This window comes from Lygodium microphyllum, chromosome 15, assembly GCF_053477565.2.
Source record: "Lygodium microphyllum isolate KBCC chromosome 15, Lygodium_microphyllum_v1.1.10, whole genome shotgun sequence".
Lineage (NCBI taxonomy): Eukaryota > Viridiplantae > Streptophyta > Polypodiopsida > Schizaeales > Lygodiaceae > Lygodium > Lygodium microphyllum.
Genome location: NC_141149.1, coordinates 148,763,394 through 148,835,482, shown reverse-complemented (window position 1 = coordinate 148,835,482; position 72,089 = coordinate 148,763,394). Strand labels below are relative to the sequence as shown.

General features: G+C 39.8%; 2 protein-coding genes across 2 annotated transcripts; one reads left to right on the top strand and one right to left on the bottom strand.

Moving 5' to 3' along the window:
• Positions 1-42,299: 42,299 nt before the first annotated feature.
• LOC148025204 (uncharacterized) lies at positions 42,300-42,915 on the bottom strand. The gene is made up of 3 exons (XM_087693658.1): positions 42,781-42,915; positions 42,543-42,689; positions 42,300-42,458 (listed from the first exon to the last, which is right to left on the bottom strand). The coding sequence occupies exons 1-3, from the start codon at positions 42,841-42,843 to the stop codon at positions 42,300-42,302; spliced, it is 369 nt and encodes a 122-aa protein (XP_087549784.1). The 5' UTR covers positions 42,844-42,915.
• Positions 42,916-46,135: 3,220 nt separating this feature from the next.
• On the top strand, positions 46,136-46,938 carry LOC148025203 (uncharacterized). The gene is made up of 2 exons (XM_087693657.1): positions 46,136-46,143; positions 46,215-46,938. Exons 1-2 carry the CDS (start codon positions 46,136-46,138, stop codon positions 46,936-46,938), a joined length of 732 nt encoding a protein of 243 aa, XP_087549783.1.
• The last annotated feature ends 25,151 nt before the right edge of the window (positions 46,939-72,089 follow it).

Sequence of the window (72,089 nt, the reverse complement as noted above, 5' to 3'; positions counted from 1 at the left end):
ATTCTGTAATATGGTGTTTCCACCTTTTACTACTGCTGCAGATCATTGATGGTGCTTACTAGGGATGTTTGTTAAGATAAAATTGGAGGACAGAGTTTGTAGCATTTTGGATCTCTTATGGCAGTGTATAGGCTAGATAATGTGGTTGCATTTGCACGTAATGTTCTTGCTAAAATATAAAATATGTAATGCAAAATTTTAGATCTAAATCTACATAATGAACATATCATTTTTTATATCTCAAGAACACAATAGGGTTGCTACTATAGTTAGTAAAATTTGAGGATTTAGTAGAATATAATAGGGCTATAAAGAGTGAAGTACAGATGCTTCCAAAGATGTTGTAGTTCCTTTTGTCTTTTTGATAATTATGTTTCATTTAATGCCAAAGAGTTGCAATAGTTCTGAGCTAATATTCAAGTGTTGTATAGAAAATCAAGTGAAACCATTGTGAACTTTGCATTAGGAAGACTTCCAAATTCATCCATATTACCTTTTTGAAGGAGAAAAAAATACATTGAAAAATACATAGGAGGGTTTTTATTTGGCTTGCATATAGTTTGTTTTGATTCAAAAAAAGTGTTCATATTACCTTTTTGAAGGAGAAAGAAACAAATTGAAAAATAGATAGGAGTGTTTTTATATGGCTTGTATATAGTTTGTCTTGATTCAAAAAAAGTGTTCATATTGCAGTTTTCCCTAGCTATGTTACAACTTTCATAAGAATATCTATTAAAGACATCTCTCCAACAAATCCATGCTATAACTTGTGATTGACACTATTTTTTCTTCTTATTCTTAACAAGCATGAGCTTTCACATGTTGGTCCTATTCTAATATGCAAATTTGTATTCTTACGAATACTAACTCACTACAAGATATATGCCTTATACCGACGTTAAAAGCGACGAAAATGTTCATAAAGAAATTTGCCCCCGTAGTCGCAAAAAACGTTGTTATTGGCGACACCATAGAACAGTTGGTATTAGCGTCATTATCAGCGTCACTATTTGCGTCAGTATAAGTGTCGCCGCAAATAGCGACTTTGATAATAACACTTTGCGACGCATTTTGTGACGCTAATAGCGATGCGTGTAGTAAATTTGGGACACTAATAGCGACAGTAACAGGGGAAAAAAATTTATGGTAAGGCAGCGCTTTATTTGGACCATACAAAATAGTTTCAGTAATGTGTACCATGCTCGAGTAAATAAAGGCAAAGTGTACTTAAATCATAACACTGATACGTGAAATAAGTACATGATTGCGTAATGAAAGCCACTGGTACAATCATGGAAAGATACTACTACTACATAGAAAATGTCTACATAGATCACGTGACCAAAAAAGAAGAGTATGTGAGCTCCAGGGATCCAAAGGTGAGCTATAGATTCTCACCATCTAAAATCTCATTCTGCAGGAAAGGAGCATCGAACGAACTCTGCAAAAAAAGAAACAACTACACATTAGTCCACCACACAATAATGCATTTTAATTAAACTTAGTAACTACAGATAAGAAAGATGAGTGACTTACAGGGCCGCCGCGTCCATACAATCGATCGATCAATACAGTGAGACTACGCCTCTCTGCATATCGAGTCTCAAGGCTGGTGGGATCGTGGTTTGTAATGGAGTGCTGCAAAAAAAACAAAATACAATTGTTAGAAACATGATTGCTAGTACAAAGGATATTGAAAAAAAATAAGCAAGCATAACAAATGAAAAACTTACAAAGTCCTCCAGATATGTCATGTGGCCGCTACTCCCAGTATGATGGACCACTCCGGCCTCTAGTTGTGCCCTTGCACCCTCGCACTGTTGTCTCCAACATCCTGGAGAATCTGTAGCCTCCTCCCTGAGTTGTTGCCAGTCATTCGCGTCTAGCCACTCCGGCTTTAGAGCCCTACTCTTAAGTGCCTTGCGTGTGTCGGATCGTCTGTGTGACATGTATGCACGCATGCACTCCATCATCGAGCAGGTAGAAAACCTATCTGCAGTGGCTGGTACCAGAAACTCCTCATGCAAGGATGCTACTATGTAATCCTTGCTCCCCTTTGGTATGTTCTTCCAATGATCCAAGATATTGTGCCGAAAAACTTGTTGGCACAACTCTCTCATGTGAGCCATCACCCTCCTCCCCTCATCATTCATGATGATGGCTCCTCACCTATCATCTACAAGGTAGGCATACCCCTCTGGGGTATGTCTAAGATGGGTCCTCTCCCACTGGTAGCCACACTCCTTAGCAAACCCTAAACACGTCATCACCTTTGGACTACATCCCCTCGAGAATTCCCACTACTCGATTGAGAATTTCCACGTCATCACCTTTGGACTACATCCCCTCGAGAATTCCCACTCCTCAGTTGAGACCTCCGCCCCTTCAAGACGCTATGATCAAAGCTCGATACAACCATCGCGTTGACATAAACCGCGGAATCTCCTCCATGCCCTCGCGATATCAAATCGGTCGATGGCATGTACTACGTTGAAATTTAGATTGCGCTTCCTCTCGATCTTTCCTAGCTTGCTGGTATCTAACAAGCATGTCTCCATAGAGGCATGGTGTAACATACAAAAGCAATTCACTTTCTCCTCCATTGCAACATCCATTCTTTTTTCTAGCCCATTTCCAACCACCACATCTCCCGTTAGTCTATCATTGCTCTTCAGCGACCATAGCATACTGTTGTCTGAATCCACCATTGGTAGCCATTGTGAAATATGCACTAACGCCTCAGACACCAACCAACCTTTAGCCATGCTACCTTCTGGCCAAGCTCATTGTCGCACAAAACCTTTCAGGGTTTTTATGAAGCACTCCAAGAAGAATATCCATCCCGTATGGATCGATCTAGCAATCTCCACTTCATCGACAAGATGCACAAGAAGGTGGATTTGTCTCATGAGCATGCTGGTAGGCAGGTATTTCTTAAAGAGATAGACCATCTCCACTGCTCCCCACCTTGTGGATTCAATAGAGGATGTCTTAATCTCCTTTTGCGAGATCCATTGCACTAAAGTCGATAACCTGTAAATCGCCCCGCATATTTCTAGAGTACGGCACCCTACGATCGCGATCGGTAGTACAAACTGCCACAAACAAGGAAGCATTATGAACAACTACTACACTCCAAATAGCAAAATACGCAGGTGACTTACAATCCATTCATAGTACAAACCTGACATATCTTATGCCAATCATGGGATTTTAGCCTTGATAATTGGTCATCTTTAGGAAACGTGGACCTGAGAGAATGCATCATACCCGTTGGAATGCCAATAGACTTGACTATTTGCTTCACAATGTGCTCTTCATTAGTGGACAAAACCCAAGGAGCGTGAGGTAGCTGCAAGTGACCATCAGCACTCGACTGCAACCAAAGTGCCTCCATCTTGCCTACCTCCTTGAAATCCATTCGTGCCCCTACGGTGTCTCTCTTTCCTGTGATGTGGTCCCATAGAAAGTTGTCCATATTCTTGAAAATATTCACGGTATCCAACAAGTGGTTGATTTGTAAGTGGGTCCAATATGGCAACTCGTAGAAAACTAAGAACTGTCACATTCCGTCAGGATATGACTCCATGTGGACCATTTTCAGCTCGTACCAGCTTTGGGCATTCATACATGCTGGAGGTCGTCCAAGAAAATCTTCCCTGAGTTCATGACCCTCTGGTAAGAAAGTGGCATATCCTTGATATACCATCTTCTTCATGGTTCGTGACCTTCGAGAGTCTAACTGTGGCCCACACAATGGACATGCATGATAACTTGAGGTAACCAGACCTGTCCCAACACCTCTATCCAGTGAACACAAACTTGAATGAGCTATGATAGATATTCCCAACGAGAAACGAAGCCTACTTACTTGAGCACTCTCCAAATCCCGGAAAGTCATACATGGTCCATATGAGAATGGCTCGAATATTGGCGGACCATTGACCATCGCGCTTGCTCATATCTTGCACAGTGACCCCTTTCTCCCACAAAATCTTAAGCGCATTGGCTAATGGACGAAGATACACGTCTATATTTTTGACTTTGTGATGGCTGGGAACAAGGAAGCTAAGGATGAGATGTCCTTTCTTCGTAGAAAGCCATAGAGGGATATTGTAGTTGATAAGGACTATAGGCTACACACTGTAAGAAGTTGAGCGCAGACGGAATGGATTCACGCCATTTATAGCAAGATCGAGCTGAAGATTCCTTGGCTGTAGGGCAAAGCCTGGGAAGGTAGAGTCAATGTGGCTCCATGCACGTGAATCCCCTGATATTCATTGAACTCCATCTGTGGACCTATTCTGTGCATGCTACGTTGTCAAGCTCGCCATGCTGGACGTATGAAACATGTGGTTTATGCAGGGGATAAGCGAAAAGTGTCTAGGAGCTTTTTGAGGGATGGTTTACCCTTGCAAGTCCTGTCGATACCTGTGAGCACCATACTTTGGACATGTCTCCATAGTCTCGTATTCTCCTCGAAACAGTATGCAATCATTGATACATGCATGGATGCTGTTGTAGTCTATGCCAAGCTTTTGTAAAACATGTCGCGCATCATCACGAGACTTAGGCATGGTATTTGCAAGTAGTAATATATGATACTTCAGTAACTTGAAAAAAAATTATAAAACACCTTGAAAAAGCAAAAATATTTTTAATAATAGTGTCGAAAAGAAATCAATGAAGCATACAAGGTACCTGAATAACTTGGTCACACTCACATCGCTCCACTCATATTTTCCTTGCACACTTAGGAGTGCAAGTAGTATCTTCAGGCGAGATACTCGGCACCCATCATATAATGATATAGATGCTTCCTCTCTAAGCGGATCAGAAGTCTCAACATCCATGGGCATCAATGTATCGATCATTGCCTCCATCTCAGGCTCCAAGATTGTAGGTAAGTCTGGAAGCTGCCTGTCTCCTCTGGTATCGACGGTATAGATTGGGTAGTACCTTCCAAGTGGTGGATTGGCTCAGGCACTCCATCCATCGCACGCCCACAAAATCTTCTAACTGGCCGCAAAGGGTGCACTCCTCCTTGGGATGAGACATCACCTCCCTGGATAGAAAATTTTCTAGCCACATCCAATGTTTTTGTTTATGGTATTCAATTAGCTTGCAAATACAATGCATGATTATTATGTACTTTTCTTACCGTTTGCTCAAAATTTGAGATCGCGTGATCAATGATCTTAGATTGAGACTTGCCAAAGCATCGTACGTGTTCTATAGACTTTTTTGTCTAATTGCCAGCTTACATTGGGAGCAAGGACATGGAACACGCTGATTAAGATACGTCTCGCGATCATGAATATCACAACCTTCATCGTTTTCCATTTGGTCTACATTACGACAAACAATTTTTTTTGTTATCATTATTTTTTTCTTTCTTAAATTGTTTGAGAAGGGATTTCTTCTCTTGTAACTCAACAAAATTAACGTATGTAAAGTCTCCACCCACCCACAAATTAACGTATGTCGGAGTGTTTCCCGTCTCGTGGTATTGCATCAGACCTCACCGGACCTCGCCACCACTCTCTCTTTGTTTTTTATACATTCATTCTCTTCTCTCCTTCCATCTCTCTCTCTTTTTCTCTTTCTTTATTATGTGGTATGTTTATTCCCTCTCTCTCATTCCTTCTTCTCTTCCTCTCCCTCTCTCATTTCCTTTAACATCTCTCTCTCTCTACCACTACCACTACCACCACCACCATCACCACCACCACAACTACCACAACAACAACAAACAAGAAAAAAAGAAAAGAAGAAATAAAATAACAACAACCTCTCGCTCCCTCTCTCTCTCCCTCCCTTCCTCCCTCTCCCTCTCTTTCTCTTTCCATATTATGTTTAATGTTTTCTCCCTCTCTCTCTCGTTCCTTCTTTCGTTTTCTCTCTTCCTCTCCCTCTCTCATTTCCTCTCTTTCTCTCTCAATACACATGATTTTTAACAAAAACAAGTAAAAGAAAAGGAAAAAAATTAAAAACAATGCACTCATCGCAAAGGTCCGAGGATGGATTTGGTGGCTCCTCTTTGTGATGGCGACTCCTCTTCACCCTCTGTACACTTCCTCCTCTTCTTCGCAAATGGTGGTGGCGGTGGTGAGAAGCTTTCATTCTCTGTCTTTGTCTCTTTGTCTCCCTCTCCCTCTCAAAGGCAAGATGGAGTTCGCTCTCCCTTTCGCTCTTCCTTTTGCTCTCTCTTTCCTTCGTTCACACAAAATAACGCGCTTAGGTTTCGGCTTGCGTTTTTTCGTATGAATATCGTCGCTATTTGCATCGCTATTTTGCGTCGAAAAGTGCCTTCACTATGCCTCCGTATCCTTGTAGTGACTTATGCTTTTGGAAGAGATGTTTTACTTGATACTTGATTTGATGACAATGGTAAGTTTAAAGATGAGGATTTTAATGTTGTTTGAACAACTTATTTATTGGTGAAATTGGTAATGGACTTGCGAGGAAGTTTAAGAAGACTCATACAACAATCAAACTACTACTTTGTGGATGAAGGATAGAATATTATTATGAATGGAACATCAAAAGGATCTTATCCAATTGTCCCATCGGTAAAATAGTCCATCCATTAGTAAAAATTATCATTTTTATGTTACTTATTTACTTGTATTATAGTTTTGTTGAAACTATTAGTGCTATATAAGGGTATTTTGTCCTATTAATGGTTCGAACTAGTTTTCTTGTATAGGAAAATTTTATTATATCTATGGTTCCAACTAGTTTTCTCATCTACAAATATTTTACGAGATCATCAACTAGAATTTTAAAATTTTCCTATATAGGAACATTTTACTATATCACTAACTTGTAAAGTGTTCCACTTTTACTAATTGAGACTTTTTCTAGATAGTTTGATAAGTATGTAGAAAATATCTCTTTTTTTACTATATGGGAAAATGTTTAAAGCTCCTTGTGATAATAGGTGTTACAGTGCCAAAGACCATTCATTCGGTTATCATTCATTGACATAGTTACTTCTCAAAAATGTGTAGAAAGATTAATCCTAGCTTGAGATGATGTCACTAGTGAATATTCAACTTAGGAACGATATTGACATCCAAAAGGTAGCACATCTAATCTAATTTTTGAACGTACATACTCCAAAATAGATGTGAATATGGACAATCCTTCAAAGGCTAGATTCAAATTAAAAACCTAGAGAGTTTAGGTGGAGCACACAAAAAAGAAGAAGACAATGGAGCATTTTTTAAATAATGTGGACTTGTATTGAATAAGTGAAGTAAAGATAATTACAACATCAATTGATGTAGATCTCTCAATTAGAGCCCATTGGATAGCTTTTTGGCAAAATACTTAAAGATCGAATGCCTTTTCCTCCAAAACTAAAACATAGCAAGAAGATAAGTTTGTAGAAGCCTAGTATATTCTATAGGAAGTTTGTCAATAGCTTTACCAAAGGCAAAACCATCTCTTGTAATCCAAATGGATCTAAGAGCTGATGTACTAACTATATAAACTAGCTACAATTTGCTATCATCCAACGAGGCTTGATCACAAAAAAAAGCCACAATCATGCCAAAGTCATATCTAAGACTGGCTACCTTTAGACATGACCCAATCTCTCTCCATATTGGGTATTGTGGAGGCATTCCTAGAAAAGATAATTCTCTATTCCTACAACTCCTTTATAGAGAACACATAGTGGATTAATCAGATTTTGAACTAAAGATAGGCTATTGCATTTATTTTCATAAAGTAATCTTCAATAACACTATGTATATCTCACACATCATGCTTATATGATTTACATGAGGTTGTCTATGTTGGCCTTAGCTTATGTAGCCATGTCCAAAACTCAATATGAGAATGAGCTTATAGTCGAAGGAGAGGACTCGACAATAATGGTGACTTCATTGGTCCTAATAGTGTATTGTACATTTACACAAGCGTAATTGAAGTGAGGTGGTGGTTGATGGTGAGAGAAGCTCATTAAAGTCATGATTTGTGCTACAAATTTGGCTAGTAGCACCTTTTTCGGGGAACATGTCACATGATATATGACTTTTTAATGGTGCTAACTACAGTCGGTAAACAAGCTCACATGCTTGCATCACAAGGATGTGCACATTCACCCACCTATTTTTATTGCATCAAAAAACCCAAAAAAAACTGTAGAGAAAAAAATGGTTTTCTTTGCTCTCTCCCATTCACAATTTGGTGCCTACTTTTGGAAGCAAATTTTGTTTTTCTTCTTAGTTCCTTCCCTTGTTCGATCTGAGTTTGCTTCTTGGGAAAAGAAAACCTCTAAGGAAACTCTCTCATTGAAACACTATGATACTATTTTCACAACCTTTCAACTTCATTCTATTTGCCTAGTCCCTATTAGCTAACAGACTATATATAGCTAACAATCCCTTCCATTTATGTCTTTAAATATCTCACAATAGTTGCCAAAGCATCAAAAACACCATACCAATCTACCAAACTAATATATGCATGGACAATGAGTATACTTCTTCCATACATTTCACTCATGAAGGGTCTATTATTTTCCCTTAGCTACAATATTTGTTTGCCTTGCTCAAAATTGCAAGAAAAATCCAAGAATTATGTAGTTGCACTCTTGCGCAAAGCATAGAGGAAGAGGAAGATGAGACATAACTTCTCATGTCCTTCAAGCAATTCATGTGGGTTGAACCTCACATAACACATCATTGGAAGCAACTCTATAACTATTCACCAGTAGAGCCAATCATGTGGTACATACAACCTCGATCGCTAGATTGACAAGTCCTCCTTTTCAGTTTATTGAACTTCAAATAAGAGAGTACATGATCCAAGATGGACGCTTCGCTTTGTTACCATGGGTTACGATTTCATTTCAAAGAAATGAGCTTGCATTTCTAGAAAGAAATTATTATAATTTCAAATTATCATCCACACACAGAGTGGCAAGAGAGCTTATGGTAGATTGAAAAGGAATTGGTTGTAGCTAGGTTAAAAAATTTCGTAACATTAATAATAAATTTTAGCCAAAGTTAATTCACACTTGTTGCATTCTCCATAACATGTTGTTAAAACATGATGAGGAGGAGGAAAAGTAGAGAGGACGTATTATCTCAATGATCCACTTGGTGACAACCCTTTTGTGGAGCTACTAAGGATGTTGATTCGTATCTTTCTCCACATTTGAAACTTTATGGATGCATGAAGCTCTTATGGACCATGTAACCATCCACCATTGTACTATGGTTAATCAGCAAAACTTTGCATTTAGTACCAAGTTTCTTTGATCTTGCCATGATTAAGTTTTGAGATTAGGATCATGGTTCTAAAAAGTTCTTAGCTATTTCACATATTGAAGCAATAACTCCCAATATCTTTGCAAAATTTCTTGTTAATTGGTCTCTCCTTAGCTATTAATTGATATAATTTTGCATTCTCACAAAATACATAGATGAAGACCATCATATAGAGGGAAAATCAATTTTTCTAAAAGTGATTTTGTATTAGGGTCCTATTATTAGCCACTTGTAGGGTATGAACATGTCTGTCCTAGTACTAATTGTATATAGCTATAGTGAATGTACATAAGCTTATTAGTAGCATGTTCATAACCAACAATTTATGTATCAATAGTTTGTGAAGGCATGGTTACTTACTCATAATTTTTTTCTAATTGTGTATTATTAAAACTAGTAGAAATACTATATTACCACCCAAAAAACAAGTCATAATCAATGTAGAGTAATACTAATATGAGGTGCAGCACATACCTTGCTACAGTTACTATAATTGAAGTAAACCATCTTGAATGAAAACAAAGGTGATTATAATCATAGTGACACAAAGCAATTCATGCATCAACTGATATGATGTCACTAAAAAGGGATTATTATGACAATGAGTTGATATAGTGCCAGCTAGCAAAGGGGAGTGCAATGCCAAAGAAATAGATTTTGTCATTATATGTATGCAAGGGAGCTACCTTTGTCACAAATTGTGCAATGAACCTTATATAGGTGTCCACATGGCCAAGGAATCCCCTCAATTGTTTGAGGCTAGTTGGCACTGTTAAGGTTGCTATCTTCTCAATCTTTGCAGGGTCTGCTGCTATACCTTCTGTAGAGACGATGCGGCTCAAAATAACTCTTGACGAGACTCCAAAGATGCATTTTTCGATCTTGAGAGAGATCCTATACTCTCGACATCTGTCAAAGCACTGCTCTAGGTGTCCCCAGTCTTTACAGATTAGGCTATAGACATAGAAGTCGTCTAGGTACACCTTAATAAAATGATGCTGATGGTTTTGAAATGCGATGATCATCACTCATTGAAAGGTAGCAGGAGCCTTGGGTAAGTTACTCATGAATATATGTGTGCATCATGTGGATTCAAATTTATGTATTTTTAAAATACCATGTGTATACACTTTTACATATAGAAGGGTGTAATATAAAGGGGTTATTTGTAGATTGAATAGAAAATGGCTATGTTTTATTCAATAAAAATTCACAGATAAGGATATGTATAAATAGACATTGAATGCACGTGATGTAGAGGATATACATATAGTAACTTCCCAAGGCTGGTGTATTAGAGAGCCCAAATGGTATCACTCTATAACCATAGATTTTTCATCCTGTTGTGAAGGTTGTTTTGGATTGATATTCTTTTGAAATTTGGGCTTGATTATATCCACTAAATCCATCCAAGAAGGAATAAAGCTCATGGCTTGCCACTGTGTCCAATAGTTGCTATGTAAAAGGGATAGGGAAATGATCTTTTTTAGTCTTGGAGTTTATCTTTTGGAAGTCCACACATAGTTACAGCTTTCTATTCTTCTTGGGTACTACAATAATGGGTGAAACCCATTCACTATTGGTCACTGGATAGATAAACTCCACTTCAAGGAGCTTCAGCAATTCGGCTTTCACATGGGCAAAGTAATTTGGATTCATGCGCCTATGTCTCTGCCTCACAAGCTTGGCATCTGGCTCTTGATCGATGTGATGTTGACACACCATAGGATGAATCCCCTTCAAATCTTTGTACAACCATGCAAACACATCCATGTTCTCCTTCAGTAGGTCATGCAAGATCGACATCTCTACTTTTGGAGGGCTGATATCCACCTTCAAATGATTTTGAGTACCATTAGCATCCACGAATGTTCATTGCTTTTCACATTCCACTTCATGGATGAATGCCCCACGGATTGCTTCACGGAAGAGATTTGGCTCCCTCAAGGGAGTGGTCTTCTCCTCTGAGATTCCACTGAAACCATCTTCCTCTTTCAATTAGGATTGGATTGACCCCTTAGGGCATTGAAAGTGTATCATGGCTATTCCGAGTTTGGTTTGGGGATTAGTTACCTCTTGGATCGAGGACTCATCTTTCGAGGATACATCTAAGAACATCACATAACAAGAACCTTTTAAGTTCTGTTTGAGCTATCAAACTGGTGGTTGGCAAGGTGCATCCTCATCATCTTCTCTTGAGAAGGGTGGATTAGGGTGGCAAAAGCAAGTTAACCCTTATACCGAATATGGCCTACTCTTGCTTATGAAATATGGACTTCATTACAGGTTTACCACAAACTTCTTCACACAATGATATGATATGGACCATAGTTGATAGATTTTGTAAACAAGCTTACTTCATTGCTTGTAAAAAGACCTTCAGTGCTCCACAAGCCGCCAACTTATTTCTCAAGCATATTTTTGTGCACCATGGATTGCCAAAAATTATTGTGTCCAACCAAGATCCTCGATTCTGTAATAATTTTTGGATAACATTGTTTACAAACTTAGAAACTAAGATTGATTTTAGTTATGCATTTCATCCAAAAACTAACGGTGAAACAGAGGCCACAAATAGCATAATTTTGGATTTAATCTGTGCTTACACAATTTCTTCTTTGGCCACATGGGATAATCATTTGTACCTTTTACAATTTGCTTACAATAATGCCACTCACACTGCTACACAAAAGGCACATTTTGAAATTATTTATGGTCACAAATTGCCAACTCCCACATTTCGTCTAACTCAGAAAATACCTTCTGTTGACGATTGGATTCAAAATCATTCAAGTATTTATGAGCAAGTTAAACAAATACTAGCAAAGGCCCAATGATCATATGTGAAACAAGCAAATAAAAAAGGCAAGCTATGATTTATAAAGAAGGAGATTATGTTTGGTTCCTTGTTGAAAAACGTAGACTCCATAGTGTAGAAAAGAACCCGAATGTAAAATTAGCTCCTCGTTTCTATGGACCTTTTAAAATTCTCCATTGTATTAATCCTAATGCTTACAAATTAGAGTTACCTCATCATTGGAAAATCCACAATACTTTTCACATTAGTCTTTTACGTTCCTTCAAAGGTTCTCTTCCTGCTCACCCTATTTATGACTCACCACCCTTGATTGCCGATGACCATGAAATCCTAATTCCTCAAACAATCATTGATGTTGACTATATGACTACTAGAACTGGAAATACTTATCCTTGTTATCTTGTTAAATTCCACAATCACCCTGTTGAGGAAGCTCAATGGATGCATGCTCATGATTTGCGATCTTTTTCCAATTTATTGTCTGCACATCCAGCCAATACCAATTGAGAACAATTACTATCCCACCCCGGGGGTATGTTGCCAGGTGGCACCTACGCAAAGGGATGAGTGCCTTAAATGGTTCTCCTTTCTGTGTACGTTGACGGGATGAGCACCTTAAATGGTTCACCGTCAATGCGGGGCACGTTCCTAAGAATTGTCTTAGGCGGAAGGTCGATGGGGACGCCTATCCTTTCCAGGCATTAATGCAAGAGTGAATGTGGGTGATACCATTTTATCCACACGAGTATTAACATCTTTATGAACTAATTACTGTATGGAATTTCAAATTAATTGATTTATGTGGCTAGCTACAATTATTCAGTTGGTTATTATTCTAACATGATTTTCTGAATTTTTGGGAGCTGATGTGTAAAGCAAGGAGAATTGGAAAAGCATGCCACGCGCAAGCATTCTAAAGATTATTTCCCCAAGAATTTATTGGATTATTGTATTAGACACACCGCTATTTCTTATAAAGCATGTGCTTAGTCTCTATGTAAATATTTATTAACAAAATAGATTTTTAGAATATATATCCAATAAAATATTAATGGTTCTAGAGAGTTGTGGGATACACAACTGCTAGCATCCATTAATTCAAATTACTCTATCTCTTTCTCAGTTCACTCAAACTCTTTATGCAAAGAGTGATTGTAAAGAGCCTAAATTTTGGGCAAATAAGATTTCATAATATTATTATAAATAGGGCATGAAGGGAGCAGCCCACTTCATGTGGGGGGGAGATTGAACCCAATCTCGAGTCGTTTCATCTTACTTTACCTTCTCTTTTAGTCTATTTTTAAATTCTCATGAGTCATATGCAATTTTATGAGTAAAAGAGAGAAAGAGGGAGCTTCCTCCATTCGCTACGCGCAAACCATGGATCCGTTGCTTGCAACAAACATTGGCTCCATACTTGATATTATCTTTGTCCCCTACTCTTTCAAATATGATATTTTATGGCTACCTATGTATTAAAGTCATTTCTTGGGAATTCTTTAATGAATGGACTATCATCCTAGAGTTTCCTCCTTATGTCCAAAATTTTATTGTATCAAAAGACCTAATCAAGAATTTTTATGGAATATCCATAGTAATGTATATATGGAATATTTGTAAAATGTATTGACGAATGCAACCTCAAGAGATAGTGAAAATACATGGTACTTACAAATGTAAAAGGTCTTGGCTACTACTTACAAGTTGTTTGTGATGGATTGAAGTTTTTGTTTTTTTTCTACATGAGATTGGATAAAGTACCAATAGTATAAGGCAGACCTCTAATAGTACACCTATCCAAAGCATTTCCTCCCTGATCTAATAGTATAAGGATTGAACTTGCATATGGTGAGGGTGAATATGGTATTTTCTACATCTGAGGCTTTTGGAGCTTCTTCCTCATCTGTGCCTTCTACAAGTGGGATAGATTCTTCCATCCCGCTTTCATAGTTTTCTTCCTCATTGTCATCTTTGTCCTCTTTAGACTATGTTTCTTTCTATGTGGGGACTTTGTAGGAGAAGAATAGACTCTCTGTTATATCCTCTGCTTCTGCTTCTATATCTGTAACTTTTTCTGTCTCTGCTACGGCCATGAAATAGGAAATACAATACATCCATGCTTCTATCTCACAACCAGAGGTTATTTCATAAGTCAATTTGGGTTCAAGCAAGAGGTATTCACTATAGATTCCATTCTCATGGCAAAAGGTTCCACCCGTTCACCAAAGGACTGACTTAAGTTCATGAACTCCTCTTGCATTTTCTCTTCAACACCTTCACACCTAAATTTAATGAGAAAGGCCAACTTCGTCCCATGTGCCAAAAGTTCTTGCTACTTGTCTTTCATACCACTGAAATGTCGTAGCTTTGAAAGTGGTAGGGAATATTGCCAACCAATGCTCAAGGGTTCTAGCATTATTAGCTACATACAGTACCATGAACTTTGCTACATGAAGATCATAGTATTCATTGTACTCTCCGTTAAAGATGGGCAAAAAAAATACATTCACTGGCGTGTTATCAATATTTCTAGGAGGATCTAAAGGGAACCTTGAGTCGCCATAGGAACTTCTATAAAGAGTGCCGCTATGGCATTGAAGCAGGCTTCTACTGCTAGCTTGTTCTTAGCTTTGATTTTTACCTTCTCTCTTCTCACGTACCTTTAGACTCATTCTAGCGCTTGCCTCTTGATCGTGCCATTCATTAGGGAGTTATCTCCACCCAGTTTGTCTGCACTCAATAGAACAGAATCAAAGGGGTTCAGTTTCTAGAGGACTCTCTTGCCAACATTTCTTCTACTTCCTTCTTTTCAACGTCTCTAAATTTATCTTTCATTCCACTACAAAGGGGAAGGTATTTAGTTCTGAAGGTATCAAAACTCATTCTTTTGAGGATTATTGTGGTGTCATCATCATAATAATTCCAACTTCTGATGGTTTCAATGGTATATGTTGTGAAGAATACTCTATCTATCAACTTCTAGTGGGTTGCTAATTGGACAAATAGAAGGTTGTCAGCGCACCATGTGTCCCACGTATCCTGCTGTTGAGCATCCACAAACATATTCCAACTCTTTTTCTTTTTGTTTTGATGAACTTCCACTAGCTGACCATGAATCTTGAAGCTTCTTCACAATCTTCCACTAGCTTGCTATGGTTCCTCTCTCTAGAGAGCTAAAAGGGGGAGCTAGAAGTAGAGGAAGTGCCCGCTACAATTCTTGTCTCTAGAGAGCTAGAGAGGGAGAACTAGAAGGAGAGGAGGACCCCACACACTTCATGTCTCTAGAGAGCAGATGGGGGAGCTAGAGGGGGAAGGTGAGCCCACTATGATTCCTTAAAATGAGCAAAGACTAGGTGAAGATAATATGTAACTCAAGCACTTTTAATTTTAGCTATTTGTTTAGTATCTTACACATATCCAATTTGTTAACTTATTTTGTAGTCCTAAGATCCTGATGGCTCGAAGAGGAGTTTGTTGTGGAAAGTAACCTTCCAAGTGATGTTTCTACAACCACGGGCAGATTGATAATCATTGATTTCAATGCAGTGCTCTTGAAGGAATGAAAAGAAATTTTTAAATAGGATTGGCTATTGGAGGGGTCGAAACCAGTCAAGTTAGTGAGAATTGTTACTATATGGTGAGGCCTAGAGTGAAACAGTTTTTGTTGTTAATTAGGAGCCAAAGAGAATATCATGGTTTGGAGCTATTGCAACAAGCCAAAGTTGATGTGGATTTTGTCTACATGCTTCTCCTACACATTAGCAAACAATTAAATTATTACAAGTAAAGCTACTTGGATACCGTCAGCATTTTTGTCTCGTTCTTCCTATTGATTGAGTCTTATGTCCTCACCACTCCTAAGGGGTTGGAGTTGTTTTTTATGAAAAAGGGATCCATAATAAAAAGGCCCCTTTATTGGGATTTTGTCAATGGATCTAGGATTTGAGTGGGCTACAAACCTCAAGTATCAACCACTATGCCTATCTATGCATTTCAAGAACTATGAAGTAATATTAGAGTCAAACTTGAAGCAATTGAAAAGGGCACTATTCCTCCATTCAATGGACTATAGTATTGAGATTTGTCCCAATTGTATTGTAACCCCGTGAAGGCTAGCTTCATCTATGCTTGAGTCTAATGGGATGGCATCCTTACCTTTTCCTTATCTAGCTAAACTATACTATCTATGATCTAGGCATGGCTAATTTTGTTCCTTTTTCTCATAACCTCAACTTCTTGCAACTTATGGAAATGATTATGTGGTGATGCGATGTTATAGGTGCAATACATGGTGATCTTTGAGCTTTTATAAATGTCAACATTGACTATGGTACCTTTGGAAATCATGTTGAGGAGGTCACCATCATGTGTGGAGGTCTTTGAATGGTTCATCACCATCATGCTTAGTGGTTCCCTCTTGCGTGTAGTGTGAACCCCGCCGCATGTGTCACCACCAAACGAGAAAGACCCATCCCAATGGTTAGGTTTTTTCCTATCACTTGGCTATGACCCTTGTGGTGACTAGTTGAGAACCACACAATGCCAAATATGGTTATAACAACATTTCATCCCAATATTAGACACAATATCCCTCTATTATAGAACCCAGCATAGCTTTGGTGCTATGTTCTAAAACCGTATGTCTATTCCAAGATCAAGAAAAGTACACAAAGAAAATAGGACACAATATCCAAGTTGTAAAACAAAAGGTGATGGAAGAAGAAAAAAATTTCCATATGCATTATATCAATGAGAGCATTGCTACACTAGTTATAGTTTGCAAGCATGGGACTTGTTATAATCATCATGAGGCCGCTTCCTCCTCCCTACCTTAAAAAAACCTCTGATAAGGTTCCATCACCTCGAGATTTTACCATTGCACTAGCCATCTACGGATTAACATCTACATTGGCAACTCCTCCATTATTACCATCTAGGCTATTAACTACAACCTCTGCTATGCCTATGTTCGTACTTGATCCCTTAGAAATCTCTTCATGGACCTTTGACCCTACACAGACATGTCCACCAACTTTCTACATGAGCATTAGAAACCATGCTCTCCATGGAATCATTTGTCTTCTTGTCAATCCCCCTATCACCCCTCTTTGGCCCATCAGCAACCCCCTCTCCACTTTTGGTATCAATATCATCCAAATCCCCCTCCTCCCCAATAGCATGTGGCACTGCCTCATCAATCGAAGAGTCCTTGTCAACCCTAGTATGCTCCACATCTAGCATGTCATCCTCGATGTTCTTAGATTTAGCAGTATCAACTCCTGTTTCCTAGTCGTGTGGGACGTCTCTCACCTTCTCCATACTATACAACTCCTCATGTGGCATGTTTGTCTACAATATGTGGCATGGGAACTCACATAAGTTACTCATGAATATATGTGTGCATCAGGTGGTTTCAAAATAAGGTATTTTTTAAATACCATATATATATCTATATATATATATATATATATATATATATATATATGTATGTATGTATGTATGTATGTATGTATGTATGTATGTATGTATGTGTATATATACATATAGAAGGGTGTAATATAAAGGGGTTATTTAGAGATTGAATAGAAAAGGGTTATGCTTTATTTAGGAGAAATTCATAGACAATGATACTTAGAAATAGACCTGAAACGCACGTGATGTAGAGGATATACATATAGAAACTTCCCGGAGCATAGGAAAGAGGGTGAACCTCTTCTCCTTCTTCATGTCAATGATCATCTGTTTGATAAAGTCTATGTGCACCTACCCTTCCTTGTAAGAGGCCTCTAGCTTGTCCTATTTTGACTACCAAGTGAAAGAAATAAAGAGGATTAAACTTACAAAAATAAGGGATCACATGAACCAAGTAGTAAGTACCAAAACTTTCAACCATTATACCATTACAAACCATTGTTACAATGACCATCAATTTATCAAATGTACCAAAGAGTACCAAATATCCCCTTACGATACAAATAATAGCTATAAATAACAACAAATAAAATCTTTGTACAAAAAATAACACGAGGAAGTACCAATAAACACCAAAGATACCAAAGAGTACAAGAAAACAGTAAGTATCAAAGGAACCAAAAGGTACCAAATTCAATAGGTTTCTTCATGTACCATAGAGCTTTACGTACACCTACAAAAACCACCAAAATATACCTAAAAGAGATTGAAGTAGTATCAATTAGCTTTTTAGTAATGAAAATAGCCAGAGAGTATCTAGAAGCTCCAGATGGTATTGAAACGGATTCAAAAGCAAGAAACGTATTCAAAAATATAAAATATACAAAAACATTAAGAGAAAGTACCAAAAAAAGCACCTACTACACCAAAGGTTCAAATACCAAAAAAGGTTCCAAAAAGCACGAATTGCACCAAAGCTTCAAAAATAATTTACCAAGTCATGTCAAATGCTTTAATTACCAAAGAGCTTAGAATATAGTAAAGAGTACAAGAACCACCAAAATATCCCAATAAGAGTTCAAATACTAGCAATGGTTCCAAAAATAACCAACTGCTCCAAAATGATTAAGAATCAATAAAAGACCAATTCCACCAAAGGTTCAATAGTCCCAAAGTACCAAAAAACACCATATACACCTTACATTTTCATGTGTACCAAATGCAACCCCTAAACCTAATGCATCAAAGAGAACTGAATATATCATTTAACAAGACCAAATGTACTAAAGAGTACAAAAAATACCAAAATATACCAAAAGAGCCAAACTTTGTACCAATAATTTTTTTAGTAAAATAATCATCTAGAGATTTCCAAGGGGAACTAGATGGTACTGAAAGGGTTTCAATAGTACCAAACGTATCCCAAATCACAAAGTGCTCCCACAAGATTAAGCGATAGTACTAGGGACAAATCAAGACAAAGTAGATTGATTATACCTACTTCAGCTCAACCTCTTGTCCCAACCTTTTATATTCTCATTGATCTCGAGAATTTTTAGCATTCATTGGCTTGCTCCTAGGTCAGTCTCCACCTTCTTTACCTCTGCATCATTACATAGAATTTGTTGTTGAAGCTCTTGGAGGCATGCTTTATACACTTTAATATCATCCTGTATGTGCACATTCAACCCCTCGTACTTGAGCAATGCCCCCCTCTTTTGCTGGATCAAAGCCTTCAACTATGAAAGCCTATTAAGTGTACTCTTGATCTTGCTAAGCATTCTCTCCAACAATGACTCCAAATTAACAATGTAATCACAAGCCGGCTCTACATACCTAAGCCTCGGCTCTGGACAAATCTCACTCATAGAATTTGCAAAGCGAGGCTTCTTTAAAGAAGAAACATTGACCTGAGAGGCACTATTCCCCCTTCTCAATGTCTCAGTCTTCCTTTCCAACCCCCATGGCTTGCTCTTGCATATCTAAATCACACTTTTTCCAAACTTGGCCCATGCTACTTTGTGGCCTTCAAGGTCTTCTATCCCATAATGGCATTGTTTAAATTCATAGCACCATACAAACCTAGATGGGATCTCACTGTAATATGGAGATGATTAATAAACCTTGTGAAAAAGTAACGTTTTCACCTTTTTGGTGCTTATGATTGAAGACAATCAACCACTAGTCTTCACAAAGGGCATCTTCATGTAAGTCATTTGAAAGCACCCCTTCCAGACTTAGGTTGTACTCCTGGTGCAGCTCCTCTACTGAATAAGAAAATTTTCTGAGGTATGAGTACTCTTCCATTTTATTTTTTCCTAAGAGATGCCAATTGATATTGAGGGTTAGACATACCATGGCCCTCTTCTGAAAGTAAAATAATTCTTAATGTATATAAAATTTGGAATGATGTTAGATGCACCTCCGTGGCATTATTATTAGGTATTTGTCATTAGTGGGGCTGATGGAAGGGGCAATGGAGCTTATTTTCTTCATCCGAGTTTGGCAAAGATGACCACTAGTCTACATCACTCTAGTTTCCACTATCTACAATCAAGTGGGCAGAGAACCTTAGATTCTTAAAACTAGATACTCATAGCAACAATTATTGTTGACCCTTTTGTTGTATTGATCGAGGCCTAGGCAATTGCAAACCAAAGAATTGCAAATTGCTTTGGAAAGTCTACTAAATTCTCATTGTGACCACATAGCATATCCTTCTTCATGCCTTCAAATATGTTTTGTGAAACCATATTGAAGCTCGAAGAGTAACCCCACGGTGATATCTTTCCTATAAGATCTTGCAACTTCTCATAAATGTATTTTCTTTGTGGGTTCTTTTTGTTGGAGAATAAAAGGGATCGAGTGTTTCCTTTGGCATCAATCCATCAACAACATCATGGCTTCTTCCAAGTCTTATTTGCAACTTGCATGACTTCAATCTCTCCTGTATCCTCTTACATTCGTGTTGCTACATAAATATTAGCTATGCAAGTATAATCAAAAGCCAGTCCCCTAAGCCTCCTGGCTATCTCGGCCTACACTAGAAAGATTTGCAACTTGATTGCCATATATATACAAGGTTGCAGACAAAGGAAGGGCAGGAGGGTTGAAAATTTTTGCACTCATTAACTCTCTAATTTGCAGGCTTTTCTCACATCTTGATTACAATTCTCACCCTCACCACATAAAGGGTTAGGACCATGCGATTTGAGGACCCTTCACCACTGAGATGGGGACCTTTTGCTAAGGTAGTCAGTCCTAATATCATCTTCCAAGAAATCAGTAATTATCCTCATGGCAATTTGTCATCAGAGAACCCTGCCATTAATTTACCATCAATCACAAGCATTTGGAATAATCATCCAAATGACAACCCAACAATAAAATGAATGGAAGAGCATTTAGGATGTTGTTACATCAACCAACAAAACCAATTGCATTTTTCCAAACAATGGAAAAATAGACGCGATAACATTTTCATCCTCCACTTAGGTGTAGATATTTTTACCATACATAAATGAGTGCAATTTTCTTTTTCATAGTTTTAACTCTTACACTTGAATATGCATCCTACAATTATAAAGATGGAATTTATCCATTTCAATGACCTATTCTCATGCAGCATAGTACTAGACCTAATGTTTCTCATGCGGGAATCAAAGCAACCATCTAACAATTTGAAAATGTATACTTATATCCAGTACCATAGTTGTATTCACAATGATACCCTTGCCCGAAGCTTCGTTTCTGGTTGTGGGATTGCCATCTGCTGCATGCGACATTCTTCACTTGGGGGCCATCCTTTGCAAGTAGATTCGAGAGATAAAGAAGGAGGAATGAATTTGACATGGGACAGTATAAGAGAAGATGGCTTAGTCAAAGACCGAGATAGGGGGAATTGAGCTAACTCTCTCCCTCGTAGCCTCTCAGGGTAACTCCTCTCTCTCTCTCCCTCTCTCTCCCTCTCAAGCTTCTTCTCACAATCTCTTAGAGGGTATCCTTCTACCTCCCTCTCTCTACCTCTCTCTCCTAGCCTCTTGGGGTCTCCTTATGCCTTCTTGTGCCTCCCTAGCTGCTCCCCATGCCTCATATTTATAGTTGTGGCTGAGGAGAAGAACTCTTTGTGGTGGGGATCTTGGAAAAAGCAATGATATGATGCTCAAATCATAAATATGCTGGTCCCATTGGCTCCAAAAGGGGGGTAAAACCCCAAGACAATTGATTAGAAATCTTTCAAATCATTCCTTCTTTTTCTCCCTGTTTGAAGTGTGTTTATGATCTGCAAACTGCAATTATGGCACACATGATTTTGCAAAACCCTCTTTTTTTGTATGAAATCTCCAAAATAACCTTAAAAATCACTTTTTTATTTACATGACATCTAGTTCTAGAAATTTTCATATCTTTTTAGGATATTTACAATAAGTAATATCTAAAATATGCTAGTTTTGCCCAAAAATCTAATATTTTTGGACCATCCATACTATACACACTAACACTAGTGATTATTATAGCTCATAACTCTCGTTTACATTGTAAATTCCATGAAGGGTGGCTAGGATCCTTATCAATCCAAGAACAATGTTGAATTACGACTCGATTTTTTATATATATTTTTAATTAAATCAAAATTATTAGTTATTAATGTTTGTTAGTTTTTACTTTAGTTAGTCTTTAATTAGTAACTTTACTACTATCAACTCTCAAAAGGATATCAAAATTTCGAAAACTTGTAGAATTATAAGAAATTAATTGGGTAAATTTATAGCTAATTATTTTTTGGTGCTCCTTAACACATGTGCCTAAGAAATCAACCCATTTTCCTTGGGACTTTGATATTTATCACATTTTCTATTACAATACTAAATCTAACCTTAAATATGATTGATCATAGGTAATATGGGCAATGTCTCCTTAAACTCATATTTGTAATTCCCTAGTATCAAATGTGGAGAATCAAATTTTCTAGTTGTGTGGACTACATTTCACTACTATGCCAGGTGGGAAATGGGATTCCTTAGTCACATGACCTAAAAATTCCTAGTTTAAGATGTGGGAAATAAAATTCCCTAGTTATATATAAGGAGATCATACACGCATGCCTAGGATACCCTACCATGAGATATAGGGAATGTAATTCCCTAGCAATACATAGGGAGTCCATAAATACATTAGTAGGAAAAGTTAGAGAATTTCCTATATTTCATGAGTTTTCCTATGTAGGAATTGTTCAAATGCTCCTTGTGGTGGTGGATTCTTTTATATTAGCCCCTGCAAACACTAGTACCATCCCTTGTGTTTCACTGCCACTCTCATGACAAACGACACTTGTGTGAAAGCTGGATACAATCATCCAATCCCAAAAGTAACCAAGAGTTGGGCACACAAAGGATATATCTAGGAGAGTAAGTAACTATTTTCTTCTTTCTCATACTATCAACAGTTTTCTTTTCCTCTTTTTCTATGGGTCATCCTAATCAAATTTATATATTGTGGGGCTAAGATGGCATACAATGACAACCATGCTGCAAACAAGGACTTGAAGAGTCTTCAATACGACTTTGGTGATGTCGAGGAAGAGGTTCTTGGGGCTAATATTGTGTAAATAGACAACCATGTTGTAGACAAGGACTCAAAGATTCTTGAATATGACTCTGGTGATGTCAAGGAAGAGGTTCCTGGGGACCCTAAAGCAAGAAATGATTGGGGTGACACGGAAATGCATGCAAAAATACACACTCAGCTTGTTTTCTATAAAGAGCAAAAGGGTGAGCTAGAAGAAGAGGAGGAGCCTGCTATGGTTTTGACTTTGGAGAGCTAAAAGGGGGAGCTAGAAGGAGAGGAAGAGCCTGCTACAATTCTTGTCTTTGGAGAGCTAGAGAGGGAGAACTAGAAGGAGAGGAGGAGCCCACTACACTTAATGTCTTTAGAGAGCAGAAGAGGGAGCTGGAGGGAGAAGGTGAGCCCACTATGGTTCCTTAAAATGAGCAAAGGCCAGGTGAGGATAATATGTAACTCAACCACTTTTAAGTTTAGCTATTTGTTAAGTCTCCTACACATACCTAATTTGTTAACTTATTTTGTACTCCCAAGAGCTTAGCTAAGGGCTCGAAGAAGAGTTTGTTGTGGAAAGTAAGCTTCCAAGTGATGTTTCTACAACCAAGGGTGGATTGATAATCATTGATTTCAATGCGGTGCTCTTGAAGGAATAAAAAGAAACTTTTAAATATGATTGGCTATTGGAGGGGTCCAAACAAATCTGGGTTAGTGAGAATTATTACGGTATGGTGAGGCCTAGAGCGAAATAGTTTTTAATGTCAATTAGGAATCAAAGAAAATATCATGGTTTGGAGCTATTGCAACAAGTCAAAGCTAATGTGGATTTTGTCTGCATGCTTCTCCTACACATTGGCAAACAATAAAATTCTTACATTAAAGCTACTTGGATATTGTCGGTATTTTTGTCTTGTTCTATAGTGTTCCTATTGATTGAGTCTTATGTTCCTATTTTTATATAAGTAGATGTACTCTCTCATGAAGATTGTGAAGCATGGTGAAAGAGATTTTGCTAGATCCCTTATGTTGATGAGGAATATTGGAAGAAGCCTATGTTATTAAAGAGCTTGTGAAACAATCGGTTTGATGCCAACAACACCATACTCTTGGGGAACTATCTCTACAAGTCTCTAAAGAATGAATATAAAAGTTATTTATTTGTCTATTCCATCATATGCCTGAGGTTGAGGCCCATAGCACACCATCATATGTGATGGGTACTATTGAGCCGCCCTGGCTTCAAGTGTGGATCAAAGATCCTAGCCGATTGGTCTATAGTAGGAAACGTCCCATGTCTGACATCACATATGACCTGCCTTTGGTGATGACAGATTACTTGGTCAAAATTGGCCAAGGTCCTAGTTGCTAATCCTAGCCAGGTCTTTAGTTCCTGTACAAATATGGTTATTCTCTCTTTTTAGTACTTCAATTACTCCTGAGAGGCTAACTATAGCATGAGCTTGTCATAAACACGTCCTCTTAAATCTTCAAAATTGGAGTTAAAACTTTTTCACAATTTGTAATAGAGTTCCATCTTATTAAAAGTCACTGCATCTCAAGGTTATATTTAGTTGTCGAAATGCTTATAGGAGGAAAACTCTTGACAATGTGCTTAGGGTCATGATGGAAAGATGCAACATACCTTCATTGTTCAAAAGATGGAGTATATATTCTTGTTGAATTCCCATGGAGTTATTGACAACTTGTCTTAGTATATTCTTATATATGTATTCAAAATAGAATAATTTTCGTAGTAGAAAGAACATTCTAATTTTGCTAACTTGCTAGAATGCACATTGACTTTACTTGGTTGGATTTGGAATTACATGTAATAGTATGTTTGTTTGAAGTTGTCTTATTGACAAATGTTAGGAAACTTCTTACTTTGGTTAGGGTAGTGAGGTAAGGGTTTACTTTGACCTCATCGTTACTTAATTGCAAAAAATTGTCTGTTTAGTTTGCATGACATTGGTAAGCCTAAGTTCTTATGTGGTAATATTTTCTAAATTAAGCTATATTGTTTGAAATTCTTAAGTAACAATAAATGTGCATTGAAGTTAGTGTTGATATAATAGTTGATGAACTATAATCAAAGAAGCATATTTTTATAGAAAAAATGAAGTGACACCATCACCATGATTCACGAATCATGAAGATATAAATTAGTATGTCCCCACCACGCCTGAGGGGTTGAAGTTGTTTTTTGTGAAAAAGGAATCCATGATAAAAAGGCCCCCAAATCTGGATTATGTCAATGGATATAGGATTTGAGTGGGCTACAAACCTCAAGCATCAACCACTATGCCTATCTATGCATTTGAAGAACTATGAAGAAATATTAGAGTCAAACTTTAAGCTGTTGAAAAGGGCCCTATTCCTCCATTCGATGGATTGTAGTATTGAGATTCATCCCAATTGTATTGTAACCTCAACTTCTTGCAAACTATACGATCAATGATCTAGGCATGGTTAATTTTGTTCCTTTTTCTCATAACCTCAACTTCTTAAAAACTTATGGAAATGGTTATGTGGTGATGCAATGTTGTAGGTGGCAACACGTGGTGATCTTGGAGCTTTTATAAATGTCAACATTGACTATGGTATCTTGGGAAATCATGTTGAGGAGGTCACCATCGTGTGTAGAGGTCTTTGAATGGTTCATCACCATCATGCGAAGGAGGCGCCTCCCAAGGGAGTTGGGGCCCATTATCGCTTAGTGGCACCCTGCTGTGTGTAGTGTGAACCCCGCTGCATGGGTCACCACCAAGCGAGAGAGACCCATCCCACTGGTTAGGTTTTCCCCTATCACTTGGCTATGACCCTTGTGGTGACTAGTTGAGAACCACACAATGCCAAGTATGGTTATAACAACATTTCATCCCAGATTAGACATAGTAGCCCTCTCTTATAGAACCCAGCATAACTTTGGTGCTATGTTCTAAAACACAATGTCTATTCCAAGATCAAGAGCACAATAACCAAGTTGTAAAAAAAAGGGTGATGGTGGAAGAAGAAAAATTTTTCCATATGCATTATATCAATGAGAGCGTTGCTACACTAGTTACAATTTGCAAGCATGGGACTTTTTACAATGATCATGAGGGCGCTTCCTTCTCCCTACCTCAAAAAATACCCCCAATAAGGTACAATCATCTTGAGATTTTGCCATTGCACTAGCCATCTATGGATTAACATCTACCTTGGAAACTCCTCCATTATTACCATCAAGGCTATCAACTGCACCCTCCGATATCCCTGTCCATACTTCAGACCTCAGCAATCTCTTCATGGACCTTTGACCCTACACAGTTGTGTCCACCAACTTTCTACGTGAGTATTAGAAACCATGCTCTCCGTGGCATCTTTTGTCTTCTTTTCAATCCCCCTGCTGCCCCTCTTCGCCCCATCAGCAGCCCCCTCTTCACTTTTGGTATCAATAGCATCCAAATCCCCCTTGACCCTAGTAGAATGTGGCACTACCTCATCTATCAAAGAGTCCTTGTCAATCCTAGTATTCTCCACATCTGGCATGTCATCCTCGATGTTCTTAGATTTATCACTATCAACTCTCGGGTCCTAGTCTCGTGGGACATGTCTCTTCTCCGTACTATACAACTCCTCATGTGGCATGTTTGTCTACAATATGTGGCATGGGAACTTGTGTAAGTTACTCGTGTATATATGTGAATCATGTGGGTTCAAAATAAGGTATTTTTGAATATATATATATATATATATATATATATATATATATATATATATATAGAAGGGTGTAATATAAAGGGGTTATTTAGAGATTGAATAGAAAATGGTTATGCTTTATTTAGGAAAAATGCATAGACAATGATATTTAGAAATAGACCTTGAACGCACGTGATGTAGAGGATATACATATAGTAACTTCCCAGAGCATAGGAAAGAGGGTGAACCTCTTCCCCTTCTTCATGTCAATGATCATCTAGTTTATAAAGTCTATGTGGACCTACCCTTCCTTGTAAGAGCTAGCCTCTAGCTTGTCCTATTGTGACTACCAAGTTAAAGAAATAAAGAGGATTAAACTTACAAAAACAAGACATCACATGAACCAAGTAGTAAGTATCAAAACTTTCAACCACTATACCATTACCAACCATTGTTACAATGACCATCAATTTATCAAATGTACCAAAGAGTACCAAATATCCCCCAACGATACCAATAATAGCTACAAATAATAGCAAATAAAATCTTTGTACAAAAAATAACACGAGGAAGTACCAATAAACACCAAATGTACCAAAGAGTACAAGAAAACATAAACACCAAATGTACCAAATTCAACAGGTTGCTTCATGTGCCATAGAACTTTAATTACTCCTACAAAAACTTCCAAAATATACCTAAAAGAATTGAGGTAGTATCAATTAGCTTTTTAGTAATGAAAATAGCCAGAGAGTATCTAGAAGCTCCAAATGGTATTGAAACGGATTCAAAGGCAACAATTGTATTCAAAAATACAAAATGCTACAAAAAGATTAAGAGAAAGTACAAAAAAAGCACCTACTACACCAAAGGTTCAAATACCACAAAAGGTTCCAAAAACCACCAAAAATCATAAATTGCGCCAAAGCTTCAAAAATAATGTACCAAGTCCTCTCAAATGTTTTCAGTACGAAAGAGCTTAAAATATAGTAAAGAGTGCAATAACCACCAAAACATCCCGATAAGAGTTCAAATACTACCAACGGTTCCAAAAACCGGCAATTGCAAGAAAGGTTTAAAAAGAACATACCAAGTTCTACCAAATTCTTTAAGTATCAAAGAGCTTAAAAGATACAAAAGAGTGCAAGAACCACCAAAATATCCCAAAAAAAGCATGAGACAACACAAATAATCTTTTTAGTGATGAGAAAAATCAAAAAGAGTACCAAGAAACACCAAATGGTAATAAAATGGTTTCAAGAGTACCAAATGTATCCAAAATAACCAAGTGCTCCAAAATGATTAAGAAGCAATAAAGTACCGATTCCACCAAAGGTGTAATAATCCCAAAGTACCAAAAAATAGAAAATGCACCTTACATTTTCATGTGTACCAAATGTAACCCCTAAACCTAATGCATCAAAGAGAACCAAATGTATCAAACAAGAGGAAATGTACTAAAGAACACAAAAAATACCAAAATATACCAAAAGAGCCAAAGTTTATACCAATAATTTTTTTAGTAAAATGATCATCCAGAGAGTTCCAAGGGGCACTAGATGGTACTAAAAGGGTTTCAATAGTACCAAATGTATCCAAAATCACCAAGTGCTCCCACAAGATTAAGAGGCAATACTAGGGAGCAACCAAGACAAAGCACATTGACTATACCTACTTAAGCTCAACCTCTTGTCCCAACCGTTTTATATTCTAACTGACCTCGAGAAGTTGTAGCAGTCGTTGGCTCTCACTCCTAGGTTAGTCTCCACCTTCTTTACCTTTGCATCATTACATAGAATTTGTTGTTGAAGCTCTTGGAGGCATGCTTCATACACTTTAATATCATCCTTTATGTGCTTGGCCACTACATTCAACCCCTTGTACTTGAGCAATGCCCCCTTCTTTTTCTAGATCGAAACCTTTGGCTCTAACACTATTTAGTATACTCTTGATCTTGCCAAGAATCCTCTCCAAAAATGACTCCAAATTAGCAATGTAATCACAAGCTGGCCCTACATACCTAGGCCTTGGCTCTGGAAAAATCTCACTCAAAGACTTTGCGAATCAAGGCTTCCTTATAGGAGAAACATTGACCTGAGAGGTACCATTCACCTATGGCTTGCTCTTTTCCAACCCCCATGGCTTGCTCTTGCACATCTAAATCACACTTTTTCCAAACTTGGCCCTGTCAAGATTGTGGGAGAGAAGGAAGGAGTCTCACTTGTAGCTTTCTTGCTTGCACAATGGGGGAATACACACAAAGGTGGAGGCTAAAAACAGTTTTCCTCTTCTTAGTTGTGTAAGCCAAAAGAACTCAAGTACATAGAAATAGAAGAACCCTATATATGGGTCTCAAACCAAACTCAACTAACTAAGGTGGCATACTAACTGAGCCACGAACTAGAGTAGATAAGGATAGTTGTCATCTAGCTATTATTCATGGGCGGTGTACCAACCGCATCTGCAAACTGACAAGTCGGTGACATAAATGCACAACGGTCACCTTGGCATATCACGAGTGGAGCTCGATATGTCAACACTCCCCCTCGAGCTCAATCCCAATTCCTGCACACCAAGCAAGTCTCTAAACTTGCGCAGCTTCTCTGCGCCCAATGCCTTCGTGAATATGTCAGCTACGTGATCCTCTGTGTTGACATAAACTAGATCAATAAGACCTAGTAAAACCCTCTTTCACATATAGTGATAATGCACCTCAATGTGCTTCGTTCTAGCATGATAGACTGGGCTATTTTCCAAGTGTATACTACTCATGTTGTTACAATAAATGACAACTGGCCCATCTGTAGGCTGATGCATATCATAAAGTAGCTTATGCAACCAAGCTACCTCACATGCAGCCATTGCTGCACCTCTGTATTCAGCCTCTGTGCTCAACAAGGCAACTGTAGGCTGTTTCTTGCTGCTCCAAGTGACTGCAACACTCCCAAAAGAGAACACATATCCACTGGTAGATCGTCTATCAGAAATACTACCAGCCCAATCAACATCAGTGTATCCATGCAACTATATTTGAACCCCAGTCTCATAAAATAGTCCATACTGCAATGTGGACTTCACATACCTGAGTATGCGTCTAGCTGCATCCAAATGTGGTTTCCTTGGAGCCTGCATAAACTGACTTACCAATCCAATAGCATAACTCAAATCTGGCCTGATAATAGTCATATAAATCAAACTTCCTACTATGCGTCTGTACATAGTAGGGTCTTCCAAAAGTTCACCTGCATCTGCGCTCAGCTTCACATTCTGCTCCAAAGGAACTGAAATAGGCTTACAGCCTGTCATCCCATATTTGGACAGCATGTCCAATCCATACTGCCTCTGCAAGAGCCGTATCCCACTTGGTGATCTAATCACCTCAATGCCCAAGAAATAACGCAGCTCTCCCAAATCCTTCATCTCAAACTTCTGCTTCAATAGCATTTTCACATGAAGGATATCTTCATCACTGTCACCTGTCATAATCAAATCATCAACATAAATGACAAGTAGTATAATACCTTTCTCTGTTTTTCTCACATAAAGTGAGAAATTTGCCTTAGAAATCTGAAAGCCAATAGTGACAAGATACTGTCCTATCTTGTTAGACCATGCTCTAGGTGCTTGCTTCAAGCCATACAAGGCTTTCTTCAACCTGCAAACAAACTCAGGATGAACAACATGCACATAACCTGGTGGCTGCTCCATATATACCTCTTCTTGCAAATCACCATGCAAGAAGGCATTCTTTACATCCATCTGATGTAAAGACCATTCCTTTGATGCAGCCATAGCAATGACTGCTCTTACGGTTGCCATCCTTGCAACCGGACTGAATGTTTCTTCATAATCAATGCCATATGTTTGTGCATACCCCTTGACTACTAATCTTGCCTTGTATCTGTTCACAGAACCATCTGCATTGTGCTTCACCTTATAAACCCACTTACAACCAATTGCATTCTTACCTTTAGGCAAAGGTACCAATTCCCATGTAGCATTTGCTTCCAAGGAATCCATTTCTTCATCCATGGCTTTCTCCTAGTTTTCTTTTCCCATGGCTTGCTCAAAAGAAGTGGGTTCTAGTTCTTGTATCACTTTGACCATATAGGCATAGTGAATGGCTGTAAATCCATCATATTTCAGCCTGTCCATATGATACCTAGCTCTAGTAGACCTACGCAAAGTAGGTTCACTCCCAGGTGCTCTCAAAACATCCCTGGTCTTCCTTACTCCAGGTGTAACAATAGAAGGAATAACCAACTCATCATCAATGCTCTGTTCTGAGCCACTAGATTCACCATCCACATAAGAGTGACCTGCATTCACATCAAACATGGACTGATCTACCTTCTCTTTTCCTTTTCGTGAAACCTGCATACCACTATCTGCATTGTTTTGAGGAGATTCTCCTGATCTCAATCTGCCTATCCATGGCGAAGAATGTGAACCACTACTAGAGGACACTCCAGGTCCACTAATATCTTGTGACTGCTGCTGTGAATTCTGTGCAGCATTACCATTTTGTGCATCTACATTATCAATCACATTTACTGGTTTATACCAGCTACTCATCTAATCAAAAACAACATCTCTGCTCAGTGTAAACTTACGAGTAGAAGGGTTATAGCATGTATACCCTTTCTGCCTACAGAGAGTAACCAATAAAGATGCACTTCTCAGCTTTTGGATCCAACTTGGATCTCAACTCATCTGGCACATGAACATAGGCAATGCAACCAAAAATTTTCAAAAGAGAAATATCTGGTTTCCTACCAGTATACCTCTCCTCTGGAGTCATTCCATGTATTGCTGCAATGGGAGTCCTGTTCATTATGTAGACTGCTGTAGCAACTGCTTCAGCCCAGTAAAAATCTGGCAAGTCTTTTTCGTTGAGCATGGCACGAGATACCTCTCCAATATGCCTATTTTTCCTTTCTGCAATTCCATTTTGTTGTGGGGTATGACTGCATGAATATTGCTGCTTTATGCCATGCTCCTGCAGGAACCTTGCAAACTCATTTGAGAGGTACTCTCCCCCTCCATCTGACCTTAGGCATTTTATTTGCAGGCCTGTTTCTTTTTCAACCATAGCGTTAAGAGTTTTGAAATGCCCAAAAACTTCACTTTTCTTTTTCATAAAATACACCCAAAATTTTCTCCTATAGTTATCAATAAAAGTGACAAAATAATGACAGCCTTCAAGAGATGTAGGTTTAGTAGTCCACACATCAGAGTGGATTAATTCCAATGGCTTCTTACTCTCTTGAACATGTCTAGGAAATGGTTTCCTTGCCTGTTTTCCAAACTGACAGGCTTCACATACCTTATGCATTTCTGCAACCTTGAATTTAGGCAATCCTGCAATAATATTTTGAGCTTGCATTGATTTAAGTCGCTGTACATTAACATGACCAATGCATTTTTGCCAGATATCATTTTCTGTAACTATACCGGTCCCATGTGCAAACATTGCTGCACTCAATTCAGGCATGTCTGCATCCAATGTAAACATTCTGCCCTTCTTCTTTTCTTTTGCTATCAAGTGACCTTTATTTTTCATATCTTCAACAAAGCATCCATGAGGATTAAATCTGACCTGCAAGACCTGCTCAGCCATTTGACCAACAGAAGCCATTTGACCAACAGAAGCCAGGTTCTTAGTGATATTTGGGACATGAAATACATCCGATAGGTGTTTCTTTTTCCCATCCTGCATAGACAAATGAAATTTTCCAATCTGCACAATCGGATGTGTAGTATCATCACCAGTCTCCACAAATCCTAGTTTTTTCATTTTCCTTGCATCCTGCATCCATTCTGCATGACATGTCATGTGGTTTGATGCACTTGAGTCAACATACCACACATCATTTCTTTCTTCTGTACTTGTCACAGAATTGGTCATGTGCTGCACCATAAACAAATGCTCATTTCTGTCATCACCCTATCTACTAGAAGATACATAATTCCCTTGTTGCAATTTTCCATTCATGATGTCATTCTGCTTTTTATAGCAGTCTTTAGCCATATGACCCATTTTACCACAGTAGTAGCATTCAACATTGTTGTTTGCATTTTGGCCTCTTTGCCATCCACCACGACCTCTTTGGCTCCCCCTGCCTCTAGAGTTACCACGTCCTCCTCCATAGGACTGGTTTTCTTGAGTTTGCTGCATATTCTGATTTCTACCACAGCCTCCAGATTGGCCTCCTCTACCTCTACCTCTACCTCTTCCAGCATTTGAGTAGAAGACAGCTTCTTTTGAAGTTCCTCCTGAAGAAGATGCACCACCATTTCTCTGCTCCTCAAAAATTAGAAGAGCAATCAACTCCTTAAAATCAAGAAATCTTTCACGGACGGAAATCGATGTTTGGAACTATGCATAATCCTTTCCTAGACCATTCAAGGTCACAGAAACTAAATCATCATCTTCCACTGGTGACCCAATGGAAGCAAGTGTATCTGCAATCTTCTTCACCTGCATGTGGTAGTCATTGATGCTCATACTTTCTCTTTGCACATTGTGCAACTCTTGCTTGAGCTGCATTTTCTTGGCTTGCATATTTGTGCTATATATTTTTGACAAAGTATCATGTGCCTCCTTTGGCGTACTTGCATCTTGAATATGCACAATCATAGAGTCTGAAATGCTGATAGACAGCCAGTACATAACTTTCCTGGCTCTCTCATGCCATGCTTTAAATGCCTGCATTTGCTGTTGATTGGGAACATCAGGAAGAACTGGTTCCTCTTCATTTCCTGCAACAAATTCCCAATATCCTTTTCCCATAAGGAAATTCGTCATTCTAAACTTCCATGCTTGGAAGTTGTTCTTGTCAAGCTTTTCAGTGACAATCTGTGAAAGAGAATCAGACGCCATTACAGAACACTGCAAAAAATTCTGTCACCGCAAAGAACACAGCTTCAGCCTCACAAGGGCAAATCTGCAAAACTGACGAAAGTGGTATTTGACCACATAGTCACTTCCTAGTGACAATTTTGCATCAACAGGCAACAAGGATGATTCGGTAACTCCCAATGTCTCTGCGCACAAGCATACGATGCAATTTCTACAGTAACTTTTCACCGACCTGTAGAACAGTGGTCACACAGCATAAAACAGGGCCTTTTCCTGAGTGCGTACAGAAAACTTTCGCCTCCAAAACAGGCCTCGAAATGGCCTCAAATAAAAAAAACAGAGCAACCACGGGCAAAGTCCTCTCCCGCAGCATATATTGCCCTCTTGCTACACCGCGAAGCGCATCTCAATCTGAGACAATGCACTCTTGCACTTTCCGGCTGTGCTACCTGCAAAGACTTGCTCCCAAAACAGAAAAATGAATGCAACATTGGTCCTCTTACCAGAACACTACGAACTTGGTTTGCTTTCTTGAGCTCCTTACCACGAACAAGGCTCTGATACCATGTCAAGATTGTGGGAGAAAAGAAAGGAGTCTCACTTGTAGCTTTCTTGCTTGCACAATGGGGGAATACACACAAAGGTGGAGGCTAAAAACTATTTTCCTCTTCTTAGTTGTGTAAGCCAAAAGAACTCAAGTACATAGAAATAGAAGAACCCTATATATGGGTCTCAAACCAAACTCAACTAACTAAGGTGGCATACTAATTGAGCCACGAACTAGAGTAGATAAGGATAACTGTCATCTAGCTATTATTCATGGGCGGTGTACCAACCGCATCTGCAATTGACAAGTCGGTGACATAAATGCACAACGGTCACCCTGGCATATCATGAGTGGAGCTCGATATCTCAACAGGCCCATGCTACTTTGTGGCTTGCAGGGTCTTCTATCCCATCATGGCATTGCTTAAATGCATAGCACCATAAAAACCTAGATGGGATCTCACCACAAAATGGGGGTGCTTAATGGACCTTGTGGAAAAGTAACCTACAATCTCCCGCCAAGTGAGGGTGCACATGCCTTAGGTAGATCTTTGCACCTTTTTGGTGCTTATGATTGAAGACAATCAACCACTAGCCTTCACAAAGGGCATCTTCATGTAAGTCCTTTGAAAGCACCCCTTCTAGACTTAGGTTGTACTCTTGGTGCAGCTCCTCTACCATATACCAAATTTTACTCAGCTGTGAGTACTCTTCCATTTTATTTTTTCCTAAGAGATGCCAATTGATATTGAGGGTTAGACATACCATGGCCCTCTTCTGAGAGTAAAATAATACTTAATGTATATAAAATTTGGAATGATGTTAGATGCACCTCCTTGGAATTATTATCAAGTATTTCTCATCAATGGGGCTGATGGAAGTGGCAATATAGCTTATTTTCTTTATCAGAATTTGGTAAAGATGACCACTAGTCTAGTCAACTCTAGTTTCCAGTGTCTACAATCAAGTGTGTAGAGAACCTTAGATTCTTAAAACCAGATATTCATAGCAACAATTATAGTTGACCCTTATATTGATCGAGGCATAGGCAATTGCAAACCAAATAATTACAAATTTCTTTGGAAAGTCTACTATCTTCTCATTGTGACCACATAGCATATCCTTCTTCATGTCTTTAGATATGTTTTGTGAAACCATACCGAAGCTCGAAGAATAACCCTGCCGTGATATCTTTCCTATAAGATCTTGTAGCTTCTTATAAATGTATTTGCTTTGTGGGTTCTTTTTGTTGGAGACTAAAAGGGATTGAGTGCTTCCTTTGGCATCAATCCATCAACAACATCATGGCTTCTTCCAAGCCTTATTTGCAACTTGCATGAATTCAATCTCTCCTGCATCCTCTTACATTCGTGTTGCTACGTAAATATTAGCCATGTAGATATAGGCTACATAATTATTAGCTATGTAGATACAATCAAAAGCCAGTCCTCTAAGGCTCATGGCTAACTCAACGTACATTGGAAAGAGCTGCAACTTGAATACCATATATATACAAGGTTGTAGACAAAGGGCAATAGGGTTGAAAATTTTAGCACTTGTTAACTCTCTAATTTGCAAGATTTTCTCACATCTTGATTAGAATTCTCACCAAGCGATATGGTAATCTTCACCCTTGGGAGGGACCTTTCTTCTTTGTAGTGACCCATTATGGGTTTAAACCATGAGAGGGTCACGATCAAGCACTAAGCTCTTATGAATCAAAATAGTGAGATCGACCACATGTGCTAGTATGGCAACTACATGAAGTCCTATATAAATGTGAGAAAATATAGAACAAAGGAAGTGAATCCCAAACAAAATAATACCATGGTACTTACCTTTGTGTTTCTAAACACCACCAATATCAATGAGAGAATCTACTTAATGTTTTTAATTCTTTCAAATAACATTAGTTAATTGTGTTGAAATTTCTTATAAAGTGGTTTAAATCCTATTTTGTACTTTATAATAGTCTACTATACAAGCATACTCAACAAATGCCTCACATCGTCTATCACTTACATTGAACAATTCATAATTATCCACGTTGAAGTAGACTCCTTTAGTCTCTACTTTGAAAGATATGGAAGCAATGCAACTTGCTCATGAGTTAGGATATCACAAACATTTCATAAATGGTAGTGCACCTATCTACAAAAGTTGTATTTTTCCAATATACATGATGCAACAAGATAGTGACTCTACATGGAATAATTTTGACTTCCATAGTAAATATATCCCTTACATTAAGGGCTTTTGCATGGCTATGAAATATATGCTTGTTAAAAATTTAAAGTGTTTTGTGTAGTTACCTTGGTGTTTTTAAACACCACCAATATCAATGAGAGAATCTACTTAATACTTTTTATTCTTTCAATAACATTAGTTAATTGTGTTGAAATTTCTTATAAAGTGGTTTAAGTCCAATTTTGTACTTTATGTCTTAGCTAACAAATAGTCTTAATTGATAATAAAATTTATGTCTATTTCTTTGGAAACACAAATCATTGGTCAAAGGTTAAATCTTTAGTCTTAGAAAAATCATAAACTTCTAGCTTGGTATATAAATGTTCATTTTATGATATGAAAATTCATTTAGCTAGTCAAAGTGTGAAGCTAGTTAATTTTGGCCAAAGTCAATATCCATCTTGTCCATATATTGTCAAGATAGATAGAATTTTTGAATAAAATATATTTATATATCATGCATATACATACAATAAATGTAAATGGGGTGAGCAATTATTTGATATACTTGTGTCTATTGGTTTACAAAAAAAAAGAACCATCACATCATAGGTTATCCAAACTTATTACGATATGGTATTAGATCAAGTTATTAAACCACACCTAGTTAGTGGTGACTCTTTTAAGGTCCTAGTTCATGAAACTTATACATGTTGAGGGCTGAAATGATGAACGGGTTGCCTCTTACCCATCCAACCTCCAATCCTCACTAAGAGAACTAAAGAGGGGCACCACCTAGCCAAAGGGAGGATGGGCTAGGACATCCCTATTCTCAAAGAGAATCAAGAGAGCCAAGACACAAATTTACAAGAGAGAATATATGTGCTAGACACCACATTGGAATATAAGAGAGAGAGATGAGAGGAGAGGGAGACAAGAGGAGAAGAGGTAGAAGAAGCTTGCCATTATGCTACATGGAATGAGAAGATGAGAAGAGAGGGAGATAATAGGAGAAGAGGTAGAGGAAGCTTGCCATTATACTACATAATAAAAGAACTTACTCATAGCTTACCTCAAAGAGATGAGGATATTGTAGAGTGCTCTCATGGACTTGTCATTCTCCCTCTTCCCCCTCCCTGGGCTCTTTATATAGCCTCCATGAGGGATTAGATTAATCTAATCTTCTTGATTAACATAATCCTAGATGATGTATGGCATCTTTGAAAATATGGAGAGTAGTGGATGGGACAAGTCCCCACCTTGGTCATCATGCAAGAAGCCAAGGGTAGTGGTAGACAAAATAGAGAAATGGAGCTAGATTACAAGAGGTGGGTGTCCAAAGCACATTATTATAATATATTTACAAGAAGGATAGAGTGGAAAGCTGGTGTGGTAAAAGAGAGAAGAAAATTGCATGTAGCCAGCAGTCTGCGCCTTTGTAACTTCAAATCCGTGAGGAATTTGAAAAAAGTTTCTTCTGCAACTTTGTAGACCAGGTCGAAACCGATCGGCCTTCGTAATAATTTTCTTGAAATTTGCTTTTTCTTGGAAGTTATTGAGATGATAAAAAACAGCTTCTAAAAGCTGCTTTGACTTTAGTTCCTCATATGTCTATAAATACATATAAGCATGTGACAAAAGGGGTCCATGCTTGTAAGCTTTTGTGCAAGATCCAAATGACACCATGATGTGGATATTGACTTGTGTGCAAGGGTGAGGTGTCCTCTAATGATGATGATAGATTCCAAATCTTAGTGATGCAGACGGGGCCCATGTGTAGTTGGAGGCTAGTCCTTTGAAAAATCCATGCATTCACTCAACTCCTAGGTGTAATCCATTTTCATCTTCACTAAGATAACCATCCCTTTTACCCTTTACATTGACATGCCTCCTAAGAACTTGTTCCCCCCATTTGCTAGAGTTATCGTAATCGAGAAGCAATGTAGCATACCTAGTGCTTGAAGAGTAAACCCAAAGTGATATGGTAAGCTCTTGATAGGGGCTTTGGCCAAAATTTTGTGGTAATAATCTGGGTTGTAAAAAACCCGGATCATTAGCCCTCCCCTTAGGCTAGAGGTATTCATGCCTCTACCTTGATAATGATGGCCCAATAGAGTAAGGAGGACTGCACCCCCTCATTGGTGGCTCTTCATTGAATGACTGCTCCAAAGTGTTCATATTTCTTTGAAAATAAGGCTTTAGTCGCCATCCATTTACCCTTGTCTTGTGAACCTTCCCATCCATGTCACCTAGCTTATAGCTGCCATTTGGATATCTCCTTATGACCATGAATGGCCCTTCCCACTTGAACACAAGTTTAGCATCCTTTCTGTTATCGAAGCGGTTATCATAGCGTAGCACAAGTGATCCTTCCCTTATGTGTTTGCTAGCCAGCTTCTTATTAAAGGTCTTCCTCCTCTCTTCAGCCTGCATGGAATAGTGTTGGACTGTTGCTTCTCTATCTAACTCCAGCCTCTCTAGATCCAAGATCCTTTCCTCTAACTTCTTATCTTGATTCTTCTCTTGATTGGCTACTAAAACACGCAAACTGGCCAGTTCCACCTCTATAGGAAGCAAAGCTTCTTGGCCATAGACGAGGTGAAATGGAGAATAGCCAAGCGAGGTTCTAAATGAAGTCCTGTAGGCCCAAAGAGCTGCATTCAATTTTTTATCCCAGTGCTTGGGGTGCATGTGTACCTGCTTGGTAATTATCTTACAAATCAGCCCATTCACTTTTTCGACCAAACCATTACACTGTGGATAGTAGGGAGTAGAATGCCTGTGCTTGATTTTTAGCCTTTCCATTAGCTCCCCTACTAGGTTTGCCCTAAAACCAGGACCCCGATCAGAGATAATTTCCAAAGGTGTGCCAAACCTGCAACAAATATTTTCAAACACAAATTTTCCCACTTCTTGGGCTGTGATCCTACTAGTTGCTGAAGCCTCTGCCCACCTCGTCATGTAGTCCACTCCCATTATGATGTATTCCTTGCCAGATTGAGTTCTGGGAGTGGCCCTATTGCATCAATCCCCCATTTCTCAAATGGGCCATATGTAGTTATGGGATTTTGTTCCTCATGCACTAGCTTCCTTGGTCCGGCCTTTTGGCAATTGTCACAAGTGCGGCACCAATGTTGCACATCTCGATGTGGAATAGGCCACACAAAACCGGCTTGGAGAATCTTCCTGTTGGTTATTTCTTGAGCAAAATGCCCACTACAAACCCCTTCATGGCAGCTCTTAATCACATCTATAATCTCCTTTGTTGTTGGCACCCTTCTAAGCACTGCATCCTTTCCTTTGCAATACAACACATCATTTATCAAGCGGTATTTAGTGGCCTTAGTAGCCAGCCATCTTTTCTCACTTTTACTCATATGTGTAGGTGCCTCACCTTGCTCGAGAAAATAAAGCACATCTTGTAATTGAAACTTACCCTGAAACAAGGGAAGCTTTACTGTAATGATGCCCACCATTACCTCTTTCAATTTTTCAGCTGCTAGAGCATCTGCGTCGCCATTTGTGCGCCTTGGCACAAAATAGATTTGGGCTTTCTGTAGCTTTCTCATGAGAGTTTTTGCTTCCCTCATTTTCACTACTAAGTTATCATTTTTACAAGCCCAGATTCCTTTCATTTGCTTAACAACGGGCATAGAATCCCCAAAAACATTAAGCCGAGTGATACCATGTGAGAGACACCATCTCAAACCTAAAAGCAAGGCTTGATATTCTGCCTCATTGTTAGAATGGACATCCTCCAAGCTGATACCTTCTCCATAAAGTTTGTCACCTTCGGGACTGAACACCACTATTCCTGCTGCCGCTCTATCTTTAATACGCTTGTAGGCCCCATCGAAGTAGAGGGCATGGGCATTCTCCACCCCTGGCGGCTCCTCAAGAGGAGGTGTCTCCTCTTTTACCTTTCCCTTCTCCTTTTCCTTCTTTTGATGGCATCTATGGGTCAACAAATCAGCTAGGCAAGCTCGAGTAGAATCCTCCACCTTGAAGGTGTAGTCAAACTCTTGGAGTTGTATCACCCACTTAGCGATTCTAGCTGAAACATCCATGTGCTGTAAGGCATAGGGAAAATGCTCTTCTGTCGTGATCACTATGAATGGCCTAGGGAGAAGATAAGGACGAAACTTTCTTATAGCAAACATTAGAGACAAAACCATCACCTCGACCATCTTGTACCCTTGTTCTGATGCTATCATTACTCTACTAGAAAAGTAAACCGGTCTCATTAGTCTAGTTTTAGCATCCTTTTGTATTAGTGCTGCCCCTAGAGCATCTTCCCAAAACTCGGATTGACAAAAAACTCCTGATCCCAACAAGGCTGTAAAATTATAGGAAGGGTGCTAAGAGCCTTCTTCACCTCGTGAAAGCACCTTTCGCTTTCGTCACTCCATAGGAGCTCCTCAGAGTGGGTTAACTGTTGCAGTGGAAATATTAATTGGGAGAGGAGATGAATGAACCGCCCCATATATCGCACCTTCTGAATGAAAGAGGTTAGTTGCTTCACAGAAGATGGTGATGGCACCGCCAATAGGGCCTTAACTTTGTTTGGATCTGCTTCAATGCCCCTCTCACTTACGATATGCCCTAACAAAGTTACACTGCTTTCGCCAATTCGACACTTCTCATGGTTTAATTGCCCCCCCATTTGTGCGAGTCGGTTGAAAGCTTCATCTACATTTCCCTAGATGTAGAGCCTTAGAACTATAAATACAAAAATCATCAATAAAGACCCTGATGGATTTCCCAAAATATGACTCGAAGACATAATTCATGAATCGTTGGAAGGTAGCTGGGGCATTTGTTAATCCAAATGGCATTACTTTGTAAGCAAAACAACCCCAAGGTGTAATGAAGGTGGTCTTCTGTTGATCCTCCTCAGCTATTCGGATCTGGAAATAACCTGAATACCCATCACAAACAGTGTATCTCTCATGCCCGGCCACCTCGTTAAGTATTTCATCCTGAAAGGGAAGAGGAAAGTGATCTCTCTTTGTTGCATCATTTAGCGGCTTGTAGTCCACACAAATCCTCCATTTTCCATTCTTCTTGGGTATCACCACCACAGGTGAAACCCACTCTGAATCCCCTATTGGATAGATGAAGCATGCCTTCAAAAGTCGTTGCACCTCAGTGAGTAGAGTGTTTTGTTGAACTACTCCCAACCGTCGTAGTCGCTGCACCACCGGCCGTGCTCCCTCTTTTAGATTAATGTGATGTTGTACTGCTGTCACACCTGTGATGTGTTCATAATCAGAAATAAAAAGTGCAGAGTGTTTTACACTACAAGGGATCGGGCTCATACCCGCGCTCCTAGCCGCACAAAATGACTTGGGAAAAAAAGTGTCGGGCCCGTGTAATAGCGCGTGTATCATCGCGGCCAGAGACATGCGTGTAAAAGCGCGTGTACAGTGGCAGCCAGTCGCGCGAATACACGACCCCATACACGCGTTCTGCGCAGTTTTGCTGCAAATTTACATGCGAATCTAAGAGACTATCCGCGCAAATATACGCGATTTTGACAGATGACACGCGCTTATACACGCGATTGCAGAGGGAAAAAAAAAATCCAGAGAGTGCTTTTGGGTGCCTGGATGCTGTTCCAGCATCCAGCCACCCAAAGGCACTCTCTGGATTTTTTTTTTGGTGCATTGCACCATAAAAAAAGAGCGATTTAGATTTCAAGACTCACTCTCTATGAATACACGATTCAATATTACTATCTAAAACTTAATACACGACTCAAGACTCACGATTCAATACATTGTCAATACATGATACATTTGTGTACAAGGGAGTCCATATGTCAAAATAGCCCATGGCTTTAATTAGGAACAAATATATACAAAGTCAAATAGGGATCTAGGTGCAAAAAAGCCCATGGCTTCAGTTACAAAATTTTTTTGTACAACCACATCCTACAGTATTCTGAAAGCTAATCAGAGGATGATGAGGACCCTGTGCTCTCTCCATGATCAGAGGAGCTCGCATCGGTATATTCCGATGAGTGGTGCTCGCCTCCACCAGGAGCAGTGGCACGAACATCAGCAGTGGCGGCTGGATCATCAGGGGCAGGAGCATCAGCAGCTTGTGCCTGTTCAAGAAATATACCGTATGTAAGTATACATATATATGCAATTAAATAAACCGAAATCATTCATTTAGAGTTTTCAAGTACCTGTCGACCGTATGGTCTCATGGCCGCGTCAAACTGCGCATCCGTAATACGTCCCTCGTTTCTGAAGATGGCCCACGTGTCACGTCTGCTATTGCGGCGAGCATACCCAGTCTCGTGGGCTGTGGGCCCTCTCCCCATAACCCGTCGCTGTAACATAATCAAGATAGTTTGTAAGATCAAAACAATCATAGAATCAATGAATTTGGCAAACAATCAAATAAAGAGGCAAGTTACTTACGAACTCTGCCTCCCACGACTCGACGCCGCCAGATCCAAAATGCGACGATCCAATGGTCTCCATCTGGATCCGTCGTGCCTCCACATGCTGCCTGCTCTTCACGCCTCCCTCTGCGCGCTTCTTTGCCTCCTTCCACTCACGTTTGTGGGCAGTGGTAGGTTTCTCACAAGGATAGCCACCCGCAGCTACATTCACCCCATCATCGTACGCGAGTTTCTTAAGGTGAGATCTTTTATTACTTAAGATCTCCCTTATTCGCATCCTTCCCCATACATCCGAGAATGTTGCTCGTGGGGGATTGGGGTACCGACTATGTACACTATCTAGGACCTCCCTAACTAACCGGCTATCCTGATCTTTAAATTTTACAAAACAGTTTCTATACATGTTTGAAACTACCCCCCGCATATACTCCATCACCTCTTTCCCTCTCGCATCCATGACTACCCCGCCCCTATCCGTAACATCGTAGAAAATCTCTCCCTCCACCTCTCTCGCCTCCTTCGACTCCTCACTGTCTCCTCGTACATGCCTCCCTCCATGCCCTCTCTCACCGCGTGCCCTACTACCCCCCCCACCAAAGCACCCGCCGCATAATCCTCCACTCCCGCTCTCCCTACTGCGGCATCGGCTCTCATCTGTACTGCGGGAGTAGCCATGACTAGGGGTGGCTGCACGTGACTGTATACGTGACTGTGGCTGTGAGGGAGCACGTGATGGTGGCCGTGAGCCCTCACGTGACGGTACAGAGGAGGGTGTGCGTGAGTGTGTCCGTGCAGGGGTGTGTCTCCTCGGTGAGCGTGTATGCGCAGGGGTACGTCTCGCCGGACTCGCAGGCGTAGACGGCAGTGGAGAGGCTTGTGTACTTGGGGGCGCGGTGTGACCTGGGAGTCTAGGAGGAGGATGGGCATACATATACTCTGTCAGCTCCACTGGATTAGGATGGCGCCCAAAATGGTTTATCATCTCCATCATCCAAGTGGCGTATGCCCACGGATCGGAGGAAGAGCCTGGATCCATGAAGAATCTGCAAAGCATCGAAATTCCGCCTCAATGAACCAAGCAAAACATGCATATAAAAAATAAACATATCTCCTACAATATATCTCCTCAATATATCTCCTACAATATATAACCTACAACATATATCTACCATTCTAGAAAATAAACATATCTCTTACAATACCAAACATCGAATTAGTAGAAGATCATAAGCCAAAAGAAGAAGTTCATTTCGAATTAGTGACGAAATTCATGAAAAACAAAAACTCTTTCCTCTATCTTGACGGACATTGTCCATCAAGGGAGAAATGACTAAACACATACACAAGGGTTCCTTCTTCTCTCTTTCCTCTATCTTGACGGATGTCGTTTGTCAAGAAATAAATAGTTAAGCACATATACAATGTGTGTGAATTCTATCCTCTGTCGCTTTCAAGTACACATAGCACGGGTGGAAAGAAAGAAAGCGACAGATTTGCCAAAACAAACAAACGACAACCAACCTCTTTGAAAAGTCTTTGAAAAGTGAGTTCGTTGATTCTTGCTTCTCTCTCCCTTTCTGTGTTGTCTGCACCCTTTGCTTCTTTTGGGTAGTCCAAGAGGGAGAAGGCTGGTTCGAAGAGGCAGGTTTGGGGGTTTGGAAGAGCTGGAGGCAGAGGTACTGTAGCGACAAAGAAAGAAGAAGAAGAAGTGTTTTGAAAGAGGGCTTTTGAAAGAAAGAAAGCGACGCAGAAAGAAGAAGAAGAAGTGTTTTGAAAGAGGGCTTTTGAAAGAAAGAAAGCGGCGCGCGCGGTAGGTAAACGCAAAAAGCACGCGTGTAAAAGCACGCGTGTAAAAGCGCAGCAGAATACATTGTAGACGCGCCTGTACACGCGACACAGAGACTGTTTATACTTTTTTTAAAAACTGATTGTTCTTGTGTATCCATTGTTTTGTGCATAGGATGTGTATGATTTCACTAAAAACTGATCCTACTTCTGTATTGGTTATTTTGGACATAGCATGTCATCATCCTCTTCAAGCAGTTCTGGTGAGGATGAGACAATGCGTCATCGTGATCGCGACGTGTGGCTGGCACAAAGAATCAAGTGTACGTGTAATCGATGTCAAGGGTGCATTGTACGAGCGCGTCGAATTACATTGAATCACATCTCGATGTATAGAGAATGGATTCAAACAGGTTTAGAGGTGAGAAGATGTGAATTGAAAGTATTAAAATAACTCATGGTGTGCAAATTAATGGAGCGCGTTGTAATATATATACTGTGATTGAAGCAGGATGCAGTACCACACCCTAACATGGTACCATACGCACGGCGAGAGCATGCAAAGCGTTGACGAGATGATGCTGGAGCTTCCGGATCTGTTGTCGGAGATGAGTGGGAAAGGGATGACAATAGCCCTGCACCCCACGAAGTTGTGGAAGAGGAAGTGTTTGATGACATGGTGCGGAATCTTTTTAGGGATGATCGCAAAGGTGTGGACGACAATGATATGGAACAAGAGCATCTCTACAACGCTTCATCGACACCGGTTTTTGAAGGGTGCACATTCTCTATTTTACGTGCTTCACTTGAACTGCTCAATATACAAATAGTTTATGGATGGAGCAATGCAAGTCTTGACGCATTATTGAAGTAAGCATTGTAACTTGCAAATTTGAGTTAGTGGTTTTTGGTTTACAGTATAGGGTTTAGGGTTATGGGCTAATTGATGATATTGGATGCAGGCTATTATCAAACATGCTTCCAAAGGGGAATAGACTACCCACCTCAAGAGACAAAGTGAGGCGCTATGTGACATCTCTTGGAGGATTGGATTATGATCGCATACATGCATGCGTCAATGATTGCATTCTCTTTCGTGGGATGCATAAGGAGGCTCGACAGTGTCCCACTTGTGGTGAAGCAAGGTATAGAACAGATGTGAAGAGTTTTGATGTACCTCGTAAAGTCTTGCGACACTTTCCTATAATTCCTCGCATCAAACACATGTTCAAGTGCAAATCCATAGCAGAGCTCATGTCATGGCATTCCTCGCATCGATCGGATGATGGCATGTGGAGAATTCCTGCAGACACTCCTGCTTGGAAGCATATTGAAGATGAGTGGCCTAGCTTTAAAACAGAGCCCAGAAACTTGAGACTTGGCCTAGGTATGGATGGAGTGAATCCGTTTGGTTTCAAGAGCACCGCATACAGCGTGTGGCCGGTTGTGTTGGTGAATTACAACCTTCCACCATCAATGGCGATCAAGAAGGGACATCTTATGTTATCCCTTCTGATTCCAGGGAAACATAAAGTCAAGCATATGGATGTTTATCTTGAACCGTTGATTGATGAGTTGGAGGAACTATGGAGAGGTGTTGCGGTAGTGGACATTAGTAGGCCTCCCTCCTCTCGACACTTCGACTTAAAAGCAGTTATTTTTTAGATATGTTAGTTCCAAAGCAATTGATCCAGCCACATTGGATGATGCGCGTGTTATGGCAGTGGAGGTGGTTTGTATGGTAGAGGAGACTTTTCCGCGAACCATTCTCACAAGTCAACTACATCTCATTGTGCATTTAGTGGATGAAATTGCTTTATGTGGCACTGTGCATGCCCGTTGGATGTTCTTGCTAGAGCGCTTCATGAAGACCTTAAAAGACTTTGTGAGGCAAAGTGCAAGGCCCGAAGGAAGCATGGCTGAGGGTTGGTTGATACAAGAGTCTCTTGTATATATATCAGAATTTCTTGATCAGGTGGATAGCTCTTTGCCGCGACTATGGAGCAATGAAGAGGACTTGAGGATGACGTCTATTGTGCCTCAAGGAAAAGGACAGAGCAAAGTAATTGAGAGAACATTGATTGATGATCTTAATTTCACTTGCATCCTTAATACTGATGTGATGAGCAGATGGGTTACAAGATACGAGGATGCAAAGACAAAAAGGCAAGCAGACAGAGCTCTCTTTCGGAGGCAACATGGCTCTCGTAAGGCGTACCCTAAGCATCTAGCAACACTTCCGAATGATATTCATGTTGATTGGTTGCATGAGGAAATGGAGAGAGCAGAGAGAGATGAGGGGCTGCATATCACGGCGGAAGAATGGGAGTATGCACGAGGATGCATGTTAAAGGTACATAGAACAAATGTAAATTTGCATTCTTTGTAAGTGATTGGCTTTTCATATTTATTCACATTAATTGCTTACATAGATATTGCTTATATTTTGGTCTAGTGCACTATGTTCAATGCTATATGGTGTGAAGGCAAGCATTTTCGAACACAAAGAATAGACGAAAAGAGGAATACACAAGATTGCGGTGTCATTAGTAGCTTTGAGGGAGCCAATGGAAAAATTGATGATTATTGTGGCACAATCCAAGACATATACAGACTTGACTTTTGCTGCTTCTTTGTGTATGTTTTGGATGTCAAATGGCAAATGAACGTGGTGGAAAAAGGGCCTAACGCAACGATAAAACGCCATGCAAGTGGCTATGTAACTATTGCCTCTACAAAGTTTTGGCAAACAAAGAAAGATAGGCTCGTATTGCCACAACAATGTGAGCAGGTATGCATTTTTTTACAAATGTGTTTCATGTACATATATATCTAAGCTCGCGCACCCCTTGACTTTTGATATGCTAATTAATTAATGAATTATGTGTATTTGAGCAGGTTATCTATCTGCCAATGGTGCATGACAGTAAATGGTGGTATGTCATCCCTATTGCACCACGTTCCAAAGTAATGTATAATACATTCACTGATATGGAGCATATGGAGGATGTGGCAAGCCGCAAAGAAGATGATGTCGAACATGCCAATGTAGATGATCATGATAATGAGGATGAGCGTGCCATTTCTCATGATCATGAGGATGACCCTTCCATTGAGGATGATGGTGATGATGATGAGAATGATCAAGGCATCGGTACCATTATCAATGGGCAAAATAGCGATAGCAGAATAAATTTAATCGTAACCTTACAAATTGATCAAATGGATATTGATGTTGATCGTTTGGCAAGGATGGATCTTATTGAAGATGAGATCGAACCCTAACTAATCCATCACTGTATTGTTCCAAATTCATGACATTTCTATTGTATACTTTGTCTTTCAATAACCATATGAAGATATATTTTTCAATATATTACGTTGTTGTAAGTGCATGTAGTGGGATTTTGTAATGGTTTGTAAACACTGCAATGCACAATGACATTTTTAAAACTTAATGGTTTTCTGTTTTGAAAAGAAATGGATTTCTGTAGTTAGGCTCTGTGTCGCGTGTAACAGAGCGTGTATTATGACAGACTTAACGCGCAAATACACGCGCCCTCACATGCAATTATACACGCGCTGTTACATGCATGTATACACGCGCCCGTAACTTTTCGCATGTAATGGACGCGTGTATGGCGGCATTGTGTTGTAGTGTTATCACCACTTCCATGTAGGCTCCCTTCTCCTCAACTGATAGATCCTTAGCCAACATTTTTTCTAACCCCTCCTTCTCGACCTTTGGAAGCTGCTGCGGAATTTCACTACCAGAAGGCCCTTTTAATGTAATCCCCATCACTTCTAGAGAGCTTTCTTCCTCCTCATTAGAAGACTCTCCCTCTGTCATAGATGACCAACCCTCGCTGGAACTCCATTCATCAGCGGTGGTTTCTAACACAAGATCCTCCTGTCGGCCCTCCTTCATGTTGTAGATAGTGCTCTTCCATTTTTTATGCAGCCCCTTTTGTGGCCTGAGCTCTAAAGCCCCTGTCTCCCAATCTTGTCTGGCTTTCATTCCCATTAGCCATGGTCGCCCAAGAATGAGCGGATAGCCATCCCCCTTCACTGGCATCACATACATGTCAAGCTCCAATTGCACTCCACACACCTTTACCTTGACTTTCTTTATAACTCCCAAACAATTTACTACCATATTGTTAGCCATTTTGGCCCCAAATTTAGTAGTTTCATTTACCTCTAATCCCAAACGATGCATCAACTTTTCCGTCATGACACAAATCTCTGCACCTCCATCCACACATGTCTTTGACACTCTCTGCCCATTGATTTCAGCTTCCACTAGAGGTACAATATCTTTCATCTTTCTAGCCTGGATTGCATTCACATGTCTATTCTTCATGGGTCTAATGCTTACCATCTTTGACCATTGTCGCCGCACTGTTGGAGATAGATGTAGTAATTGTGGCCATGAAATTTTTGGCCCTTGATTCCTCACATCAGCAAGCAAATCATAAGCTCTAGTACCTTTACCCAAGGGAAAATCATCTGGCTCAATGTGTCGGCGTGAGCGAGCCCTCCTCTTTTTACTGTTGCGTGTCTTTGCAGCCACTGATGACTCTGCCTCCTCTTCCATATTTTCAACCTCCTTTGGTGGTGTAGGCTCCATCTTCTCAATTCTCCGGGCTTTCTTCACCGGCATTGCTTCAAGCTCTACTACTTTGGCCTTCCCTTTGACATCACTCTCATCTAAACTAATTATCCTAACATCATGATTCTCTGGCGGTTGGACAGGCAAGGGCGGCACCTCTGCAAGTGGTCGAGGATGCTGGAGAACTTGAACCGGTGGTGGAGGCCTTGGATTCGGTGGAACAAACCTTTCCCTAGGTGGTGTCACTTGTTGTCCCCTCCTTCTTGGTTGGAACCCATTTCCTGGAAAACGCCTGGGATGAGGGCAAAAGTACATACCATGACCAGTCTCCCCACAATTATAGCAAACATACTCTCTTTCTTGTCTTCTTGGACCTCGATTGCCTTCATTTATGAGGGGAGGGGGTCGTACTCCTTGCACCAAATTTAACGAAAGGCTTTCAAGTTGATTAGTAATACGTTGTAGGAGCTCTTGCTGTGGTATCTCCGATTCAGGTGGGGCCTCTGCTATTTCTCTAGGCCTTGTCATGGTTGGTAAAACCTGTATGGGCTCAACTCCCCCCTTCAACTGGGCTTGATACTTCAATTTTCTATCTTTCTCCCTCGCATAAGTGACTGATTCTTCGTAGGATGTGGGAAACTTTCCTTTGACCTTATCCCTTAGTAGAGGATGGAGTCCGGCCAGAAAACAATCTTTCTTAAGGCAATTAGGTACTCTTTCTCCCTCGGCTAAGGAGCTTGTCCATTTATCCCACAATTTTATAAACATGCCTTCATAGGCTTGGTACTCCCCTGCTATAGTTTGACGAAGATCGAAGAGTTGTCTCCAAATATCTTCAGGTGGCTCTATATCTTGGTACTTGTGCATGAATGCGGTCTTGAGATCCTCCCAATTACCCTTTGTAGCCTCTGAGAGAGCTTGATACCACACTCGAGCATCACCCTTTAGAACTAAAGGAAAGGCCCGTACTTTGGTTGCTTCATCATCCCGGCCTGTGACTAGAAAGGCCATTTCTAAGTCATCCAAAAAGTCCAGAGATTTCTCCCCTTTGTGCCCAAAAAAACTTGGAAAAGCCATGATAGGAAGATGTTGATCTAGCTCAATACAAAATAAAGATGAACACGTCTAGGCCCAAGTCATATCTTATTAAGGGTAGAATAAATGGATTTACAGATGCATTAATCTCAGCAAGACGACGAGGGCCCAATAAGACCCTTATAACATTTTGAAACCTGAGCTTTGTGCTAACAATTATATGCACGGTTTGTCTAGCAAGTGGACGGATAGGTCCGTACAAGTCCCTATGGTTCATGGGATACACTTAGAGTAGAATGAATATGTGCACATTAAAGGAGATGTTATAATCCAAAATAGGGAGTATTATGGGATCAGGAGACAACAAGATCTCTCTCAACCTCTCAGCTCCAAAATAGAAGACCAACCTTTGCTGAAAATGTATCTTTCTACTAATGCACACATCCACCCAAATGTTTTGAACCGATTGAAAGTTGTAGAAAGTAGGAGTAGTCATTTATGCATTAACTACAAATTTACACTACAAACTTTCATGAAGCGTGTCGTTGAAGCTATGGCCTCTTAGATCCCACCATTCGAGAGATGCGAAGGATTTGCTCACCACTGATTAGCGTAGCTTTTGTGTGACCATCATCAGCCTTGTAAAGTTCATAGGCTTCGATAGCTATCTTTCCAATTACTTTGAGTCTTCTTGCTAGTAGTAGTTGAAGCGCATCACCATATGTAGCCTCTCGCCAATACCGCACACCATTGATGTGTAACTCACCCTCCAAAAACTTGTTAATCCCCGAATTTGAAAGCGCCTTCACCACTTGAAGATGAAGCTCCGTAGGGAGTGTCTTTATACTAGACACCAAGCACTCAACACAATGCCTTGACGTAGAGACTTGATGAGAGCAAGATTTCTCATGAAGCAAAGAAGGATGTGTGTAATTAACTTGCTTTACCCGCATACGTGCCGTTTGTCGATAAAGATCCTTCTTCTCTTGAGCTTCTTTTGGAGACCATTGCGGTACTCTTGAGCGGCGAATCCCTTGAATAGGGTTTGATGAAGATTCCTCCTTAGTGATTTCTTGACAAACACTCGTTGAAGAAGATGACAACTCCTTAGATGTTTCTTTCTTCATGGAAGTTATAGAGCATAGCTTGAGAACTCCTCAGCGGGGGCACCAAAAATGAGGGCTGAAATGATGAACGGGTTGCCTCTTACCTATCCAACCTCCAATCCTCACTAAGCAAACTAAAGAGGGGCACCACCTAGCCAAAGGGAGGATGGGCTAGGACATCCCTTTTCTCAAAGAGAATCAAGAGAACCAAGACACAAATTTACAAGAGAGAATATATGTGCTAGACACCACATTGGAATATAAGAGAGAGAGATGAGAGGAGAGGGAGACAAGAGGAGAAGAGGTAGAAGAAGCTTGCCATTATGCTACATGGAATGAGAAGATGAGAAGAGAGGGAGATAATAGGAGAAGAGGTAGAGGAATCTTGCCATTATACTACATAATAAAAGAACTTACTCATAGCTTACCTCAAAGAGATGAGGATATTGTAGAGTGCTCTCATGGACTTGTCATTCTCCCTCTTCCCCCTCCCTGGGCTCTTTATATAGCCTCCATGAGGGATTAGATTAATCTAATCTTCTTGATTAACATAATCCTAGATGATGTATGGCATCTTTGAAAATATGGAGAGTAGTGGATGGGACAAGTCCCCACCTTGGTCATCATGCAAGAAGCCAAGGGTGGTGGTAGACAAAATAGAGAAATGGAGCTAGATTACAAGAGGTGGGTGCCCAAAGCACATTATTATAATATATTTACAAGAAGGATAGAGTGGAAAGCTGGTGTGGTAAAAGAGAGAAGAAAATTGCATGTAGCCAGCAGTCTGCGCCTTTGTAACTTCAAATCCGTGAGGAATTTGAAAAAAGTTTCTTCTGCAACTTTGTAGACCATGTCGAAACCGATCGGCCTACGCGAGAATTTTCTTGAAATTAGCTTTTTCTTGGGAGTTATTGAGATTATAAAAAACAGCTTCTAAAAGCTGCTTTGACTTTAGTTCCTCATATGTATATAAATACATATAAGCATGTGACAAAAGGGGTCCATGCTTGTAAGCTTTTGTGCAAGATCCAAATGACACCATGATGTGGATATTGACTTGTGTGCAAGGGTGAGGTGTCCTCTAATGATGGTGATAGATTCCAAATCTTAGTGATGCAGACGGGGCCCATGTGTAGTTGGAGGCTAGTCCTTTGAAAAATCCATGCATTCACTCAACTCCTAGGTGTAATCCATTTTCATCTTCACTAAGATAACCATCCCTTTTACCCTTTACATTGACATGCCTCCTAAGAACTTGTTCCCCCCATTTGCTAGAGTTATCGTAATCGAGAAGCAATGTAGCATACCTAGTGCTTGAAGAGTAAACCCAAAGTGATATGGTAAGCTCTTGATAGGGGCTTTGGCCAAAATTTTGTGGTAATAATCCGGGTTGTAAAAAACCCGGATCAATGTCACTTTAAATTATTCTATAATTAAAAGAAAAAACTCGTATTATAATATCTTCAAATCCATAACATTATAAATTTTGACCATGATAACATATTTTCATACAATGTTTAAGGCTCTTGTATCCTAAATTCTCTCTCCACTCCATCAAACCTTTGTATTCTTACATTAAACTTGGAAATTTCCTAGGTATATACTAGTTAAGCCTCCTTGATGTTTCCACCACCATACAACATCATATTTTGTTAGTATGCTAGAAAAGATAGAGGAAATCGAAATCTCATAATAGCCACATAGCTTACATTCATATTTTAAGCTCTCAAGTTGTGTGATCTGATATTTGTAACATACAAAGTGCCTTTTAAAGATAAATGTAAACATAGTGCTCTCTATCATTCACAAAAGTAAGACATTCATTCAAAGTGAGACTTGGGAAATTCCCAAAGTATCTAATATGGTGTTTAGGAATGATATTATGGTAGGGTATGAATGGAACCACTTTCGGCAAGATGTCACATGAAATGATGCACTTGAGTCCAAGAGCCAACATTGTGCATACATAGACTGTATCTCTGTCATCTACGAAACACTAGATGAAGATGATGTAAGGATATAATCCCCATCATTATCCTCGGGCTACATAACATTGATCTCTTCAATTTTTACACTTGACTTCACACGTACTATACTGCGATGATAATAATTTTCTTGCACACTTTCTCTTTCCCCTTGTCTTTGTACCTTTCATTGTCCCAAGATTTCTATGAATCCCATCCACGGCCATTACCATGGTCATTCTTTGCATTTCCATCATGTCAACCTCTAACTTTCAAAGCATCATACACACAATAGGCATCCAAATTCTTACGATTTATCTCTTCCTACAGAAGAGAGCTCTCAACATTAGATAGCTTAAAGTAGTGATAGAAGCACATGAGGCAGTATGGAATACATCCCAAGACTCATGAAGAGTTCAAGCAAGAACAACGGAGTGACATCCTCTTTTAAATCAATGCCCTATAAAACCAAGTTCTTAAGAATAGCATGAAACTTGCTCAAATGAGTTGACATAGTCACATTCTCTTTCATGTAGAGATCCATAAGCTGTTTCAGCCAATACATTTGACTTGCAAGACTTTGCTTGTCATAGAGGATCTTGATTTTATAACAAAGCTGCTAAGCACTCTGTGCTTCCTCAACTACATTGTAATCCATGTGTTTAGTGAGAGACAAGATGAGGATGGACTTGCATAACGTATCAAGCTTCATCCATTCATCATTATTCATAGTTTCAGGCTGCTCTCCACTCAACCTTAATGGATTTATCTATGATTTTTACACCAATACTTGCCAAACTTGGCTCTTTCAATAGACATAATTTATACAATCAAGCTTAATTATGTTGCAGATAGCACTATTAATGGAAGAAGATGCCATACTGCAAGCTAAAATGGTGCAGAAAGTTTAAAATTGCTTACTGTAAATTGCAAAAAAATATAAAATTTTACCAAAATCAAGGTAAAATGGTGAGAAAGGAGCATTTAATGATGCTGCCCACCAAGTACCATCAAAAGTACATCAAACAAGGATGATTGAGCATGAAAATTTCATGTCAATCCATACAAAAATGCTTGTTATAATAAATTTCAGAATTGTGAAAATGAGAGATGACAGGGCCAAAAGCGGATCCCAAGTCAATCAAATATTGCCAAGTCCAAAGGGGGCATCATGTGGGCATAGCATAGGTATATGACAGTTGATAAATCATGAACCAACATCCAAGCATGTCATATAGAAATTTGCCAATGAGTCAGTACACCCTGCAATCAATGGAGCAAAATGTACATGCCATTGCCAAGACTTGACACAAGTAGGTGTCAGCTCACAGAAAATGGACCCAAGTGAGCTCATATACAAGTACAATGGAACAAATAGTAGAAGCCAAGATTAATCCAAAGTGAAGATCTGTAACGTGTCCACTAGAATCCTCTAGGACACGTCTTAGCAGTCCATCGGAAAGGTTGTCTAGAAAACTCCACCCGGCACTCCCACGAAATGTTGCGGGTTTTGCAATCTAGGACTTTCCGCGTCTGCCACGTAACGGAAGCGTCCTGGCCGTTCCCACTAGGATCGACTGGAATTGTTTGGTCATTGTACTAACAACGACTAGCGTCAGACCTGATCGAACTACTTTACGCAGAAACGCCAGGTTTGAAGCGGATTCATGCTGCACTTGGTTCAAGGAGAATGGGAAACGAGAGGGATGCAAGGCTCGACCTCTCTGCCAAAAGGCATAGTCCCATTCCGTTCCCCTAAAACAGCGTGAATCGGGTAATCGGTAATTCCAAGTCATCGTTCTCACTACTTGTTCCGGTGATGTTGATCATCCTTCTGTTCGTCGAAGACTTTGAGAAAAGTTCCCGGCTAACCGGGACCACCCATCCATAGGACGGATCCATGGTCCATCCTCCGCACTTTCCTCGGTTTGTTTTAGTTATGTAATTACCTACCACATTAGTTTGACATATACAAACAACTTCTTTGAATTAACCCTGTTATGCACCAGTTCCTTCACGTAACCTTATCACAGGACATAAAGAAAACAATGCCAAACAACTTCTTTATTATCATTTTATCCTTTTATCTTTGAAATACAAGGAGCTCCGCCCGTAGGCATATTCATAATCCGCCCGAAGGCTATCCAGTAATCCACCAGGGATCACTAATCCAAGTTTCCGCCCGTAGACTAGTATGCGGGCCTCGAGATCCAATCTCGAGTCACGTTAGTCTCTTGTGCAGGGCCGGGAAGGCGAGGGATTTACAGCCAGAGCCCCCCCTGGCACCCAAGTGTCCTCCTGCTCCAAGTAGAACTCAACGGAGAGACCTCTCGCGGCGGGTTCGGTCCACATTCCCGGCGCGGCTAACAACCCCCTTGGTTAGGGTCAGGCAGGCAGTCGGGGGTAACTGAAGCTGCCTCTCCCTTCAGGCTTCAACCTGAAGTATTTAGATATCTTTTCATCCTTTAGTTCATTGAGCAAACAATGCAAACAGTCCTTTCTAAACTGTTACAAGCACAATCAATTTCAATGGTCGTTTAGCTGGCAAACTGTTAAGGAGTGACTCCTTTTTCCTGAATGCAACCCGCATTCGATTCGGAATCAATTGCAACTTGGCAAGATTCCTATCATTCTTGGGTTAGGGTCATACCCTACCAATACATTAGGTTTTGTTGTGGCAGGATCCAGCGACCATGTCGCTTTAGTTTATTGTCTGGTCATTTGCTTCAAGGCAAATACCTAACTTTCCTTTTCCTTGGCAGTTATTCCCCAAGAAAAGTGATGTAACAGGATGATTACTCATCCTTTTTGTAAGTTATCCTAGCGCAATAGCTTGCCAACATAATTTCAAGAAATGACAAGACTCTCTTGTGGACAAATCTCAGTCTATACGATGTTGCAACTTTTTCCACATGTGTTGCATTTATTCCACGGGATCATTCCACCTATTGGATGGCGTTTCCTAGTCACGGAATTACCTCCAGCCGATTAGCAGGGTTTAGGGTATCTTCTTACCCAATCCATTCCTAATTATATTGGCCCACGGCCCTAGGAATTTCCAACTCAGTCGGAGTTTCATCATTTGTACGAGTGATCCTTAGGATAAAACCTTAGATCATTTTATGCATAAGCACCCAATTGACTCGACATTCCGAATGTGTGTAAGATCCTAGGGTTTGCGGTTTTAACTTGGCAACAAGTTGTAAAACTAGGTCGAATTCTTGCCGCACCAAACCCTAGTTAGCACTTGGGATACTTATCATATCGACTGAACCATGCCCATATGAATCCCTGTGGTTTAGGTGATTTAGACAACACAATATACTTGTCTTGCGACAAGGATGAACCTTTCCCAAAGGTGATAAACTAGATCAATAGTTACAACTACACCTATACGTGTAAACATGCGATTCACTGCTTCTACGCAACACATGGTTCACAATAACCCTATCCTTTCTTGGCAGAGTAAAAATGTCTGATAATCTGGACACTAACTTTCCTAGGTCCTACTAGGACTTACATCAAATAATCATGCCTCTTGCAAGTCCATAGATCAATTTCGTGCCCTTCTATTCCTTTTCGAAAAACATCTTATGGGTGTTAACTTTTCCTCATAAATCATTACAAGGAAGATCTATCCAAAAACGGGACATGCCATTAATCTTTCCATGCCTAGCAAAAAGGTGTACCTCAATAATTTCAGCCTTGAAATGAGGCAATAGTTGTCCTAGGCTCGTCACTTTTGAATATACAAAAAGGAAACTTGCTGATAAGGTCCTACAATTTCATAGACACCTTATGCTCTTTTCATTCATTCATTTGAACGTACCAATGATCAATTTCCAAATCTTAAGCTATTTCTAATAATGTTCAAATAGCCAATTCATGTCCCAATTGCATTTAACTTGACTAGTTGAATTCGAACATGCATGAGTGCTTCCTAATCCGTGAAGTTATCGTGATTAATTCAATACTTTTGTGTGGAATCCAAATAGATCAAACCTGGACTTGTGAATTCCGGGAAATGTCCACTTGTATACTCGGAGATGAACCTTCCGCATCGCACCTTGTGATCTTTTTAGAGGCCATCGCGAATTCGATCTCCAGTTAGCCTTTGTGGATTTCAACTTTTGGCCTTGGCTTGCAGTCTTATGACCTTGGTCAGTCTCCCTTATATGCGCAATTCTCTTTGATATATGGCTTCCTTGACCGAAGTTCCGACTTGCGGAATTTGACTTGGGAAGGCCTTAGGGTTCTTATGAGGTCCTTTGGACAATGGAGGATTGAGAACTTTAATCCACCTTGAAATTCCCGGTTTAGGAAGGATTTTGTGGGCCTTACGATGATGTTCGCGGAAAAGGCTCTTGCGAATGGGCCTTGCAAGAATGGAGACTTTAGAGTTCTTCTTCTCCTTCCCTAAAATCCAAGGACCGGCCTTGTAAGCGATTAGTGGGAGGGCCTTTATAGGCTTCCTCTTTTACTCTTCAAAATCTCGGGGGTTAAAGATATTGGGGAAAGGTGTTAAGAGATCCCCTCTTCTTCTCTACAAGATCTGGGCCTAAAGGCCTTATGGAAAATTGGTGAGAAGGTTCGTCGCCTCCTTCTCTTCAAAGACCCGGAGGTGTGTGGATAGACCTATGGGCAATGTAGTGGGAAGGGGGGCTTAAGAAGCCCCCTTAGAAGCTTCTTAGAGAAGCTTCTAAGAAGCTTCTGCCTGCGACGTGGAGGGGGGAGGGGAGTCAGAATCCAGCGGCGGCGGCCTGAGATGGCCTGGCGGACCGCGGCGGAGCGTGGTGGCGGCTGGCGGACTGGCGGCTGGCGGCAGCGATTCCTCCTGCACGGCGGCATGGCGACCCTTCCCTCACACGGCCCGACCTCCCTTCCACGTCCCGTCCTCCTTCATGTCGGCACCTCCTCCAGCTCCTCCCTTCAAGCTCCTCTCCCACAGCCTCCTTCTCACAGCCCGTTCCTCCTTTCTCACAGCCCGTCCCTCCTCCACACGGCCATCTCCCTCACGGCCTTCTTCCCTTCACGTCCGGCACGGTGACCTGACCTCCTCCTTCTCACGGCCCGTCCATACAACAGCCTTCTATCCTTCCTCTCACGCCCCCTTTCCCCCCCCCAAGAGGGGGTTCTTATAGTCCAAGGAGGGTGAGGGGTCCTCCCCACGTGTCAGTTGCATGGCTCTCTCCCCCTCACCTCCCTCATGCTAGCCCATCCCTTTTTCCCAGCCACACATCGGCTGGGGAAGATAATAAAAAAATTTGCACTAAATCCACTTTTATCCCCTTATCCTCCTCCCAAGAGGGAGTTTTCCCGCGGCTATGCCGGTTTGAATCCCCGACCCTATTTTCGCAAGGTGGAGTGTCTCCATTTCCCGCGTATGGCTGCTGGCACTGGTGATAATCTTTGCACGAGATTTACACGACATGTGGGAAGTCAATATTTACGGCACGCAGTGTGCGGAAATATTACAAGATCCTAGTAGTCTCAAGTATCCAAAGGGCTCAGTGGCATCGTGCTTATCTAATTACATGAGGTTGTCTCTCATTAGGGGAGTTTTGAGGTCAATTTTTGGCCCTGTAAGAAATTGAGGAGTGAGAAAGTGCTATGCAATTTATAAAATACACCATTGAGAGAAAAACATGCAATCTAGGGAAAAATCAGCCCTTGGTGGGCGAAAGCATGGTTTGGTGGTACAATAAAGGGATTAGTTTTGTCTATGTCAAATTGGTGCTTCCATTAATTCTTAGTTTGGATTTTGGAGGGAAATCCCTAGATATGAAAAGTTAAAATTGTATAGATATTTGAGCACGTTGCTAGCCCAAATGGTGTCAAGTCGTGACATACATCTATGGTGTCATTATGATCGCCTATGGATGGGTTTTAATCGAGTAGACCCTAGTTTGAACTACTGAGAAATGTGCTATCCTGTAAATGAATCTCACCATCATCCAATCGAGGGGCACATCAGATGTGTAAAAGCTAACTACACCAGATATAGCACGACCCCTCTCTAGCCATTAGGCTTTCAATGCAACCCCTAGGGATCTTCGCTGTGCTGCTCAAACTCTCTTCTTGGTGACTTGCATCTAGTTTGCCTATTTGCATGTTGCCATGTGAGGACTCCATCAAGGGGGGCGTTAAAACTACCTTGGTGAAGCCCCCAATGATGAAGCGCAACGAGGGGATGAAATCCCCTTGTAGCATCAACAAGACACTATGGTCCATGCCAAATGAGACATAGACCCTAACCACTGGTGCATGCAAGGATAGATGCTCTATGGAGCAGTCTAATAAAACATAAATCTAGTTTAATGATGAAGAGGAATCCTTGAAGAAATCTAGAGGTGAGCTTCCATGGTATTAGTTTGTTTGGGATTCACTTCCTTTTTTCTATATTTTCTCACATTTAGCTAGGACTTCATGTAGTTTGCCATGCTGGCACATGTGGTCGATCTCACTATTTTGATTCCTAAGAGCTTATTGCTCGGTCGTGACCCTTGCATGGCTTAAACCCATAATGGGTCACTACAAAGAGAGAAAGGCCCCTCCCAAGGGCGAAGAGTACCATATCGCTTGGTGGTGACCCTTTTGTGTGGTGAACCCTATATGGGTCAGCACCAAGCAAAAGGTCCCCATCTCAGTGGTGAAGGGTCCTCAAATTGCATGGTCCTAACCCTTGTATGTGGTGAGGGTGGGAATTGTATTCAAGATGTGAGAAAAGCTTGCAAATTAGAGAGTTAATGAGTGCAAAAATTTTCAACCCTCCTGCCCTTCCTTTGTCTGCAACCCTGTATATATATGGCAATCAAGTTGCAGCTCTTTCCAGTGCAGGCCAAGATAGCCAGGAGGCTTAAGGGACTGGCTTTCGATTTTACTTGCATAGCTAATATTTATGTAGCAACACGAATGTAAGAGGATGCAGGAGAGATTGAAGTCATGCAAGTTGCAAATAAGACTTGGAAGAAGCCATGATGTTGTTGATGGATTGATGCCAAAGGAAACACTCAATCCCTTTTAGTCTCCAACAAAAAGAACCCACAAAGAAAATACATTTATGAGAAGCTGCAAGATCTTACAGGAAAGATATCAACATGGGGTTACTCTTCGAGCTTCAATATGGTTTCACAAAACATATCTGAAGACATGAAGAAGGATATGCTATGTGATCACAATGAGAATTTAGTAGACTTTCCAAAGTAAATTGCAATTCTCTGGTTTGCAATTGCCTATGCCTTGATCAATACAACAAAAGGGTCATCTATAGTTGTTGCTATGAATATCTAGTTTTAAGAATCTAAGGTTCTCTGCACACTTGATTGTAGATAGTGGAAACTAGAGTGAAGTAGACTAGTGGTCATCTTTACCAAACTCTGATGAAGAAAATAAGCTTCATTGCCACTTCCATCAGCCCCACTAATGACAAATACCTAATAATAATGCCACGAAGGTGCATCTAACATCATTCCAAATTTTACATACATAAAGTATTATTTTACTTTCAAAAGATTTTACATACATAAAGTATTATTTTACTTTCAAAAGAGGGCCATGGTATGTCTAACCCTCCGTATCAATTGGCATCTCTTAGGAAAAAATAAAATGGAAGATTACTCATAGCTGAGAAAATTTTTCTATTCGGTAAAGTAGCTGCACCAGGAGTACAATCTAAGTCTGGAAGGGGTGCTTTCAAAGGACTTACATGAAGATGCCCTTTGTGAAGACTGGTGGTTGATTGTCTTTAATCATAAGCACCAAAAAGGTGCAAAGATCTACCTAAGGCATGTCCACCCTCACTTGGCGAGAGATTGTAGGTTACTTTTCCACAAGGTTTATTAATCATCTCCATATTACAGTGAGATCTCATCTAGGTTTGTATGGTGCTATGCATTTAAGCAATGCCGTGATGGGATAGAAGACATTGCAGGCCACAAAGTAGCATGGGCCAAGTTTGGAAAAAGTGTGATTTAGATATGCAAGAGCAAGCCGTGGGGGTTGGAAAAGAAGACTAAGACATTGAGAAGGGCGAATGGTGCCTCTCAGGTCGATGTTTCTCCTTTAAAGAAGCCTCGCTTTGCAAATTCTATGAGTGAGCTTTGTCCAAAGACGAGGCCTAGGTATGTAGAGCCGACTTGTGATTACATTTCTAATTTGGAGTCATTGTTGGAGAGAATGCTTGGCAAGATCAAGAGTACACTTAATAGGCTGTCATAGTTGAAGGCTTTGATCGAGCAAAAGAAGGGGGCATTGCTCAAGTACGAGGGGTTGAATGTAGTGGCCAAGCACATACAGGATGATATTAAAGTGTATAAAAAAAGCCTCCAAGAGCTTTAATAGAAAATTCTATGTAATGATGCAGAGGTAAAGAAGGTGGAGACTAACCTAGGCGAAAGCCAACGAATGCTAAAAATTCTCGAGATCAGTGAGAATATAAAACGGTTGGGACAAGAGGTAGAGCTGAAGTAGGTATACTCAATCTACTTTGTCTTGATTTGTCCCTATTACTGCTGCTTAATCTTGTGGGAGAACTTTGTGATTTGGGATACGTTTGGTACTATTGAAACCCATTCAGTACCATCTAGTTCCCCTTAGAAATCTCTAGATGATTATTTTACTAAAAAAATTATTGGTAGAAAGTTTGGCTCTTTTGCTATATTTTGGTATTTTTTGTACTCTTTAGTACATTTGGTCTTGTTTGATATTTTCGGTTCTCTTTGATGCATTAGGTTCAGGGGTTGCATTTGGTACACATGAAAATGTAAGGTGTATTTGGTGTTTTTTGGTACTTTGGGACTATTGAACCTTTGGTGGAATTGGTACTTTATTGTTTCTTAATCATTTTGGAGCACTTGGTTATTTTTAGAAGCATTGCTAGTATTTGAACTCTTATTGGGATATTTTGGTGGTTCTTGTACTCTTTATTATATTGTAAGCTCTTTGGTAATTAAAGCATTTGACATGACTTGGTAAATTATTTTTGAAGCTTTGGTGCAATTTGTGCTTTTTGGAACCTTTTGTGGTATTTGAACCTTTGGTGTAGTAGGTGCTTTTTTTGGTACTTTCTCTTAATCTTTTTGTATATTTTATATTTTTGAATACATTTGTTGCTTTTGAATCCGTTTCAATACCATCTGGAGCTTCTAGATACTCTCTCGCTATTTTCATTACTAAAAAGATAATTGATACTACTTCAATCTCTTTTAGGTATATTTTGGTGGTTTTTGTAGGTGTACTTAAAGCTCTATGGTACATGAAGAAACCTATTGAATTTGGTACCTTTTGGTTCCTTTGATACTTACTGTTTTCTTGTACTCTTTGGTACCTTTGGTGTTTATTGGTACTTCCTCGTGCTATTTTTTGTACAAAGATTTTATTTGTTGTTATTTATAGCTATTATTTGTATTTTCGGGGGATATTTGATACTCTTTGGTACATTTGATAAATTGATGGTCATTGTAACAATGGTTGGTAATGGTATAATGGTTGAAAGTTTTGATACTTACTACTTGGTTCATGTGATCCCTTGTCTTTGTAAGTTTAATACTCTTTATTTAATCTTTCACTTGGTAGTCACAATAGGACAAGCTAGAGGCCTCTTACGAGGAAGGGTAGGTGCACATAGACTTTATTAAACAAACGATCATTGACATGAAGAAGGAGAAGAGGTTCACCCTCTTTCCTATGCTCCGAGAAGTTTCTATATGTATACATCACGTGCGTTTCAGGTCTATTTCTAAGTATCATTGTCTATGAATTTTTCCTAAATAAAGCATAATCCTTTTCTATTCAATCTCTAAATAATCCCTTTATATTATACCCTTCTATATGTATATATACATATACATATACATATACATATATATATATATATATATGGTATTTAAAAAATACCTTATTTTGAACCCACCTGATGCACACATATATTCATGAGTAACTTATGTGAGTTCCCATGCCACATATTGTAGACAAACATGCCACATGAGGAGTTGTATAGTATGGAGAAGGTGAGAGATGTCCCACACGACTAGGAAATAGGAGTTGATACTGCTAAGTCTAAGAACATTGAGGATGACATGCCAGATGTGGAGCATACTAGGGTTGACAAGGACTCTCGATTGATGAGGCAGAGCCACATGCTGTTGGAGAGGAGGGGGATTTGGATGATATTGATACCAAAAGTGGAGAGGGGGTTACTGATGGGCCGAAGAGGGGCGGAAGGGGGATTTGCAAGAAGACAAATGATTCCATGGAGAGCATGGTTTCTAATAATCACGTAGAAAGTTGCTGGACATGTCTGTGTAGGGTCAAAGGTCCATGAAGAGATTTCTAAGGGATCAAGTATCGACATAGGCATAGCAGAGGGTGTAGTTGATAACCTAGATGGTGATAATGGAGGAGTTGCCAATGCAGATGTTAATCCGTAGATGGCTAGTGCAATGGTAAAATCTTGAGGTGATTGTACCTTATCAAAGGTTTTTTTAAAGGTAGGGAGGAGGAAATGGCCTCATGATCATTGTAACAAGTCCCATGCTTGCAAACTGTAACTAGTGTAGCAATGCTCTCATTGATATAATGCATATGGAAATTTTTTTCTTCTTCCATCACCTTTTGTTTTACAACTTGGATATTGTGCCCTATTTGCCTTGTGTACTTTTCTTGATCTTGGAATAAACATTTGGTTTTAGAACATAGCACCAAATCTATGCTAGGTTCTATAATAGAGGGATATTGTGTCTAATATTGGGATGGAGTGTTGTTATAACCATACTTGGCATTGTGTGGTTCTCAACTAGTCACCACAAGGGTCATAGCCAAGTGATAGGAAAAAACCTAACCATTGGGATGGGTCTCTCTCGTTTGGTGGTGACACATGCGGTGGGGTTCACACTACACGCAAGAGGGAACCAGTAAGCATGATGGTGATGAACCATTCAAAGACCTCCACACATGATGGTGACCTCCTCAACATGATTTCCAAAGGTACCATAGTCAATGTTGACATTTATAAAAGCTTGAAGATTACCATGTATTGCACCTAAAACAGCGCATCACCACATAATCATTTCCATAAGTTGCAAGAAGTTGAGGTTATGAGAAAAAGGAACAAAATTAACCATGCCTAGATCATAGATAGTATGGTTTAGCTAGATAAGGAAAAGGTAAGGATGCCATCCCATTAGACTCAAGCATAGATGAAGGTAGCCTTCACGCGGTTACAATACAATTGGGACAAATCTCAATACTATAGTCCATTGAATGGAGGAATAGTGCCCTTTTCAATTGCTTCAAGTTTGACTCTAATATTACTTCATAGTTCTTGAAATGCATAAATAGGCATAGTGGTTGATGCTTGAGGTTTGTAGCCCACTCAAATTCTAGATCCATTTGACAAAATCCCAATTTAGGGGCCTTTTTATTATGGATCCCTTTTTCATCAAAAACAACTTCAACCCCTCAAGAGTGGTGAGGACATACCAAGTTATATCTTCATGATTCATGAATCATGGTGATGGCTTCACTTCATTTTTCCTATAAAAATATGCTTCTTTGATTAGATTTCATAAACTATTATATCAACATTAGCTTCAATGTACATTTACTGTTACTTAAGAATTTCGAACAAGATAGCTCAATTTAGAAAAGATTAGCACATAAGAATTTAGGCTCTCCAATGTCATGCAAACTCAACAAACACCATATTGGAGAATATGGAAATTTCTCGTAAGTTTGGGACACGTGGTCAAATCTTTGGATTATTTATAACTTGAACATTATAACTCCAAATCAAGCGCTAGCTCAATAGATTCCATGTTTCAAGCACTTTCTAATGATAAGTCACATTTTATGGTTTTGAGAAACTTATGGGCATGTTATCCAGGTACCACCATTTTAGTATTCAAAAAATGGGAATTGGGAGATTCCCAAACTCACTAATAGTGTGTTAATAGATACTTTTTTTTGCGATTTAGTAACAATGACGTCAAAGTAAACCCTTACCTCACTACCCTAACCAAAGTAAGAAGTTTGCTAACATTTGTTAATACGACAACTTTAAATAAACATACTATTACACATAATTCCAAATCCAACCAAGTAAAGTCAATGTGCTTTCTCGAAAGTTAGCAAAATTAGAATTTTAGTTCTACTACAAAAATTCTTTTAACTTGAATACATATATAAGCATATATTAAGACAAGTTGTCAATAACTCCATGGAAATTCAACAAGAATATACACTCCATCTTTTGAACAATGAAGATATGTTGCATCTTTCCGTCATGGCCCTAAGCACGTTGTCTAGAGTCTTCCTCCTAAAAAAATTTCCATGGCTAAACATAACCTCGAGATGTAATCACTTTTAATAATATGGGACTCTATCACAAATTGTGAAAAATTTTCAACTCCAATTTTTGAAAATTCAAGAAGAGATGTTTATGACAAGCTCATGCTATAGTTAGCCTTTGAGGAGTAATTATAGTACTATGAAGAGAGAATAACCATATGTGTATAGGAACTAAAGACCTGGTTGGGATTAGCAACTAGCACCTTGGCCAACTTTGACCAAGGAAGAGATCTCACACGTATGACCTTAGAACCAATTGAAACAACTCATACATTTTGCCTTTTAGGCCAATACAAATAGCCCTCCTTGTAAATGAAGTAATCTGTCACCACCAAAGACAGGTCATATTTGATGTCATACATGGGACGGTTCCTACTATAGACCAGGGGGACAGGATCTTCGATCCACACTTGAAGGCAAGGCTCAATAGTACCAATCAGATATGATGGAGTGCTATGGGTCTTAACCTCTGGGACATAGGAATGGACAAATAAACAACTTTTATATTCATTCTTTACAGATTTATAGAGATAGTTCTCCAAGAGTATGGTGTTGTTGGCATCAAACCGATTGTTTCCCAAGCTCTTTAATAACATAGGATTCTTCTAATATTTCTCATCAACACAAGGGCACTACAACAAGCAACAGTTATAGACGCACTTGGTACACGTGCATAGTCGAGTGCGTTTAACTATGCGTATATAAGCGCGTGTATATAGATGCAATTCGTGCTCTATATACACGCGCTTATAGATGCGCGCATAGACGTGCACTAAATTTTTTTAAAAAATTTGAAAAATATTGCTGGTGTGTCATTCTTTTCAAAGTAGTCCCGTCTTGCGTTTCTTTTGGGTTTTTTCTGACAGGCGCATGACACAAAGAGAGGAGAAAGGAAGAGGCAAAGAAGAAAGGGTAAAGAGAGGAGCAAGCAAGAGGCAAAGAGAAAGGAGAGGGATGAGAAGAAGGAGTTTGTAGCCCTGGCACTACCCATCACAACACCGACTCAAGGTGAGTCCTTCTTCTTCTCTCTCTCTCTCTCTCCCTCCCTCCCTCCCTCTCTCTCTTTCTCTCTCTATCTTTGCTTTGAGTTGTATTTTGCTACCTTCTTAGCTTTTGGTATGTTTGTTGCGAGAAGGAGAACAGCAAAGAGCAAGGAGATGGAGGAGAGGGAGTTTGTAGTTGTGGTGCTGCCCATCACAACAAATATTCAAGGTGAGTCCTTCTTCTCTTCTCTCTCTCTCTCTCTCTCTCTCTCTCTGTTTACTTTGAGTTGTATTTTGGTTGCTTCTTAGCTTTGGGTATGTTAGTTGTCGCTTGCTTTTCCTAGTTTTATTTTGTGCTTCACTACTAATTCGCGTCTATAAGCGCGTCTGATATACTGAGTAGACGTGCTCGTAGATGCACAAGTGTTGAAGATCCATGCTGTTACAACTATATATATCATCTCTCACTTGACTTGGGTCTCACCTATATATACTAACTCTACATCAATATGAATCATTCTTTGGGAGCGTGTCTTGTGTATCTCTCTCGTACTCTCTCTCTCTCTCAACATGGTATTAGAGCTATGGATGCGTAGCAACAACAAGGAAGATAAGTTGTTTCATTGCTTATACTTGATTGAATTCTTTGCACAAGTGATGATTTGATACATGAACTTGTTCAAATTAGAAGTATTAGTTAATTTTGTCTTTTAAAATGAAACCAGGTCTGGTTGCGTAGCTCTCGTCATGCTCGAATGCTGTCAAAACCGCTTGTCAATCGGAGTTTTGGATTAAAAGTTATGACAGTTCAGGATTGAAGACAACAATTCTGCTCTAAATACAATGAAAACTTTATAGTAAATCATTTTTGTATCGTAGGTATGTGTAGGGGCTCAGGTTTTTCCCTTGTTCTCCCTAAGGGTTTTTTCACTCGCAGCCAGAGACCTTTGTTTCAGTGGGGATGTTACAACTATATATATCATCTCTCACTTGACTTGGGTCTCACCTATATATACTAACTCTACATCAATATGAATCATTCTTTGGGAGCATGTCTTGTGTATCTCTCTCGTATTCTCTCTCTCTCTCAACACATGCAACCTCTTAGGTTTTTTTGAGTTTTATGGAGCTGGCACATGTAAGAGCGCGTTTGATCCACAAAGTAGACGAGCCTGTAGACGCACTCGCGTTAATCAACCACACCTCCTCTAAGGTTTTTTGAGTTTTGTGGACCTGACGCATGTAGAAGCGTGTCTAGTGTGCAGTGTACACGTGCTGATAGACGCGCAAATTTGTTTTGCAAAATATGCAAAAAGAGAGAGAGAGGGAGAGGGAGAGAGAGAGAGAGAGAGAGAGATAGACAGATATACATGCAGACAAAAATACTCACTACAATGCAATGGCACCTTAATTGTAAGAGTAACATCGGTAGGCTACATAATATATTCAAAATTGGAGAGAAAAGAGAAGGCGAAGGATAATACAGATAGCATGAGATGGCAAGGAGTAAACATGGGAGTGGATAGTAAGCCGATAATCACCACAACCAATATTTTGATTGTGTTATATAGCCTAACGATGTTACTCTTAATATTAAGGTGTATTTGCATTGAAATAAGCATGTGCTCTATCTCTAGTATTAACAAAATAGTTGAGAAGTCCCTATATGCATGCTATCATAAGCTATACAGCCTGCTTATGTTGGGACTACACGATCCTTGCAACGGATCCTAGCTTATAAAATCACTTTTTTCTTGTTGTATTAGCTACCCTATAAAATTACTTATCTCTCACACTGGTACTACACGATCTTTGCAATGGACTTTTACGAGAAGGGGCTCATCATAGATAAGGTATGTTTTGTTATTGCATGAGAAGTATAGCTAATATTCTTGAGTAATGTTCTTGTGTTTTCCCCAAACACACAAAATTTGATGGGGGGGGGGGGGGGAAGCCTGAGAGCATGTGGTTGCATGGTAACCACATGCTGCTCTCTATTTTTTTTTCATACACTGTTTTGCATGACTATATATGCATCTAAGTTGCAGGTGAAATCGCATCTATGTGCGCGTGTATATGCGCATCTATAAGTGTGTCTATATGAGCATCTATATTCGGGTGTATATGCGCATTTATTTAAGCGTGTATATGCGCGTCTAAAGCACGTCTATTAATGCATGTAGATTTCCATATACATGCGACTATAGACATGAAATTATACACGCGCACTTAGACGAGCTTATAGAAGCGCCCGTAAGATTTTCTGTCAATTCAAAAATCGTTTCTAAGAGCGCATCTAAGAGGCCTTTTTATTGTAGTGGGGATCTGGCAAAAAATCTTTCACCACGCTCCACAATCTTCCTGGGAGAGTACATCTACTTATATAGAAATAGGAACATAAGACTCAATCAATAGGAAGACTATAGAACGAGACAAAAATACTGACGGTACCCAAGTAGCTTTACTTGTAATAATTTAATTGTTTGCCAATGTGTAGGAGAAGCATGTAGACAAAATCCACATCAACTTTGGCTTGTTGCAATAGCTCCAAACCATGATATTTTCTTTGGCTCCTAATTAACAAAAAAAACTGTTTCACTCTAGGCCTCACCATACAGTAACAATTCTCACTAACATTGATTGGTTTCGACCCCTCCAATAGCCACTCCTATTTAAAATTTTCTTTTCATTCATTCAAGAGCACTGCATTGAAATCAATGATTATCAATCCACCGATGGTTGTAGAAACATCACTTGGAAGCTTACTTTCCACAACAAACTCCTCTTCCAGCCATCAGGCTCTTAGGACTACAAAATAAGTTAACAAATTAGATATGTGTGGGAGACTAAACAAATAGCTATATTTAAAAGTGCTTGATTTATGTATTATCTTCACCTAGTCTTTGCTCATTTTAAGGAACCATAGTGGGCTCACCTTCCCCCTCTAGCTCCCCCATCTGCTCTCTAGAGACATGAATGATGTGGTGTCCTCCTCTCCTTCTAGTTCTCCCTCTCTAGATCTCCATAGATAAGAATTGTAGCAGGCTCTTCCTCTACTTCTAGCTCCCCCTTTTAGCTCTCCAGAGATAGGAACCATAGTAGGCTAGAGGAAGATTGTGAAGAAGCTTCAAGATTCATGGTCAGCTAGTGGAAGTTCATCAAAACAAAAAGAAAAACAGTTGGAATATGTTTGTGGATGCTCAACAGCAGGATACTGGGACACATGGTGCGCTGAAAACCTTCTATTTGTCCAATTAGCAACCCACTAGAAGTTGGTAGATAGAGTATTCTTCGCAACATATATCATTGAAACCATCAGAAGTTGGAATTATTCTTCACAACATATACCATTGAAACCATCAGAAGTTGGAATTATTATGATGATGACACCACAATAATCCTTAGAAGAATGAGTTTTGATACCTTGAAAACTGAATACCTTCCCCTTTGTAGTGGAATGAAAGATAAATTTAGAGACATTGAAAAGAAGGAAGTAGAAGAAATATTGGCAAGAGAGTCCTCTGGAGACTGAACCCCTTTGATTCTATTCTATTGAGTGCAGACAAATTGGGTGGAGCTAACTCCCTAATGAATGACACGATCAAGAGGCAAGCGCTAGAATGAGTCCAAAGGTACATGAGAAGAGAGAAGGTAAAAATCAAAGCTAAGAACAAGCTAGTAGTAGAAGCCTCCTTCAATGCCATAACAACACTCTTTATAGAAGTTCCTATGGCGACTCAAGGTTCCCTTTAGATCCGTCCTGGAAATATTGATGACACGCCAGTGAATGTAGTTTTGTTGCCCATCTTTAAGGGAGAGTACAATAAATACTATGATCTTCATGTAGCAAAGTTCATGGTAGCGTATGTTGCTAATAATGCTAGAACCCTTGAGCATTGGTTGGCAATATTACCTACCACTTTCAAAGGTATGATGTTTCAGTGGTATGAGAGACAAGTAGCAAGAACTTTTGGCACATAGGACGAAGTTAGCCTTTCTCATTAAATCTAGGTGTGAAGGTTTTGAAGAGAAAATGCAAGAGGAGTTTATGAACTTAAGTCAGTCCTCTAGTGAATAGGTGGAACCTTTTGCCACTAGAATGGAATCTATAGTGAATACCTCTTGCTTGAACCCAAATTGACTTCTGAAATAACCTCTGATAGTGAGATAGAAGCATAGATGTATTGTATTCCCTATTGCATGACCGTAGCAGAGACAAAAGAAGATACAGATATAGAAGCAGAAGCAGAGGATATAACAGAGAGTCTATTCTTCTCCTACAAAGTCCCCACATAGACAGAAACATAGTCTGAAGAGGACAAAGATGACAATGAGGAAGAAAACTATGAGAGTGGGATGGAAGAATAAGCTTTCCTTTAGTAGTGGCTTTTGCCACCCTAATCCACCCTTCTCAAGAGAAGATGATGAGGATGCACCTTGCCAACGACCAGTTTGGTAGCTCAAACAGAACTTAGAAGGTTCTTGTTATGTGATGTTCTTAGATGTATCCTTGGAAGATGAGTCCTCGAGCCAAGAAGTAACTAATCCCCAAACCAAACTCGGAATAGCCATGATACACTTTCAATGCCCTAAGGAGTCAATCCAATCCTAATTGAAAGAGGAAGATGGTTGTAGTGGAATCTCATAGGAGGAGACCACTCCCTTGAGGGAGCCAAATCTCTACCCTGAAGCAGTTTATGGGGCATTCATCCGTGAAGTGAAATGTGAAAAGAAATGAAAATTTGTGGATGCTAATGGTACTCAAAATCATTTGAAGTTGGGTATCAGCCCTCCAAAAGTAGAGATGTCGATGTTGCATGACCTACTGAAGGAGAACATGGATGTGTTTGCATGGTCGTACAAAGATTTGAAGGGGATTGATTCTTTGGTGTGTCAACATCACATCGACCAAGAGCCATATGCCAAGCTTGTGAGACACAGACATAGAGGCATGAATCCAAATTACTTTGCCCATGTGAAAGCCGAATTGTTGAAGCTCCTTGAAGTGGAATTTATCTATCCAGTGGCCAATAGTGAATGGGTTTCACCTATCGTGGTAGTACCCAAGAAGAATGGAAAGCTTTAACTATGTGTGGACTTCCAAAAGGTAAACTCCAAGAATAAAAAAGATGATTTTCCTATCCCTTTTACAGACCAACTATTGGACATAGTGGCAAGCCATGAGTTTTATTCCTTCTTGGATGGATTTAGTGGATATAATCAAGTCCAAATCACAGAAGAATATCAATCCAAAACAACTTTCACAACAGGATGGAAAATCTATGGTTATAGAGTGATGTCGTTTGGGCTCTCTAATACTCCTGCCTTGGGGAAGTTACTATATGTATATCCTCTTCATCACGTGCATTTAATGTCTATTTATACATATCCTTATTTGTGAATTTCTATTGAATAAAACATAGCCCTTTTCTATTCAATCTACAAATAACCCCTTTATATTACACCCTTCTATATGTAAAAATGTATACACATAT

What these genes read in the sequence shown, in the direction of transcription:
- LOC148025204 (XM_087693658.1), bottom strand. Translation starts at nt 42,843, where the DNA reads ATGGAGACCATTGGATCGTCGCATTTTGGATCTGGCGGCGTCGAGTCG. An exon ending in AGTCGTGGGAGGCAGAGTTC is followed by an intron (nt 42,690 to 42,780) that starts GTAAGTAACTTG and finishes ATTATGTTACAG; the next exon opens with CGACGGGTTATGGGGAGAGG. An exon ending in TGAGACCATACGGTCGACAG is followed by an intron (nt 42,459 to 42,542) that starts GTACTTGAAAAC and finishes TTTCTTGAACAG; the next exon opens with GCACAAGCTGCTGATGCTCC.